At 37.3% G+C, this 72,089-nt stretch overlaps 2 protein-coding genes across 3 annotated transcripts; both read left to right on the forward strand.

Moving 5' to 3' along the window:
* Nucleotides 1–14,887: 14,887 nt before the first annotated feature.
* On the forward strand, nt 14,888–35,424 carry LOC105443172 (sushi domain-containing protein 2-like; the record flags this gene model as incomplete). The annotated part of the gene is made up of 13 exons (XM_030982363.1): nt 14,888–15,199; nt 15,569–15,667; nt 16,888–17,050; nt 17,894–18,142; nt 25,393–25,699; nt 27,562–27,837; nt 28,396–28,528; nt 29,429–29,567; nt 30,409–30,543; nt 31,207–31,380; nt 31,805–32,062; nt 33,934–34,191; nt 35,282–35,424. Coding segments are annotated over exons 1-13 (2,646 nt in total), but the record flags the coding sequence as incomplete, so codon positions are not given.
* Nucleotides 35,425–35,476: 52 nt separating this feature from the next.
* On the forward strand, nt 35,477–52,335 carry LOC115922743. 2 transcript variants are annotated; one of them, XM_030982277.1, is made up of 4 exons: nt 35,477–35,512; nt 48,999–49,113; nt 50,234–50,289; nt 51,293–52,335. In XM_030982277.1, exons 1-4 carry the CDS (start codon nt 35,479–35,481, stop codon nt 51,310–51,312), a joined length of 225 nt encoding a protein of 74 aa, XP_030838137.1. In that variant the 5' UTR covers nt 35,477–35,478; the 3' UTR covers nt 51,313–52,335. The 2 variants fall into 2 exon arrangements, with proteins under 2 accessions (XP_030838137.1, XP_030838131.1); XM_030982271.1 differs by lacking the exon at nt 35,477–35,512 and adding an exon at nt 47,091–47,298.
* The last annotated feature ends 19,754 nt before the right edge of the window (nt 52,336–72,089 follow it).

Below are 72,089 nucleotides of genomic sequence, written 5' to 3' on the forward strand. Positions count from 1 at the left end.
GCTGTTGAGCTCCTTCCTTGATGTTACTTTCTATTTGACTTATTTGATTTGATTTATCTAATTTTTCTTCGTGGTCTTTTTTCAAAGTTACACACTAATTACATCATTATCATGATAATAAACAAATTATATAAGTAATACATCATCAACGTAAAATACCTTCGTTGTTATACTAACATATTATCGTAATAATCATGAAGAAGGATTGCCACAAAGCCTAAGATCCTTTATAAAACTTAATAATTCCTAAATACAAACTTGTTTTGGGGAATGGAGTGACAAAATATATGAGCAGATGATCGGAGAAGATTGCAAATAGAGCGATAAAGGTGATTACTATCCTTAAAAATAGATAATGGGAAGGCAGAAGTGAAGGGTTAAAGTAAGGGGAGTACAGATTGAAAAGGAAGGAGGATAGAAAAGGAAGGCGAAGGGAAAGAGAGAGAGAGAGAGAGAGAGATAGAAACAGACAGAGAGAGAGAGAGAGAGACATAGGGAGACAGAGAGAGAGAGAGAGAGAGAAGGAGAGAGGGGTGGAGTGAATTCAAATTATACAAATATACAATGACACTCGAGGATCTAGCTGAAACTATTCTCATCGAAGGAACATCAACTAGTGCTATTTTCCGATGGCCATCAGCTAGAGGAAGAATAGTACTAGTGTTATTCCTGAGTGCGAATAGTTTAGCTTGTTCCGAGAATGAGTCATTTAATATTTGTTTTACATCCCTTCCATTAGGTTCATGCTTCCATCCAGGCGCGCCGGAAGCAGTTTGGGATTGGGGTGCAAACGTTCCAGGGGCAGTGGCGTAATGAGCAAAAACGTTTGGAAGCTCCGGCAGGGGGCAAGGGGCTGAGCCCCCGGAAGCTCAGGGTTTTTAGGCAATAAATTACGGTCAGATAAGCATATCTTGAGATACCTTATTTGTGACACTGTTAGGTCACTAATTGACAGAGAGTCCAGGGGGCAGAGCCCCCGGAAGCTCAGGGGTTTAAGGTATCAATTACGGCTTAGATGAGCATCCTTGGTCCCTCTTTAAGGCCCATGTTGGGGGTCCAGCGGGCAGAGCGCCCGTAAGCTCAGGGGTTTTATGTATTTAGTTACGGTCAGATGAGCATGCAGGGGCTCGTCTTAGGCCCTTGGTGGGGTCCAGGGGGCAGAGCCCCCGGAAGCTCGGGGTTCTTAGGTATTTAATTACGGTCAGATGAGCATCCAGGGGACCGTCTTAGGGCCCTTGGCGGGGTCCGGGGGCAGAGCCCCCGTAAGCTCTGGGGTTTTAGGCATTTAATTACGGTCAGATGAGCATATTTTTATACCTAATTTGTGACATTGGCAGGTCACTTATTTTTTCTCTCTCTTTCTTTCTTTTTCTCTGTAACATAATTTTGCAAAAAGTGAGGGGGGCTCGAGCCCCCGAGCCTAGCCGTTTCTGCACGCCCTGACATGAAGGCTTCTTAATAAGCATATCTTTCGCCCGAACTGTAAATTTGGGAATTTTTAATTTTCCTACAAACGCATAAAAAGGTATATGACTTACGAACAAATTAAGAAAACATACCGGAAAATCATGTCATTACAGCAACATTTGTAAATCACTGGTATCGAATAAGAAATACCCCCCCCCCCCACCATCAAAACGCCAGCGTTGAGGGGCTCATGTCTTCTCACCCCTATAACAAAACACACACACGCTTTCCCATTCTCTCACAATAATTCCACGATATGTGCGTATCGCTATTATATAAACCTCCATTGATAGATATAGGTGGCATGCGGAATGTTTAGGAAATTGAATTCCTGTTAACCTTATTTTCTTTGAATGGAATTTTATATGTGATTTCATTCCGTTTGTTATTATTGTTATGTTCTTTTGTGTTGAAATTACAAACCATCTTTACTCCTTTACTGCATTTCTTATTCTTTTTTGGAGGGGGGGGGGGGTGGGTGTTGTTGTTTTTTTGTTTGGGGGGCAAGTGCCCCCCCCCCCGCCCCCACTTCCGGCGCCTATGCTTCCATCTGTTCATTCCCTGTACACTTCTGTAACATGTACCGTATACTCTCATTCAAATATCACATTCAGAAAAGAAAATTGTTCGGCTCAAATGAGTAAACATCGAAGGATGTTGCAATTATGTTTAGCCGCTGGCGCTAATTATAAGCCGCCTATACATGTACTGCATTAGTCTAGTGCAGTTATCGCATAGCTTAATTACATGGCTTGAGCGCCGTGGCACCGCAGGAGTTGGGCGTGCGCAGGCATTTGAAATGAGGGGGGGGGGGGACGCACGCGCACAGTTAACTTTTTCATGACGTCACGCATAGTACCTTTTTTCCCAAAGGAAAAAAGGTACTACGCGTGACGTCAGCAATAAAAAATGAACTATTCTGATGTAGTCGGTAGGAAACGTCTTTTACAGTAAAACTATTCTTTTTCTTGTTGTGTACACTCCTAATGCAACAATCTTACGATAAGGGATATAAAATGTTTTATTTGCGTTAAGAGTCATCACATTGACTTAAGGAGGTATTTTTTGCCGCCGTCATAAATGAAGAAGAGAGAAGTATGAGACTTGACTACCTCTGGTTGTGAGCTTCATATGTCAGGGCCGGTTTGTCTGATAGATCTGTGTGTTAATATATGGTTAATAATGTGTGCGGTAATAATAGTGTTACAGGTTTGGGTATGAATAAATTAAATGTATATTATCCAAGAAATAATGGACCAGAATATGCTCTATAGTCTGAATCCATGCAGATACTTAATTCCTTCTTATGAAAGAGAAGAATTCGATTAGTCTTTTATTTTGCAGAAATTTCTCAAATCGTATTGTAATAAGTTATGTGGGAAGGATTTATACCGTAATGAATTATATAGCATAACGAGTGTATCGTTCGGTAAATATTCTTAAGTTTGAAACAAATACCAGAGCTCGTAATACGGTGGTATTAATGTTTTGTTATTTATTGTTTACCTGTAAGGTATTCGTCAATAGTAACTCCGAAATACTTTGAACTTGTTTTTCTAGATAAAAGTAGTCCATCAATTTAAAAAGCCTTACAAAAGATTCAAGGTATTTGTTTGGGGGTCTTTGTATTGCACCTATAACCATTTTTTTTTTTTGCCCTTTATAATTGTTTTCAATTTCACTGAAAGTTTTTTCGATTCCTTCAATGTGAACATCGACTCTTGGTTTATAATTGAACTCGTCATTAATGTATAAAGCAACCCACCTCCTCTTCCTGATGTACGTTCTGCTCGAATCATAGTATAATGTTCTAAATTATTTAAAGGTGGGGAATTTGTATCTAGCTATGTTTCGGATAAGGTTATTACAGAGAAGGTAATAAAGTTGAGGGTGTATAGGAAAGTCAAAATAAATTCGTTTTTTTTTATTGAGGCTTGTTGCATAACAGTGCAGGATACTGAGTGAGGTCTTTATACTGGGATTGTCAATGAATTGCGATACAACATTTTCTGGAGAATAATATTGACAGTCCCGCTAATTACCAGGTAGCAGTATCTTAAGCTATGGCCACACCTCCAAACAGTAGTATGCACGCCGGCCGGGCGGCGAGTTTTTAGCCAATTTCGACGGGGCACCGAGCGGCGGCCGCTCGGGCACCGCTTGTTTTTAGGGCATCGCTCGGTCGCCGCTGAAGTTTTAGCGTGGATTTAGCGCGGGCGCCAACCTAATCGAGCGTTCGCCGTCAAGCGATTTAGGTCAAAAATCGAAGCTGCTAGGTCAAAGCCTGCAGAACGGTCGCCGCCCAGTCGCCGCTAGGAGATCAGTCGGTCACTGGGCGGCGAGTTAAAAATCGGTCGACAGCCTTTGACCGAGCGGCTTCGATTTTTGACGGAAAATCGACAGGGCACCGCCCAGGCATCGCTGGGACTCTACAGCCTGCTTGACTTCTCCCCAAAAAAAATCGTTGGGCGATGCCTAAATTCCAGCGGCTGCCGATCATGCTACTAATCGGTCGGTCGCCGCTCTGAGTTGTGACCATAGCTTTAATTTGATAAACGCTCGCAACGATAAGGGGAATTTCCTTTTATTTTGGTGAAAAGTATCTCCCTAAGGGTAATAGTATTGCAGAAGGAGATTAGCAGTGTAGAATGAAGGAGATATAGTACTAAGGCACGTGTATAAGTACGTAGATGAAGATGAAACGAAGATGAAAAGTAAACGACTAAAATTGTAAAGGAATTTTCTGGATGTTAACATATCCATTGGTCTACCCTTACGTAGCCAAAGAGCAAGATATACATTTAAATCGCTTTTTATAAATATGGGACGGCGAGCGGTGTTTCCTGATCTAATAGTAAAATTTGAAAGAGAAAAAAATGCATTTTTTGAAGATTAGTCAAGTTCAGATCTTATTAACCACTCACAAGTTCTTAGTGTCGAGTGTTATGCAGAAATGGCGAATCTGATCACAAGCGAGTTTTACCAATATATTCTAAATAATTTTAAAAAGCATTGAACATTAATGCAGAGGCATCACTCCGCGGGAGTGTGCTGGGGAAGTTAATTGTAGTGTCATTGCGTTGTAATACAAAGAGATTTTTTTCTTTTAATCACCGTACAAGTATTTTTATTATCGGTTTCAAAGTTGAATGTCATGAGAACAAAATAGGAGGTTCTATATCAACACTTATAATTATCCTCTTTGCGGAAACTTCTACATACGGGCTTCAAGGGGCGTACGCAGGGGGAGGGGGGTTTGGGGGGTTCGACCCCCCCCCTTTTGGTATTTTTATGTGTGTAAACCCCCCTAAAAAAAACTAAAACCCCCCCCCCCCTTGGTTTTTTTTTTTTAATTAAAAAAAACAAAAAAATTATGCCCACGGCTAACGTTAAGTGACCTTACCCCCCCCCCAAAAAAAAGTGTCCGCTTACCCCCCCCCCCCCCCCCACCCCCCACTGAGCGACTTTTCAGTTGGCTTAGTCTTTACGATTTTTTTTTTGGACTACCAAAAAAAAAAAAAAAAAAAAGTGTCGGCTTACCCCCCCCCCCACTGAGCGACATTTCGGCCGGCGAGATTTTCAAATTTTCGGGAGCAAAATATTTTGGGCCAGATTTTAACCCCCCCCCCCCCTTGATAAAATCCTGCGTACGCCCCTGCGGGCTTCTGAATAAGTGTGCATCTACCCAGGGAGCTAAACAGCCAACTGACAATGTTAGCCAAGTTGGGAGCTGTCCTTTTGACTACACACATCTGCCTAAACTTAGAAAAAGTATAATGCATACATTTGAATATAAATACTGAAGCATTTATATTATATTACTCTTTTCAAGAAAACAAAATATTATTCAAAAAAAGGTAATATGCATGATGGCTAGGGAACGTGTAACAACTCTTCATTGAATGTAAATGATATGTATATGACAATAATGAATATTTAGAAATAGAACGACGGGCGCCATCATGCCATGTATAATGTTGAACGATTTTTTTGTCCCACTTTTTTTAAAATAACTTTTTAACAGCAGTTCAATTTATTATGTTATGAGGCAGACTATTTTATATTCAAACTTTGGGGGATGATTTCTGTTAAATTTTAAGTCAATTTTCGCTAAAAATCTGTTTTACCAAAAGTAATGATCACTAATGGACAGGCATAGTTCCGTGTGGGAGGCGGGGGGGGGGGTAGCTGGGTGGTATTTGCAGTGTAGTTGTGGCACAATATTCTGTTGCAATAAAAAGGGTTCTTTTTCCCCCTATTAATCACCGTACAAGTATTGTCATTTTCAGTTTCACAGTTGAATAAGGATAGTTGTCATGAGTATAAAACAGGATGTCCTACATTAACACATCTATTTGTCCTCTTTGCGGAAACTCCTACACACAGCTTTCTGAATAACGGCCTAAAATTACGAAAAATTATGCACACATAAGAAATACTGATTCATTATCATTTCACTGTTTTTTATAGGAAAACATAATAATGGTCAAATACAAATATGCATAATGGCTAGGGAACGTGCAACAACTCTTCATGGAATGTAAATTATGTGTATATGCCAATAATCAATATTTAGAAATAGAACAGTGAGCGCCATCACGCCATGTATAACCAATGTTGAACGATTTTGGGTTTATATTACTTTGTTAATAAAGCACGTCAGTTTACCACTGTTTAGGTGTCATATGAATGAAATTTAACCTTCTTAAAATATGTTACATTCAATATTTTGGGGGATGATTTAAATTACAACTTTTTGGCCAGAATTGTAATGAATTTACTAATACATCCCCAAAATGTAATTTTGGCTAATTTCCACATATTTTTCCTGTATTTAAAACGTTATGATCACAAATAATGCAGAGACTTGGCTGCGCTGGGGTGATTGTAGTTTAAACGTGGCACGATATTACGTTGCAATAAAAAGGGATTTTCCCTCTACTTCCCCGTACAATATTAAGCATTGTCATTATAAGTTTCAAGGTGAAATAAGTTTAGTTGTCATGAGAACAAAACAGAAGGTACTACGTCAACACTTCTATTCGCCTCTCTACGGGAGTTTCTACACACAAACTTTCTGAATAACTTTTTTATCTAGCCATGGAACAAAACAGTGCTGACCGAAGTTGGAACTTAACTTTTGTCAACAATTGGAATTATTCCAAGTCAGTGGAAACTTGCACGCGTATCACCAATCTTTAAAGGTGGTAATAAAGAAAGATAATTATCGTCCTATATCTATTATTACAACTTTGGCAAAAATCTAGGAGAAAGTTGTCTCTGACCAGTTAATGAAGTGTTTAACTGACAATAATATTTTTTCAAATTGCCAATCGGGATTTAGACCAAAACACTCGACGCAAACAACATTTGTAACTGAAAAATGGCAAGCAGAAATTGATAGATGCAAACTAACTGGAGTAATGATGATTGATTTGCGGAAATCATTCGACACCATACACGCAGAAATATTTGAATAATCTTACTCAAATAGGAAAATAAACTTTGACATTATAGTGAAACACTAAACTGAATGCATTAACTCATTAAATTGAGATTGATAACGCACAGGGATGAGTTTTGTTAATTTGACATTATAGTGACATGGCAAATGAGTATTTTAAATTAGTGAGTTATTTAACCTAATGTTGTGAGTAAATCGCTCCATCTCAACTAGTGAGTAATGCTTCAATTACTCAGTCAGTCAGGTTATTAGGCTCATCACATGTGATTATATTGCAAATGAGTAATCTACATTATTGAGTTATTTAACCAAAATGTTGTGAGTAAATAGGTGCGCAGACACAGGGCTCCCCATTATATACACACACAACATGACACATATGCACATACATGTACAGGATGTTCTATGCGAGCTGGGGATCTTACGAAGTAGTCAAGATGAGAGAGAGCCCCGTATATCCTTGCTTATGGGCCTCGCGATTGTAGAACTTCGCCATGCACTCCATACACTTCGGTCGTGCACAAGTAGAGCTTCAAAATGTCTGCACTATAGATCTAGATTCTATCTAATCGGTAGCCTTAACTTGTTTTAGAAAAAGTCTGAATAAAATTCAAGGGATCAGCTTCAGTAATATTACTACTAACTGATTCGAAATTAAGAAAAATCAAATCTACTTACACTTATTCTGTGGCTCATCGGCCGCTAAAAACGTGACGATCGGGTACGTACGAACAATCACGAACGCGTACGAATATTCATCAGCGAAATATTTACGCGCATGCAAAGAGTAAGATAGCTCCTAAGACGAGTACAGCTTCGAAGAGACTGAAGTTGTTTTTTTCTTTTTACTCATCCAACGAATAAAGAGTCTGTGACATGTTAGGGAGCAAAAAGCCACTCTACAAAATTATGAATATTAGTTACTCATTTGGTCACTAAAGTTGGAGAATACTCATCCAATATTAACTTATATGTACTTTAATGAATAAAAAGGCTCATCGAGAAAATAATCGGGTCACATACTCGTTTTAAATATCATGTGTGTAACATTTCACTAAGAGAAAGGTTGTGTATTCACCAAATGTGTAAAATATTGCATTTATTAGATATATTCTCTCGACTGAACGAGTGAGCTACGATTTTTAATCACCATACTTAGTTCCATTATTTTTTGTGTATAGATCACTCCACTTTAATGGATTAATTGAAACTCTATTAAAGCCATTAGTGAATTAACATGCGATTTGAATTCATATGATAGACGTGATCTAAATGATTTAACAGGGGCATATGAGGGAAATGTGCAATATATGCTAAAAAATATGCCAAGTAAAAAAATCAGATGAGAAAATTATGTATATGTAGCGTATAGCAGAGATCACACCTTGCTGAAACTACGTTCGTACGGTTATAATATTTGCATCTAATGATTTAACATATCATACATTCCTCACGAACAAGTCTTAAAGCGTTCTTTCTGATTTGTTACAATTGAACCTTCATGCTCACGACGGTGTATCCTTTAGTCGACATGTTGACGATCTGGAAGCTCCTCTTTTTCATGACCTGCTAAAATTGCAAGTGGATTCACAATGTGACAGGTACCAATAAATTATGAAGGAACTTGGTTTAGAAATGAAAGATCAACAACGGACGACTATAGTTGAATAGGAGTTCCAGAGTATTACAGTCCTCGATCAGAGGAACGGTTCAGGACTTATATGTGACTTAAAGTGACTTAAGTGACTTAAAGTGACTATTACAGACTTTTCTCTAACACTGAAGCTATCACTGACTCTACAGAGACCCATTTCCCCAATTTTATCAATCATGCAATTATTGTGGTGCATTCCAAATCTGCAGTATTCTTGTACTCTTAGAACATTTGTTTCTTTTTCTGTTTCTGTTTTATGTAATAGTAATACCTTCTTCGTTTTATTTATGGTAAAGGGTTTTTCTTGTGTAAGTTGCTATAAGCCTATTAAAACGGTTCAAAGAGGGCTACAATGTATAAAATGTTACGAGTGGATGCATACTGCCTGTGTCGGTGTCAGTGTTTAAAGACTACGATAATCCTAAATATGAATTCTTAAATTAGGAATGTCCAAAATGTTTATTTTTGTACTTCATATATGAAAGCAATGAAAGTACACATAGCAGTGGTGATAATACAATACATTTTCCTTTCAGTGATATCAACAACTTAGAAATTAATGCTGATTTAAAGTATGAGAAATTAAAGTATTTTACACTTGAATGTACGAGGTATACTAAGAAACATTGATGAAATTAAATTATTATTGACTAATAATGTTTTATGCATATTTGCATCAACGAATCATGGTTGGATGAATCGGTACCAGATGTCGAAGTATATATTAAGGGCTTTTGTGTAGTTCGTAAAGACAGAAATCGTAATGGAGGCGGTGTTGTAATATACATAAGATATTACATTAATTTTAAAGTATTAGAACATCATTCTTTAAATGATATTGAAGCATTGCCACTGTTGATACTAACCATGCCAAAACGTTTATTTTCATGTCTTGGTATCGTCTTCCAAACAGTCCAATTGGTATTTTCGACTACTACGAGGAATTGCTTATATGTCCTGATAGTTTGCAACATTATTATCCTGGGGGACCCAAATTGTGACATAATGAAGTCGCCGTTATCAAATAACACTAAACGCCTAAATCAAACTCACACTCTGTTTTCATTACAACAGATCAATTCTTCAACATGTACGAGAATTTCCGGTTACTCACTAAGTCTAATTGATCATATGATATGCAATTCATTGGCAAGGTCAAATCATATGGTGTTGTTCACATTGGGATAAGTGATAATTCCCTTTGTTTCTTAATTTGGAAATTACATACAAAAAACAATACTCCCCGAATTATAAGCTATAGAAAACTAAAGATTTTAATGCAAATCTATCTATCGATCATTTAAAGTCCCAGCTTTGGCACAGAGTATTCGATGTCAATGATATAGATGATAAAGTTACCATCTGGGAGGAATTGATCTTAGATATTACTAATAAGCACTTGCCAATTTGCCTTAAACGCGTAAAGAGTAGATCTTCCCCGTGGATGTGTTCTCAAAATACTTATTTGATTAAAGAAAGAGATAAATTGAAAAAAAATATATATAAGTTGAAATTAGAATTGCTTGAAGAAAATAATGCAGTTTTAAGGAAATCAAAAGAAGAATTATACAAACAATCATGGGTAGTTACAATAAACTTCGAAATGTATTCACGTCTAAAGTGAGGAAACGTAAACGAAGTTATCTTCTGCAAAATCATCCTCTGATATTTGGAATTTTCTTTAATCTGTTATGCCTAAATAGTCCTGTAGAAGTTTTTCAGACCTGGAAAAGTTGTTAAGTACAAGGTTTTTTTTGTTGATTCGTGTTCTAGATAGGTATTGAAGTAAATTCAGCATGGTTGCCAGCTTGGCAACCTTGGGCAACTTTTTTAATAGCCATATTAGCATAATCATCTACTTAGCATATGTGCAATATGTAATAATGTGGCTTATCTCAATCCAGAAAGCCCAAAAACATGGATAATACGACTTTTCAAGAGTTTTCTATGGTGAAGGAATTCATTTATAACACCAGTTTTTGACTCCAAGTAATGCAATTGTCGTAAATAGCATAATTAGCATAATGAGCTAATAAGCATGTGTAAAATATATGGACTTATTGACAAATTTTATCTATAAAGCCTAAAAATGGTGCAATGCAACATTGTAAATCACTTTTGAAAGACTAATCATTAATTCATGAGAAGATATTCTATGTACTAAATGAAATATAATTACCCTAATTAGCATAATAATATAATAAAATATATATGTGCAATATGTAATAATGTAGATAATCTTAATCCAGGAAGCCTGAAAACATGGATAATAGATATTTTCAAGGGTTTTTCCAAGTCATGTACATGGTATATGGTACCGTCTACTGGACTAAAAAGCAAATGTAAGCAAGCTGAAAATTCAGAAATCTCTCAAGACGTATTAAAAGCTGAACAATTTAACAAGTATTTTGCAAACGTTGGTGAAGACGTAGCAGCTAATATTTCTCATGTTCCTCCTATTTCTTTTCATGGAAATGTTAAATCCTTTTCTCTCAGACAGGATTCTGAAAATGAAGTTCTAAAGGTATTAGGAACTGATGGCATCCCTATCTACATTTTAAAACTATCAGTGATAATTCCTTCTTTGACTCAAATTATATATACTTTGACAATACTTCATTGTCACGTGGTATGCCCTTACATTGGAAGCAGGCTAAAGTTGTACCGATTTTTAAATCTGGTGACAAGACACATCCCTCTAATTATAGACCAATGTCACCGATTGCAATTCGTTCATCCGCTTCTAAAATCATTGAAAAACTAGCTCAAATTAAATTAACCAATCGTTTAAAAATAAACAATTTACTTTCATTTGAGCAGTCTGGCCTCAGAGAAAAGCATTCAACCGCTACTTCTCTTGTTAGAGTCACCGATGAATAGCTTCGCGCTACTGACAACACTGTTCGATATTGTTGACCCATGTATTTTGTTTAAAAAACTCAAATCTTTTGGTGTGTCAGATGATAGTCTTGTCTGGTTTAAAAGTTATTTGAGCGACCGCAAAATATATACACGTATGAATCTTGCTGTGTCTGATCTTTCAGACATCCAGTACGGTGTGCCACATGGCTCAATTGTAGGGCCAATGCCATTTATTGTTTACATTAATGATATTATCAATAATACTGATCAATGTACTATCCATTTGTACGCTGATGACACAGTTCTTTATTTTTCCCATAAAATGTAACAATTATAGAAAGTACACTGAACACTAAGTTAAAGCATATTTACAAATGGATGTGTTCTAATAAGCTAAGTCTAAACGTTGACAAAGCAAAAAGTTTGTTGATTGGGTCTGGTATAATGTTAATCAAGCGTAATGCACGCAACTCAATACAGGGTAAGTGCATCCAACCTCAGAAAGTGTAAAATATCTGGGACTTATTATAGATCAGCAATTAAAATGGGATAAACATATTGAACATACATCTGCAAAAGTTAGTAAGCTTTTAACAAATTTGGGCCGGCTTCGTCATTTTATTAATGAGCCTAGCTTAAAATTGATCTATCAATACATTATTCTTCTTATGTTTGATTATGCTGATGTAGTGTACGACTCAAGTAATAAAAGATATAGCACTCAATTGCAAAAAGTTAAAAAATAGAGCAGGCAGTCCTTTTAAGCATATATCAAATTGTAATATTCACCAGATGTTAAATTGGGAATCATTGGCCTGTCGTCGTTTAAAACATAAAAACTCCATGTTTTTTTTTAAATCCTTCATGACCTCAGTGCCCCTGACTTAAAGGACTCATTACACTTTGTTTATCACCCATATTCGTTACGTTCTATCGGAAATTTATCTTTACCTAAACCACATACTGAATCATGTCGTAGAATGTTTTCATATCATGGGGCATTACAATGAATTCATATGATTATTAAATAAACATACTTTGAAAAGTATCTCCCTTTGAAATAGAAGATTATAATATATATAAATAAAAGGGTGGGTGGGGTTCAGTGTATTGCTCCTTGGTGGGTGGGGGCATGATACTGTGTAAACGATGTTGTTGTTATGTTATACCAATATGTTAAGAAATTAATTTGTGATATATCATTTTCTCTCATTTATTTTGTATTGTAAACTGGACCCCTCGGTAGAATAACTGTGCTGTACTGGCACAGCTGAGCAGGGCGATCCATTCAATGTTATTTTCTCATGTTATCATTTATATTGTTATTTATATGTTTTTATATTGGTGAATAAAATCAATACAATACAATCTGCCTACGAGATGGAAGTGACATAATAGCAGTAGAGGAGGATGTTATCAACAAATTTCACAAATTTCTTTCTTTTTCAAGAAGATAAGAAGGGGTGAAGGTACAAATTCTGTACCCCCGACCGTCCAGTATCTCTCAGTTGAGTACCGTGTTTTCTCTTTGAAACCCTGGGCCCCGTCTAAGGAGGCTAGTATTAATTGTGCCAACTTCATCTTGAAATCAACTCTTAACTAAACATTGGCGTAATTCTATTGAATATGGCGGCCAGAGCTATCATGAAAACTACAACCCTCCCCTGTCCCTCTCCCCTTACAAAACTCATCTATGTAAATGTACAGGCGAGGACGCAAGAAGATCGGCTTAGTAAATGTGCAAGGGAGCGCAGCAATGGAGCGGTAGGCCCATGTAGAGTTTCGCATTTTTGAAAATTGATATATGTTTTTTATATTCATTTCTTCTTTATATAATGAACACAATTAACGAAAGCTTGGGAGAAATACGATAGAGAAATTAAGCGAGGGAACCCAATTATTATATTTCTTTTCCAAAAATTGAAGTATTTTAAATAAGTCTGCCCTGATTGGAGAACTTAAGATCAATCATACAGACACTGCACTCAGCTTTTGATACTGTATGTTTACTATGACATAAATTGTAATTGTTATTCTTCTTCTTATTATTATTATTATTATTATTACTATTATTATTATATTTTCCCCCACATTATTCAGGTCTGTTATTTCCATTTGGATTAAATGAAGGGGACGAATTTCTACCAGCCAACGATGATGGTTCCACAAACGAGCTACCAATTTCCGTCGCCTTTCCGTTCTTCGATCACGACCATACCAGTCTTTTTGTAAGTCCCTCGTAGCTTGAACCAACAATATTTTGTTTAAAAGAAATCTGTCGAACCCGTTTCATGATAACATATTTCGGAACACATGTCATAAATAAGATTTTACGTCACATTTTTGTACATAATCATCTGAACATAATCGATGACCCCTGAACATGATAAAGATATCGAAGAATAACAATTCTTAAAGGGGATGGTAACATTGTAATGAGAGAAAATGGTGCTAAGGTAGTGACTTTAAGAATTAAAATCTTAGAATTAGAGATGATCTGAACGTTTGAATGAAAACAGACCATTATTAACGATAGAAATTGGGAAAAAATGATTGGATCTTAATTTGACCAACTATTAATACAATTTAATAACATTTTAGGTGAATGTAAATCATCACAAAGCAATGCATGGGCTCTATATACCATTCCAGACATTTTAGTGTTGAACGATTGTTAAAAGCCTGTCTTTTGTCTTATTTTCATTGAAAAACGGTTGGGAGAATTCAGAAATGGTTGGGAGAATTTACTGTTAGAGAGTGTTGCAAAGTGATGCCTTCCTAGAAAACCATTAATATCTTTGTGGTTTGCAAAAAATGTTCAGGATATTTTGCATGTTAGAGGGTTAGTACAGTAGAAGGAAGATAATAAATAACATTTCATACAATTACACAATTTTGTAATCAACCTTAAACAATGTTACCAAGTCACTTTAAACTTATTTTAAATTTTCAAAAAGAAATACAAGTTTTTAATAATCCTAGCGTATTTTACATCGGAGACTTGCTGCGTTTGTAACTTGTAACTGCCTAGGGCAGTCAAATGACTAAGGCATCATCAACAACTCCTACTTTCGCCCCCTATCTCTCTCTCTCTCTCTCTCTCTCTCTCTCTCTCTCTCTCTCTTTATATATATATATATATATATCTCGTTCTCTCTATCGTCCCCATCTCTCTCTCTCTTTCTCTCTCTTTACGTATGTTCGCGTGCGGGTGCGTGTGTGTATAACCATATGAACTTATTTATCTGTTTTCTTTTCGATTATAACGTCACCGTTCGTCTTTTTCAACTTTCCACATGATTTGTCCAAATTAATACTTACTACTGCCTTCTCTATCTGTCTCCCTATTTCTTTGTTTTCATTTCCGTGCTTTCCTTCTCATTCTTTCTATGATATTCCAGCCTTGTCACTAAACTTTACTACCAATCACTTTCATATAAATGTTAATGCAGGTCAACAATAACGGTGTCATCTCGTTCTTGGTGAGTGTTTCGCAATTTACCCCCGATCCGTTTCCACTCGATGATGGCCGACGACTTTTGACTCCATTCTGGGCTGATATCGACACGCGAAATGGTGGGACTCTATCCTATCGACAGGTCTTACGATACGCCCAAAACGACGGCATATTCCTCGCAGCCGATGGAATTATAAGAGCATCATTTGTTGACATGAGAGATTTTGTGTCATCATGGATGTACATCGCGACCTGGGACAGTGTATCTTTCTACGGTGCTTCTGATACCTCCATCGTAAGTACACTGGCTTGATCGATTGTTCGCCGCTGACCCTATCCATATTGATCATCTGTCGCCACTGTATTATAAATTTCGGGAAAAAAAAGTAATCGGCATTTGTTATGACATTCGCCCTGTTGAAAGTCCTGTCGGCCAATTTGCAAACACGATAAAAGAATTACAGCAGATTTTAGACCCAAGTACAAACCTCCGGAAATCGAGCTGATCTTACATGTGACAATGTGTAAAACACGTCTTTATCTTTCACTAAAATTACTAAAGATTGATAGTCATTTCACCATCCTGCCGTGTTATCCGATTTGTTTCATAAAATATCATTCATATCAAGATATAGATTTTGATAATTTTGATATTTTACTTCAGAGGAATTCCTTTCAAGCTGTTATGGTGACAAATGGCCGATACTCCTTCGCCATCTTTAATTACGGTGATATCAACTGGACAACAGGAACCGGAGCTCAGGTAAATCATTTGGTTTATACCTCCTTCCAGTGGCGTACGCAGGATTATTTCAAGGGGAGGTTTTAAAATCGGGCCCAAAATTTCAGCCAGCCGCTGAATAAGCAGGGGGGGGGGGGGGTGGGGTAAGAGAACACTTTTTTTTCGGGGTCCCCAAAAAATCGCCACAACTCAGCCAGTCACTTAATAAGGGGGGGGGGGGGGCAAAGATGAAACATTTTTTTGAACTCGAAATTTGAAAAATTGACATTGTGTTCCGTTGGGGGGGGGGGGTAAGGTCACCTTTTTTATGTCAGCCATTGGTATATTTTTTTTTGTATTATTATTTTTTTGTATTAATTAGAACAACAAAAAAAACTTAAAGGGGGGTGGGGGATGGTTGCCCTAAAAACATACACAAAACATACATATACAAAACATACAAGGGGGTTTAACCCCAACCCCCCCCCCCCCCCTCCCAGCGTACGCGCCTGCCTCCTTCTTATAAACTAGGGACATTATTGTGTATATGGCAGCGAGCTCATGTAGTACAGTAGCCCCTCCCATTCATATGAAATAATACATCAGTCACACCGCCAAACCGACTCCAAGTTGAGTCCAGACCGAGTAATTCTCAGCATTTGGTGTATTGTAATTTTTGATCAGTTTGATGTCGGTCACGTCGGATGTGACTCTGGTACTAGGATCTTAATTTTGATCCTTTTCACAACTTTGGCTTTAGTTTAGTCAGGAAGGCAAGAGGTTGAAGTGAACTGTGCCGTCACATAGATTAAAGGGGGTGATGCTCGGGTACAAGTATAATGATGCACTGCTGGAACATAATACCCGTTCAAATGCTATGCTGCATGTACAGTATCGATAAAAGGAAATAGACATATATGTTATAATCGTTACCTTAAACATAAAAGAGAAGGAGGAAAATCAAAGCTAGTGTAGATCTCGATCAGTACTATTTAAAAAAATGCTGGATCTGTTTGGTGTATTTCCAACTAAAAAGAAAGAAAAAACCTTTGCTGTTGCTTAGAGTCAGAAGTATGTCAATTCAGTTTATCATCAAATAGATATAGGTCAAATGAATGAAGATTTTCACTCTTTCTTTTTTCTTTTCTTTATTTTGGTTGGGGGGGGGGGCAATATGACATGAAATGAAACGAAATAAAACATGAATCGAACCCGTATCAAGTTACATTTGTTCGGAAGTATTGCTTCAAATTGACTCATAGGTTGGATTCAACGCTGGTGACGGAGTGACCTTTTACAGTGTCCCTGGATCTCGGACAGCGGCCGTCGTCGATATCGAAACGACATCGAACATCGGTGTACCTGGAAGATGGGTGTTCAGAACAGACAACTCCAACATCGAAGGACTAGAATGTACAACCTCCGGTGTGTAAATAACCAAAACCATTCCTCCAATTGCTGACGTAATCATCATCATCATCATTATCATAACCTTCCTTTTACTTTTCAAGGGGTTACTAACTTTCAGGTCATGATGACACTCCTTCTCTCCTCTTCTTCTTGTCTGGAACACCTTCCCCATTTTAACTAACCTTACTTTCCAAGAAATTGTCCGTCTTCCTTTGCCCCTTGTGCCATCCTCTTCCAGATCCCACGCTCTTTTCACACGTTCATCGTTCTCTTTCCTCTTTTCCTCTATCCATCTCAATCCATTCCTCGTTATCACTTCCACCTCAGTTTATCCCAGATCCAACCATTCCATGTAATTATTTTGTGTTCTTGCTATCGGACAGCTTTTCACTAAACATTAATAAAGTTAGATTTGGTTCCTTTGCTTCTTTGTTATATCAGCATGCCACATTCCCTTTGATATATTCATTTTGATATACTTCTACGTTTGTTTCCTTAAAAAAATAATTATCAGGATGTTATAACGTATTATAGAGTTGGTGAAAATGAACTACTCTGATTCGGTCAATTAGAAGATATCTAAAATGATTATGTTTGTAGTCATCTCTTGATTTATAATTCAAAACCTGGTCAAATGACAAGGTATTGTTTGGAGGTGCGTAGGCAAGTGAGTGTGTTTAGTGCGGCAGTGGGTGAGCGCGCGTGCGTGTCCTTCTCTTTCTCTCTCTCTCTATAAATATACATATATATAATATGTATATCCGCGTGAACGTAAGTTCACCGAGGAGCGTAATATGAGTATGCCACGCCCTCGTTCGTACCATTTCGTTAACCATATGCTTGTTTTCCCCCTGACAGGTGACATTTCCTTGTTCCCATTGGTTGGTTCAATGCTTGGCGGAACTCAGGTTCTCATCAGCGGACCGTGCTTCAACGCTAACAGCCTGATTGTCTGTGAGTTCGACGGAATCGAAACTTCTGGAAGACTTCTGGAAGACGAGATCGCCCTCTGCATTTCGCCGAAATTCTACAAGGTTGGACAGATTCCCTTGCGCGTGTCTCTAGACGATGGAGTCACGTTCGATTTCACAGGATTGTTCACAATTAGTAAGTTAATATGAACATCGTCTTTGGTAAAAAAAAAAAAAAAAAAGAAGCTTTAAACCATGTCCACCTATGCTGTCATCACATCAAAATCGAAAGCGAAATCGAATCGAAAGCAATGCATTTCAAAAATGTTGACAAAAGTTCTTAAAAATTATAGTTCATGAAGAAATAAATGGTACGTTAATGTTCTAAATCTTAAATTCCAACCAATAAACACCCGTTAATGGTTATCAATTTTACTTGCTTCTTCATTTGTCTGCATCATCTTTCTTGACAAATGCATTAATATTCATGTACGTATACAAGCACACTAGACAGAGCATATCGAAATTACTAGATTCTATTAAAGCACGTAGACATTATACTGAAGGGCTAAAACATAAACTTATAAGTTGAGGTCTGTACAGTGCTGTTACGTGAGGTTTCCTCTACCCGTTGTCCCTGGGTCCTTTGTTCCACAACAACAGATTACACAACACAAAGTGGTTAGATTTCAAGGGCTGATCTTCATTATTGAGCTTCGTTCTTCAACTCCGAATACTAGTCTGACTCGTCCTGAGGACGGTCCGTACAATGTATCTAGATTCGGTAGATACACCCATCACACTCCCCCTCATAAATTAGCACTTATACCAGTAGGAGAAGTGCTATAAAAACATTTCTTTTTCAATGTTGTTTCAGCAACTGCTGTAAGAATACAAAAACCTGAAAGTATTTATAAGTATGAGGTCTTTGTAGATTTAGAAATCTGATAAACAAGTCAGCTTGTAAAACTATACAGTACCAGCATGCAAATGGTATCACAGCGTTGTCTAGTGGTTTCTGTTCATACAATAAAATTGAGTATGAACAGCTATAAATAAAAACATTAACCATTCTTTTATCATCCTGCTCTATCATCTTCATCGCTGACTTTTGCATATATCAGAAGTCATTTGTACTTAACATAAAACAAAATACAATTCAAATCGCAGAGAAGTTCACCTTAAATGACCTATCAATATTAATATGTCTTCATGCTTCTTCGCAAGTTTGAATCTAAACATATTTCTTTGCATAAAAATAATACTAAACAAACTCCAGCAACATTAAACCTGTCTGAAAGATAATATAATATAGCCTTCACGTCAGTTGTAAAAACATGTTACTATTAATCTGAAGTTTTGCATTGTAGTGTAAAACCATATCATCTGTGTTGGTTGAGTATTGAATATTTTCAAGAATAACTTTGATTACTTTATATCCATAACCAAAAATATGGTAAGACACCAAAATACTTTTTGTTCCAAAGTTCCTTCTTTTAATATATTTATCCTGCCTTGGATAAAACATATAAATCAATTTACTGTTTCTATTTTCATATATAAACATGCACAGACAAAATGATGACTCACTAGGCTTTCTAGTTCCTTGTGTTTGTACCAAAAGGGTTTTAACACAATAATATTATCATGCATGTTCAAATTCGTCAACAAATACGATAAGCATATCACATACATATATACACTGGTTTACAGACATCTGGAAAGCAAACATAAGAAAAATACATTTTTCTGTGAGTCCAATAAACAGTTTCAATGAGTCCAATCAGTCTATGTTCACAATGCTTTGTGATTATTAAAGAAACCATCAAAGTTAAAAGTTCTGGTTTCCTTTCTCACATAGAATTCCAATGAATTCACCAATGTTCAACTGTTCAAGAATGATGCTTTACTGTAAGTGTTCAACTGTCCAAGAAATATGGTTCACACAAGGGTTGTTTACTTTTCCATGTGAATATATCAATTAGTTGCTCACTTCTGTCCAAATATCACACACGAGATAAAGCGTCCGCAATAACATTGTCCTTTCCTGGCACATGTAGAATGTCCAAGTTGTATTCTTGGAGCAGCAAACTCCATCGCGTCAGTCTTTGGTTCTTGTTTTTCATTCTGTTGAGGAATGTCAGGGGGTTATGATCAGTTAGTACCCTGACTGGATGTTGAGATCCACTGACATACACGTCAAAATGTTCAAGTGCAAGTATCATAGCCAATGTTTCTTTTTCGACAGTAGAATAGTTCTTCTGACTTGCACTGAATTTCTTTGAGAAGAATGATATGGGTCTGTCGATACCTTCAGCGTCTGCTTGAGTAAGAACTGCACCAGCACCCACATCACTCGCGTCCACCATCATGCTGAACGGCTGGTTGAAATCCGGAGCCATCAGTACCGGATTGGTAGATAGGAGGGCTTTCGCCTGGTTGAAAGCACTCTCGCAGTCGTCAGACCAGACAAACGCCACCTGCTTGCGCAGCAGTTTGGTTAGGGGAGTTACAACATCGGAGAAGTTATGGCAGAATCTTCTATAATAGCCTGCCATGCCCAGGAATCGCATCAATTCCTTCCGGTTGGTTGGAATCGGGAAAGCCAGGATGGAATCGACCTTCGCCGAGATTGGCCGTACTTGACCCGAACCAACAACATGCCCAAGGAAAAGGACAGTTGCCCCTGCAAACTCGCTCTTTGCCAAGTTGACTGTCATTTTAGCAATGGACAACCTTTCAAACAACTCTCTGATTCTCTGTACGTGCTCATCCCACTCCTCACTATACACGATTATGTCATCTATGTATGCTTCGCAACCTGCCATATTCGCTACAAGATTATTCACAAGTCTTTGGAATGTCGCAGGCGCATTTTTCATGCCAAAAGGCATCACTGTGTATTGGAAAAGGCCTTGCGGAGTAGAAAACGCAGAGATCTCTTGTGCTCTTTTTGTCAAAGGGATTTGCCAGTATCCCTTTAAGAGATCAAATTTGCTCACATACTTTGCTTTGCCTATACGGTCTATGCAATCATCTATTCGCGGAATCGGAAAAGAATCTGTCTTAGTGCAAGCGTTTACTTTTCTGTAATCCGTACAGAAACGATTAGATTTATCCGGTTTCGGAACGAGGATGCAAGGAGAAGACCATGCACTACTACTTGGCTCGACAATGCCGTTCTGTAGCATGTATTCGATTTCCTTTTCAAGATTTTTCAGTTTTGTCGGGTTTGCACGATATGGTGCCTGTTTGATTGGGGTTGTATCTCCCACATCAACATCATGCTCAACAACATCAGTTCGAGAGGGAACATCAGCAAATAACTGTGGATATTCACTCAACAGCTCTTTCACATCACTCCTCTCCTTCACAGATAAGTGTGTTAGTTTGTTATCGATGTGTGCTAGAACCTCTGAATTTTTTAATTTCACACATGGGTTCTCTCTCTCAATCTTGCACACTTCTTTCTCAACTTCACACTTTGAGTCACATTCAACAGCACTCAACACTGGTTGTGCTTTACTCTCGTCATCTCTTCGGATATATGGCTTAAGCATATTCACATGACACACACGTCTCTTCTTCTGCCTATCGTGAGTATTGACAACGTAGTCGACATCACCAACTTTCTTAGCAATAGTGTACGGCCCAGAAAATCTAGCCTGCAGAGAATGACCAACTATCGGCAGTAAGACCAAGACTTCATGTCCTACCTCGAAATTCCTCTCTTTTGATTTCCTGTCATACCATGACTTCATCTTCTCCTGAGAATCTGACAAATTCTGTCTGGCAACCTCCCACGCCTTATGCATTCTCTCACGGAAAGTACTCACATACTCCAACACATTTGTTTGTGCATCATCACACAACAGTCTCTCTTTCAGCAACTTCAATGGTCCACGTACTGAGTGACCGTATACCAACTCAAACGAACTGAAACCAAGCGACTCTTGTACAGCATCCCGCACAGCAAACAATAACAAGGGAACTCCCTCATCCCATTGTTTCTCTGACTCCATACAATAAGTTTTCAACATATTCTTCAAAGTCTGGTGGAATCTCTCCAGTGCTCCCTGGGACTCTGGGTGGTATGCACTCGAAACTACATGTTTTACGCCCAGTTCCTTCAACACCTGATTGAACACCCTAGACATGAAATTTGACCCTTGATCAGATTGTACAGTTTTTGGTAGCCCTACAGTAGTGAAAAATTTCACTAACGCCTTTGTCACATTATTCGCTGTAATGCGCCGCAGTGGTATCGCTTCGGTATATCTCGTCGCAGCGCACATTATCGTCAATAAGTATTCATTACCTGCCTTTGTCTTTGGCAGAGGACCTACACAATCTACTATGATCCTAGAAAATGGCTCATCGAACGCCGGTATTGGCTTCAATGGTGCTGCCGGTATTTTCTGATTCGGTTTACCTACAACTTGACATGCGTGGCAACTTCTGCAAAAATTTGCAACATCTTTTTGCACACCTGGCCAAAAGAAATGAGAAAGAATTTTCTCCTGGGTTTTGTGAACCCCTAAATGACCTGCAAGTGGAGCTTCATGAGCAAGGCTAATTATGTCCTGCCTGTATGTAGAAGGGACTACAATTTGGTGGACTTCTTTCCACACCTCATCTGCAGGGACATCTGCTGGCCTCCACTTTCTCATTAGCACACCTGCTTTCTTGTAATAACAAACAGGCACAGTCAATGCCTCCTCCTCAGAAACAGCTCTCTCATTCAAAGAAATCAACTGAGGATCTGTCTGTTGCTCCTTTAGCAACTTACTCTTTTTCAAAGATAGTGGTTCAGATTTTTCACTATTTCCTACGCTATGAACCTTTCTCGCACTCTCATTCACATTGGAATCAGACTCATCCTCAACCAAACGACAAAAGAAAGAATCTCCTAAGTCAACATCTATTTCATTAGACTTCTTCTCTGACTCAACTTTCTTAGCCTTTGAACGAGTTACAGCACATGCTGGGAACGCTACAGGAAATTCTGCAACCAACTCATCTGTCTCAGAACTTTCACAAGGACTAGAACTTACTACTGGACATGATACGACTCTGTCACCAGCGAGATCATTACCTAATATGATAGATACCTCTTCCACAGGAAGTGATGGTCTAACTGCCATCTTCACCATACCAGAAACAAGGTCTGACTTCAGGTCTACCACATGAAGGGGTGCTTCCACAAAGCCGTCTCCAATGCCTTTGAGCAAAACACTAGCACCAACAGAAGAACTATCACAAAAGGGCAACGCACTTTCCAAAATCAAGGACTGAGAAGCACCAGTATCCCGCAAGACTTTCACTTTTCTTGCTACATCACTCTCTGCTACAGATACATATCCTACAGACACAAACGGTTCATACTCTTTCTGAATTTTTTCCATGTTCGCTGGAATAATTCCACTTTGTGAGTTTGATGTAGTTTGTACGAATGCATTAGGATGTGCAATAGATTCCTGTTTCTTAGCCTGAAGTGAAGGACACTTTGACTTTATGTGCCCATACTGTTTGCAAGCATAGCACATTCTTTTCTCTGTTACCTGTCCTTGCTGGGACTGCGGTTTTATTTCATCCTTTTCTTGTGATGAACTAGTTTTTTGGCTTTTGCCCCAGTTTCCATTTTTCTTAGGTTCTACGCTCAGTTTGTTAGAGATTTTGTGCGTGAGCACGTAATCATCCGCGATTCTTGCTGCTTCATCCAGCGAATCGACGCGCTGCTCCTCGAGATGTATACGAACATCCAGTCGCACGCTGCGCTTGAATTCCTCAAGCAGAAGAATTTCACGCAGTTTATCATAATCATGATCAACATGGAGAGACGAGCTCCATCTTTCAAACAATTGCTCTTTTTGTTTTGAAAACTCCATGTGAGTTTGCGATTCTTCCTTTCGCGCTTTGCGAAATCGCTGCCTGTACGCTTCGGGTACAAGTTCGTAAGCTTTTAGCACGCTCGATTTTACTTTATCGTAATCCGACACGTCGGCCATCGACATTGCTAAGTAGGCATCCCTAGCCTTACCGCTAAACTTACTCTGAATCAGGTGAGCCCACATTTCCCTAGGCCACCCCATGCTTTGAGCTAATTTCTCAAAGTGTGGAAAATACTTTTCCACCCCTTCCTCTTCGAATGGAGGGACCATTCTGACATGCTTTGCTACGTCAAAATGCCTATCAGCATTTCTGCTCTCTTTTCTGTTTACGGCAACAAGTTTCTCCCTCTCCAACTCTACTCTCGCCCTCTCTAATTCTAGCTCCTTTATCCTCACTTCATCCGAAACTGAAGACCTAGCCTGAGAATTTAATTCAGGAGGCCGAGACCTAGACCCTGGAGGAGTCACACTGATACCGTCCGCCGCCTCTGAAGACAAAACCTCTTCAGAAACCAGAAATTCGACAATTTTGTTCAAAATGTCCGACTTTAGCATGTACCGCTTGATGCCCACAACCTCGTAATGAGTTGCTACATCTAACAATTCAACTTTAGTCAACGAGCTTAATCGCTCCGCAGACGGATCCCTAACAAACTCCCCCAAAGAGAACTCGCTAGCCATCATGCAAAAAACCTAGCCTCCTAAATATCCTAGAAAGAACTAGAGCCTGGCTGTTATAATCCCCAGCCAACCTTACAACACCTAGATTCTACAATATCCGAGAAATCTAGACAACCTGACTGTTATAACCCTCAGTCAAACCCTGCAAATCCATGCAGAAACATGAGAAGACAACAATGTTTTTCTCACCACACACACCACGAATGCTCGAACCTGAAACGGCTACCCCAGCGGTGCCCGACGATATCATCTTAACGAACCGACATCGACAACACACACACAGTACACACCGAACAGTCCGCTCATAAGGAACGTGTATGTAACTCGTCGCACGCAATGTAATGCAACATGCCAGCGCTAATATGATCACAAAAATCACCTGAAAATCATACTTTCCACTTTATATACCTGGCCGAGCCCCCATTTGTTACGTGAGGTTTCCTCTACCCGTTGTCCCTGGGTCCTTTGTTCCACAACAACAGATTACACAACACAAAGTGGTTAGATTTCAAGGGCTGATCTTCATTATTGAGCTTCGTTCTTCAACTCCAAATACTAGTCTGACTCGTCCTGAGGACGGTCCGTACAATGTATCTAGATTCGGTAGATACACCCATCACAGTGCTTTGAAAGGAGGTTGGTACTAGACAGTGACTTGAGCACAAGTCTGAAAGATTAAATATATTGCCGCGTTATCATGATTATGTACCTGGGCATCATTCACGAAATTGTGTACAAGTTCGTCAATATTCCATTGAAACGAGAGTTGATTGTAATTTAGACGTTTCAATGGGATGTCGACGAACTTGTATTTATGACGATTTCGTGAAGTGGTGCCCATATTATCTAGACAGTGAACTTTTTTTCCCTACAGTCAGTGTCGAGGACGTTCCTGACAATGTTTTTTCCTCGGTAACGGAAAGCAACCAAAGAGAGTCGGACTTCGAGATCACGTGGAACACAGATAACCTTGAAGGCGTGGATGAGGTTGACATCGTTGTCTACGGCTACCGAGAGGAGTCAGAGGACAATTTCGTGGAGTTTAGGGGACCTTTGGTCATAGTCGCAGAGGGCGTTGACTATCATGTCGGTTACCACACCGTTTCAGGGCTACTGGACCCTGAAATACATGTCGACGTCGGTGTTATTGGGGTCATGGAATCTGAAGGTCAAGGGGGAAAGTAAGAATTAAATCAAAATTGATATATTTTCCTCAAAATGTAGTAGTATTCGTATATTATCTTAACGACTCTTTAAAAAGACATATATGCAATTTATATTTTTTTAATGTACATGCATTTTCTACAACTTGATCTTTTACTTCTTTTCTTAATGTTTATCCTCTCCGTTTTCCTGTCTTCATGTTATATTCTGTTTTCTAAAGTTTGCTGCCCAAGCAATCTTATCATATTAACTACATATACTTCAATGTCGAAAAATCAATTGTAACTGTATTTTATGTTTGAAATATGCAATGAGTGTTTTAATTGTAAACATGACCGATTCAGCCATAGGGCTGCGACACATGTTTTTTTAATAAACCTTGAATTGATTGAATTGATTTATTGATAAGTTTATCTATCATTTCTTGGTAATTTATATAACGTGCATTGATTATTTGGAGCCTGGTGAACTATTGACCGAGATGTGATCTCGGGGCAGCAATTTTTTAGAGCTAAAGGCGAGGGAAGAATGTATAGTATACAAATATACAATGACACTCGAGGATCTAGGCCGAGGGGAAATAATACTATTGATGTTCCTGAGTACGAATAGTTTTAGCTTGTTCCGAGAATGAGTCATTGTATATTTGTTTGATATTCCTTCTATCTGTGTCATTCATGGGACCCTTCTGTGAAACATGTAATGTACTCACATTCACATCACATTAAAAAATAATAATAATTGCACTGCTCAAATGAAACATTGAAGGGTGTAGTAGTGTCGTGCAGTTACGGCACAGCGTAAATTACAACATTTGCCAGATGGGGAGGGGGGCGGGAAAACGAATAGTTCACTTTTTCCCTATGGAAAAGCTGAACTATTCGTGACGTCAGCAATACAAAATGAACTATTGGGCGGAAAACGTTTTTCTTAGTAACACTATTCTTGTTTGTGTTGTGTAAACTCCTAATGCAACAATTTAACGATAAGGGATATGATACCTAACATACATGAGATCACTTAGGCGATGATAGTTTCCACCGGCACGAGAAAAGGGGGTTCATAATTTGCTTTGCTTCCCATATAGATATTATGACTGCTTTGATATTCGAGAAATAGTTTCTTATAGGTTCTTGGGGACGTTGCATCTTGCTATTACGCCTTGGGGTGGTAGCAGGATGCAACGTCCCCTTGAGCCTATAAAACAACTATTCCTCTCATAGTAGTCATTCCTCTCATAGCAGTCATTATATTTATACTATCACGCCCCCGGTGGGGTCACTCAATGTGACTTCCGGACCGCATGACCGTTACCAAAATCGCGGAAAAAGGGGTCAATTTCAAGCAATGTCCGCGGACAAAATATTCCTCGAAATAAAGAAAATAGGGGTGCACAGGTGTCCCCGAAATTGATAAATAGGGGTCAGGAAAAGGGAAAAGAGAAAACCGGGAAGGGAAAAGAGAAAACCGGGAAGAAAAATTCTCGGAGCCGAGTCTTGTCCTTGAAATATGGTAAAATAGGGGTAAATTTGCGAAAGTGTCCTTACTATCTTATAAATAGGGGTATTCCAAAGTACGATTTTGTCCTTGTTTTGACGTAAAAAAGGGGGTTAAATTTCACAAAATGTCTTTGAAATTGACCGCAAAAGGGGGTTATATGCATTGGTGGTAACGGTCATACGTGTCACTCTTTGCAGGGGAGTGACCCCACCGGGATCACGCCAAGAAAGAAAATAATAATATCACACCAAGAATAAAGCAATCCACCAGTTTCTGTGTGACCTTGAGTAGACCAATCGTGTTGCAGGATTCTTGGTAAGTGGGATAGAAATATGTATTTACTGGGTTCCCTAATCGTTATTTTCTCGGGTTCTTCTAGTTCTAACCGGGCTGCCATCTGGAGCAAGGTCCATGTTCTACAGTGGCACAACGGCGATGACGTCACAAATTGGTGCAATGATTGGATTAGAAAAGAAGTTCTGTCTGATATTTCCTTTCTGTCTGTCACGCACCCGTGCCCATGTACACTTGACCAGGCCCAAATCGACATAGGGAGGTTTAGTCCGCATCCGCTGTGCGATATTGGCATCTCGTCGCCTAGCAACTGTATCCATAAACCTGGGGCGATACACTGCGTACGAGCAGACACACCGAGGTATTTAATGTTAATTATTAATGTGAAAGAGCTAGCTTCTCCATACTCTAGTGGCATGATTAATAATAACCATTACGAATCCACTAACAACTCTTAAAAAGCACTTCACCAGAAACAACTTAGCCGACCGAAGCGCTTAAAGTATTATTAACCTTAAATCAATTACAATTCTACACACACACATGTACATTTGAATGTGCACACTCTCCACTCCACTTGGCTGCATTCCAGCTAAACGTCTTTTTTGAGGACGCCAACATGCTAATCCAAATCACATATGACGTCCGCATACTAGCGAGGAGCCATTTAACATCCGGCTGGAGAGTTAAAATACCTTTCTCGAGTTTTAAGTACTCAAGGATGCCTCAACTATATTCGATATTAAACTGATTTCACTTGTTACATACGACAGAAATAGTTTTGTACAATTTTCGTTTTTATACAGTACAGTATGACCTGTCCTTTTCAAAGTGTTAGAAATGAACAAGATATGTATATATTTTAAGATGAATATCCTGCATGGGGGGAAAGTAAATGTCAACTTCTGCATTTTTTCAGCACACTAGGAGGGGGGCAGGAGTGTTGCTATGGTGATGAAGGAATGATCATCAATGTCCTTGATAGTCTGGGAGGAGGCTACAGTCATCGTTACCACCATGGGGGCGTTACCCCATATGGAGAACCTAAGAAGGTATTTGGTGTGACTCTTTGTCAAACAATTAGAAGGAAGAGAACAATTTGACCACACACGCCCACCGACGCATACACACACAAAAACATACACACACACACACACACACATAGCCAGTATTAGTTCTGCTCGGAGTTTGAGATAATAGGCAAAAATATAGCAAATATTGATCATCCGTGCAAGAAGAAATTGTTTTAGAAATTTCCGCCCTCAAGTAATGATTTTATTTGACTTTAAGAAACGTTATTCGTCAAAACATGTGCATCCTATCTCCATGAAATGTGCCGGAGTGCAAAGAAAGAGAGAGAGAGAGCGAGATCACGAGTAATTACGTCATAATTATAGAGATAATAAGGCAGAAATAAGGAAAAAGGCGCGTAGGAAAAAATGTAAGACGTAACAGTACGTCATAAAGAAAGCAAGTGAACACAGAAAAGGAAAGCACAGTACATTAACAGGTCAGTGAAGTGGGAAGAAAAAATACAGAGGGAGAGAGAAAGAAAAAAAGAAGAAGAGAGAGAAAAGGGAAAGACAGAAAAAGCGAATATATCAGACAAAAGTTTAGAACGGGGAAATTAATGGAAAGTGACATTGAGTACATCCGGCTGCAAGCAGCCCAGCCGATAATGCATTGTTTCTTCCCAGAGCTTACGATGAACATCTGTACTTAAATAGCATCTAACAACTCCATAAACATTACATACTTAACATATATCATACATATGTAAAAATAATATATACATGTAAAAAAATATTACCTATGTAACAAGTTCGGCAACTACCGTGGAAAATAATACAATGCGAAAGGAAATTAGAGAACAATGGTCGCGTAGCTTGAATCAAAATTCGTTATTGTGTGGAGGTTATAAATATTATCACGTGACTCCATTAACTCTTCAGGTACCATATATGTCGCACTACCTCGTCGACATCTTGCCCTGGACCTACTGCTGTACTTACGGTGGACCAGATGAGTGCACAAATTTTGGTCGTCATCGGCCTTCTCAAACTTGCAACAACTACTTACCGCCTCCTCCAGGTATTCTTTTTTGCATCAATTTTATTGATCTCCCCATAACCATGATGAGATTTTTTCTATCATTCGACAGTTAGACGAAGTCATGGAAGCATATTCGGAAATGTATGTGTGTAACCATAAAACCTTGTTCACATCAGACGCGGTAAAAAAAAAAAACCTGCAAAAAAGGCTGATGTTATTCTACTTCAAACAATTTTCAAATAACAATATTTTCATACCGACAAAGGAAAGATGATTAAGCCTTTTTGTAAGAAATAAATATAAATGCATGTTTATGTGCGCTTTACAAAACAGAATACAAAAGGGGTGCACTGGTTTCATAATTAGTGTGAGATTTTACAAAGTGCTAAATAAAATAAACATGTTTTCAAATTACTTCTGAAAAGTTCGTGCGTTTCTTTATCTCTAAAGTATTCCGGCAAGTTATTCAATAAAACAGTGGCTGCATTTGAAAATGACCTTTCCCTGTAAGATTTTGATATAGTTTGTGGACTCTGTGAAATAAAGACTTTTTACTGGAAAAGCAACGTTATTTCTGGTTTATATTGTATTAATAATTCAATAACAGATAGAATGGAGCAAACTGATGGAATTATTGATAAAAGTACTTTAAATTGGATACGAGACTCGATAGGTAGCCAATGTGTATCCTTAAGACTGGATATATTGATTGATGTTTTTGGTTTGTGTTACGAGTCTGAAAATATATTAGAAGATCATCCCTGATACCCTTCCAAAACCATTTCCCCCTTCAATATCATGTACTAAACTTTCTCCTTTTTTACCCCCTCTCTCTCTCTCACGCATCCATCTATCCCTCCCTCCCGTTGTCACAACACAGCATTGGGCAGTGGTGATCCACATATTTCAACTCTTGACTCGACCACGTACACTTTCAATGGTCATGGTGAATTTACTCTGCTGAACGCGCTGAATGACACCTTCATCTTACAAGCAAGAGCGGCTCCTCTCGTTGGTAAAATTTATTTTCCATTCATTGTTTTAGCTCAGTCTCCAGTTAACCCATTGACTACTGAATGTTATAGGTCCTATAGGCTTTAACACAGAGACCAACCGGTTCCCGTAAGCAAAGGGTTAAAATGTACTTTTCACGTCTATGTCAATCCGATTTTAAATTCGTTTGCGAGTTTACTCAGATATAATTTTAATTCCTGATAGACTTTTACGGATTTATTGACAGGCAATTTTGTAACAAGAAAAGAGTACTTGAAAATGACCCGAGCTTCATGAAAGTTTTTTTTCAACAAACCTACGTGAAAGGTGCATGTAAAAACCTTGGGATTTAAATGCTTTAACATTTAGAGATTCTTAAATGAACCCTGTACACAAGTTCCTCTAAACAACTTTTTAGGGTTCTAAATATAGGACAAGATTAGGAACCCAACCGGTTATATTGTTAATCATCTGTTTTATATTAGAGGGGAAACCATTCTATGCTCAATGATGAAACTAACGCCAGATCATTCATCTTGTTCATAATGAATAAAGAAGTCACATGTCAACTTTCTGTAATGTATGTACACTTTCACATCATTCTAAAGGAAAATATGATATTTCACCTATTAGTTGAACAAATTTTCATATCAAAATGTATTTCCTACTGTAATTTCCATTGCAGGAACGTCTGATGCAACGGTGTTTGTTGCCATGGCAGCACGATTTGGTGATAGTGATATAATTCATATTCAAACCAATGAACGCAGGGTTCTTGATGCCTATGTCCGACTAGCCGGAGATGGACAACACTTCACACGGATTGAATTCGACCAGGCTTCTCGATGGTCATATTCAGGTATAACAAATTAACCTTTTGGTTTTTTACGTCATGCGGTTAGATTTATATTTATTCAGTTATGTATCCTACAAATTTGTTCCCTCTTCTTCCTATCAAGAGGAAGCTGGGAAAGCAGTTAATTTTCTTTAACAGTTGCAAGACTTCAATTTTTCGAGAAAATTGGTATTGAGGAATATCACACCACTGGAAAATATGATGAACCTTCGAACCAAGAATGTCTAAGCTTTAGGAATACTGTTTTTTCACAAACTACTGTGCTATCTCACAATGAGCAGAACTATATTGTTCCAGATCCTTTAATCTTCCCCACCCCTCTCGTATTTTGCTATTAATACCAATCGTTGTACGATAAGCTATTCGATACCATGCATTGTTGAGTTCTTTATAGTACCCATCTTTTTGCATCTACTTGATTTCCTAGGGGTCTCGGTAACCGGTCGCAACATTACCTCAGGTGGAATCATTGTAGCTTTCGACGGAGGGCTAGGTCTGAATCTAAAAGCAGCAGAGGGGGCCATGAGCATTCTTCTTGTAGCTCCAGACTCTTTCCGAGGTCAAACGCAAGGCCTGATGGGAACGTGGAATGGTAATGCCAGCGACGATTTCCTAACTCCTCAAGGATCTTTCCTCTCACCCGATTTGACTACTGAGCAGTTGCACTACCAATTTGGATTACTGTGTAAGATCATATTTTTTCCTCCCTAAAACTTTTCTCTCACTGTATGTTAATATTGTTCATAGTTATCTTTCATTTGCTTGATTTCGAAGAACATGTATTATTGACACTAATTATCATTCACCTAAACAAAAAAGACTCTTCGTGTGTTTAGCTGGGACGTCTGAAAGTCATTCGTCTATAATCTTCATTACCTTAACTTAATTTTTCCCGTCCTAGGTAGAATTGTAATAGAGAGCGAGCAAATGTGAGGTTTTAAAGGGATAGTTGAGTTCTGTTTTCGGACCGCAATTGCCTTCAAAGTGCATGGTTATTGCTCTTATTCTTGTCTATGACATTTATAGTGCCCTTTGAGGACCTAAAATTGCTATGAAGGTAATTTTAAACCCAAAAATGTGTGAAATTTAGCCAATACAATCATACCAATTCAGCTCCACTTTCAACAAATACGGTGACCGTTAATTAATAATAACAATACATGACGGGCCGGCTGGTTGGGCTTATTTCAGCCGTCTCTGAACCGATTTTGATCAAACAAAGATGATTTTGTCATCTAATGCCTGGATTACATTTGGTCTGCGATTAGTCTACGGAGCCCGTATCCTGCCCGTATCCCCTTTTCCATGCGGCCTCTGTGCGGAGGCAGGAGGCGGCCGTGAGATTTTCGTACGGATTCACGGACTCCGCAGCCTTTACGATTTTGTTTCGCGAGAAGTTAAACAAATTTGAAAAATCGTAAGCCCGTAGCCCGTATAAATGTCGTAGGTGGCATTGCACAATCCCCGCACAGGCATCGCCCGGAGGCCTCGCACTGATTGTGCAGCAAACGTACGATTTTTCGGTGAACATGGGGGCAAAAAAAAATCGTACAGAGATTGTAGACTCGTGGGGTATTCGCACGGCCATTGCACAGCTATCGCAAGGTTGCTGCTCGCTGCCCGTACAGTATCCGTGATATTGAGCAGTCATCTTTGCACGGAAGCTGCACGGGCTCCGTACGATTTCCGTGCGGAGGCTGCGGAGACTGCACGGCTACTGCATTCAAATTGCACGATTTCCGTACAATCTCCGAGCAGCCTCTGTACGGCTTTGCCCTGGCCTGCCCGCGAGGGCCAATACAATAAATGGCACGATGCTCGTAGATAATTTAAACACAAACATCGTTGCCCCTAGCCTCCTACGATGTCTACGAAAAATCGTAGACTAATTTATCGTACGGCGCCCGGGGCAAATGTAATCCAGGCATTAATTGTATGTTTTTTTTAAATTTGACACTCAGTTTTTCATTATCTTACAAACAATTTTTTTGTGTAGCGCCCTCTGCAACAGAACTCAACTATCCCTTTAAAGATATCGTTGAGTTCTGGACGTGCGGTTACATTTTGAATAAAGTCTTTTATTTGGAACAGTTTATTAAGTACTATTGATAGAGGTATTGGCGTCTACTATGAGGGTTTTTTAATAATCAAAATTACAAAAAATCGACTCAATCTTGCTGACATCACATGGACTGCACACACAAATGGAATTTGAGGACTACACACACATATCACATGAATGATTGCTCGAAAGTTCTTGTCATATTTCGAATGAGAGCATTTGACATGAAATCATGTTTTAGTATGTGCACTATATTCTTACAAACTACCATAAAAAACTTTTAAAAAAAAACTTCATAGATTATTCATTACCTTAAAGAACTCAGCCTTCTCCTTTAAAAACCTCGGGTATAGAAGAGACCATCCCCTCCCAAACTATTAGAGGATTATTGAGATATTCTCCATAGCGTCGTTGCTTCTGATCTTAAACACGCATGTGCGTTACAAAGGAATACATGTATGGGTTATTGGTCACTCTCCTTTGCTTCAATACAGGGGAAATCGATGCAGCAGAATCGTTGTTCTATTACGAACCGAGCAATGACCACGAATCTCATACCGACCGCACTTACACTCCTGTCTTTGAGCCTGTCGCCAACCCTTCTGTAGACCAAAGCCTTGTATTAGAGGTGTGCGGTACGAACCAGTTCTGTATCTTCGACTACCAGACAACGGGGTCGCAGAGTTTTGCCCAGAATTCCGTGAAGGCACTTGTGCAATATCAGCAGACAGTCGACAACATAGCATCGTTCGGTAAGTTTTTCATACCTGCTGCTCACAAAAACTCATTCCATTGCGCCAGTCATATTCATCCATGCAATACATTAGGAACTTTTAGATTGAGTGGTCGAGAACACGACGAACGCTGACTGATCATGCGTGTCAACGTACTGAACTGCCCATGTTGACTACAATTAGAAATCTTTCAAATTGCACTCGACGATATACATGCATGCAGGAAGTAACACTATGAATATGACGGACAAAGAAAAAAGACAAAATATACAGTTCCTCATTCTACCCTCAACAATTGCTGTGGTAGGACATCCCTTCATTGCTATTATGTAAAAATGTGTAGAACAGGTGAATATGCATGTGACACCTGTTCTACACATGTTTACATAATAGCAGGGAAGGGATGTTCCTTTGTCTACTTGGGGAACTTTATATTTTATGCGCACGCGGCATATACTAGTACCATAGTAGATTAAGGAAAATCAAGGTTGACGCATTCTCGATCGCCAACTGAGACGACGTGACGTAGCGCAGTGCCTTAAAATGACATCACACGTTGCAGTCAATGCTGTCGACGTGCAAATCTATGTCCGTGTTGCGCATGAGGCATAATTTCGTTTTCGTTATTACCTGTTTTCGTTATTACCAAGTCTAGTCAACAAAGTAAATAGCCATTTACCAGTAATTCAAGGCATTGTTTGAACTATTCATTACGCATTCATTTTGGTTATGATTTCTGTCTAACAAGGCATGTCAAAGACCGCGCAAGTCAATAACGTTGTCTTCAGTCAGCAAAAAAAAATCGTGTGCAATGGGCTTTAATAATCTACTAGTATTCAATACAAACTCGATGGGTAAACCAATTGATACGGGTTTGATTCCTCATGTGCAACTCGCCTTATCTGTATTGTTTGCTGTGTTCTATGATTATATGTGTAATCACGATATTCTGAAAACCTGTTAATGTATTACAATCAAACTTTGTTTTTGTTTGTATAATCGCTCTATAGCGGAGGCATCATTTTCTACTGCGTGCAGTCGAACATCCATCTAAAAGTTTGTTTTTATCCTTTCAATGGTTCATATTTTGTTCTCATCATATCTTAAGTGAGTTGCCCAACTCTTCCCGCCCCTGCTAACGGAAGTGCCATCGCGACGACCTACATGGCAGGGGGCGTGGCTAGATTCGTGTGCGAGGCCGGCTATGAACTGAGTCACGTGGTCAACTTAACCTGCCAATCAGATGGTGCCTGGAGTGCTGGCGATATCCCGACATGCATCAGTGAGGCATCCGGGCAGACGACTATGACCTCTATGACTATGAAGCCACATGGGCCAGGTAAGCAGTTAGCCAGGTCGATGATTATATGTGTAATCACGATATTCTGAAAACCTGTTAATGCATTACAATCAAACTTTGTTTTTGTTTGTAAAATCGCTTTATAGCGGAGGCATCATTTTCTACTGCGTGCAGTCGAACATCCATCTAAAAGTTTGTTTTTATCCTTTCAATGGTTCATATTTTGTTCTCATCATATCTTAAGTGAGTTGCCCAACTCTTCCCGCCCCTGCTAACGGAAGTGCCATCGCGACGACCTACATGGCAGGGGGCGTGGCTAGATTCGTGTGCGAGGCCGGCTATGAACTGAGTCACGTGGTCAACTTAACCTGCCAATCAGATGGTACCTGGAGTGCTGGCGATATCCCGACATGCATCAGTGAGGCATCCGGGCAGACGACTATGACCTCTATGACCTCTATGACTATGAAGCCACATGGGCCAGGTAAGCAGTTAGCCAGGTCGATGTTGAATGAGCCCTTACATTTTTGTTAAAATGTGTTGTTTTTCATCATATCAATTAAACAATCAAAAGAGAATAATAACAAATATTAAAATGTATAAACATACACAGAATATATTATTTTTAATTTTTTTTCTTCAAAATATTTATTGAAAACAAATCTCATTCATAATAATAGTATATGATAATAATAATAGTAATAATAACATGTTCGTAAAGACATAGAATATGTATTATGAAAATATAGTGTAATAGTTAACTCATCAGCAATACAAGAAAGTTAACAAAATATCTGCCATTTCTTATTTTGAAGATCGAGACGAATTTTCTTGAAAGCAATTATACGTTCCATATTTTCTAAATGTTTGAGGGCTCGTTGAAAAGAAGGAAATAGTGAAATAACGTTTTGCATTTTACAAGTGAATATGAAATATTTTTGCAAAAATAATAACTGTATTGACGAAATAAAAATTATTGATTATAAGAGTACCAAACAAAAATTCTTCATCTGTGAACAAAACATTTCGTATGTTCTTTCCTTTTAACCATGCACATAGAACATTCCAGAAAGATCGTACTTTTTCACAATTTACAAATAAATGAGACAACGTCTGTTCATGATGTTTACAGAAAGTACACATTAAAGAAGTACTTATACCTATCTTATAAAGAAAACTTTGTGTTGCAATTTTTCTATGAATAAGTTTAAATTGGAAATTTCTTATTTTATTATCTATGGATGACCTATAAAGTAATGTAAAAGGGGATTTCCAAATTAGTGAATCGTTTAAATTATTTTGTAGATCCTTTTGCCATTTATCCTGTTGATTTGTTTCTGAGATATTTGCTGAAAATTTGTGTAAGAAAATATTGTACGTAAGTTTTGATATCTTTTTAAGCTTACAGAATTCGTACAATAAAGTATCAACACAATTTAGAGAATCATTTTCTATTTCAAAATTACCCTGTTTTAGAATACGTTTCCAACTACTAGGTAATGCGGAAAGAACTAAATAATATAACATAAATGAACCAGACAGAAATTTCATTAGGCGTTGGATTTGATCAAAAGACATAAATGAACCATCAATGCGCAAAATATCCTTAACATATATCATATCAGAATTAAAACGTATATTAATATTGAGAGGTTTTCCGCCTACCAGTATATGAGAATTCAGGCAAAGGGGTTGGGAAATAATTTCTTTGAATTTAACTGGGTCGTAGTACTTGTAGTGACTCCATGCAATCAATATATAATTCCAAAAAGGATCTGCTTATTTATTGAACATTATAAAATGGTCAGAGCGGAGATTGCCGCTTAAAAAAATATCACCTCCCATACGTCTCAGAGAGTGTACAAAAAACATTTTCCATTTACTTTTGTTTCCCTCATCAAAGTATATCTTTATCCAAATAACTTTTATTGCACGGTTAAAAGATAATAAATGAGGCATTTTAAGGCCTCCTTTATTATATTCATTGTAAAGCGAAGAGCGTCTAATTTTGTCCTTCTTATTTAAATTTAAAGAGTACTCTCTGAAGTTCTGAAAAGAATGATAACGGGGGATCAGGAAGAATACAAAGTAAATAAATCAATTTTGGTATAACTAGAGATTTAATAATGGTCACTTTTCTATAAGATTCCTAAGACCTAAGATTCCATATATTCAACGTTGTCTTAATTTCTTTAAATTTTGATTTGAAATTAAGATCATGAAAACTCAAATTATCATTCAAAGGAATGTTTATACCTAAATATGTAAAATAATCTGAAGGCCAAATAAATGGAATGTCTTGACACATACGCATAGTAACTTTACAATTTCCCAGTCTAATCATATTACATTTTTCAAAATTAATTTTCAAACCAGAAGCTTCTTTGAAATCGATTATTCAAGACTTTAACGCATCTACGAATATTCGATTCATCAGGTTCAAGAAAAATAACCGTGTCCTCTGCATATTGACTAATCTTTACCTCTTCATTTAATACTTTTAACCCACGAATATCTTTATTTTGTCTCACGAAACAGCCAAGTACTTCAACTGCAATAATAAAAAGATATGGAGACAACGGACATTCCTGTCTCACTACACGCTTTATCTCAAAAGAATCTGACGCGAACCCATTATTAATAACTCGTCCTTGTTTATCAGTATACAGCAATTTCACCCAATTAATAAAATACTGATCAAATCCAAATACTTAAAGAGCGTCGTACATAAAATTCCAGTCAATCATATCAAAAGCTTTTTCAAAGTCAATACTCAGAGCTAAACCGTCAATATTTTCTATTTTACAAATGCTTTGTATATCAATGAATAACGGAAACACGGAAAATGTTGTGTGTGGACAGGGGGACTATCGCGAAACGGTAAATGACACGCTAACACGCTAACATCCGCAGCCACATATACAAAGATATTAACTAATTTTATGGACTATTTCACCTTATTTTTCACTTGTGGATACTGTATTTGGACTACATTATAATGCTGCAATATGCCAGATATGATTTTGTTCTTCCTTATTTGATCTCCGCAAGGTTATTATCTGGTAAGTTTTATGTCAGATTTTAACTTTTTACTTCGTGGTCGTATGCAATTGTATGCGTTGTAAATGTCTAAACCTGCGAGTAGATCAACTATGCATGGACATGAAAAAGGTTCAACATGTCATTGAGTCACTTCTAGACAAAACATCTGACAGTTGCCCCGACCCAGCTCCCAAGGCATCTACACAGAACCCCCCACCAGAATCGGATTGTGAACAGTCACATTCAGCATTCCCCCCTCTTCCCGAACAACCAACGCCTCATGGTACTGCAGAACAATTAGCAGATTACAGGCATAAGCGTAAAGATGACTTCATGCAACAACAAAAAGTTGTGAGTGAAAGAATGAAGCTACAATGTGATGTCCTTATTGTAGGAGATTCTATTCTAAAGCCTCTCAGACCGTCCACGATGTCTTCACAAAAGAGAGTTAAATGTAAAACGCTTCCCGGAGCTAAAATAGATGACCTCTTTGAACCAACAAAGAATATGGTTGATAAGAACCTGCCCCAAACGGTCATCATCCACGTCGGATCAAACAATATGGCGATGAATGACTCAACAACAATAGAGAAAAAAGTGGAGTCACTGGCCCTTCAAATCCTAGGTGAATGCTCTTCCGTGAATGCGATTACGATTAGCTCTATCATCAAAATAAGAGCGTATCAAAGTGACCTCCTCAACAAATTGAATGACACCAACAGTCGACTAAAGTCAATGGCCCTATCCCACGGATGGGACTTCATCAACAACGACTCTATCGAGCCAATTCAACATCAATGCAATGATGGCATACATCTCAGTCCTGAAGGGGTTAATTTATTCGCCCAAAATCTTATCCGCCACATCAACTCAGAACGAGATAATGATCGATAATGATCGGAGGACTTTATCCTCCACCTACGCCACTCGCCATCCCTTCCCATCTGACCCGCATCCTTTCTCCATGGCAATGCAGAATCCGCATCAGCAAACTGCGTCATATGTGTCTGAAGGACCACAACTGCAACCTCCTACAATGAGCTATGCACATGCTGTTTCTCCCCCTCGCTACACAGGATGTTTTTACTGTGGAGAAACAAATCACAAGCACCTACACTGCCGTTTTGGAGAAAAGATTAGGTGCTACCTCTGCAATGAAACTGGACACAAACGTAAATTCTGCAAGAACACATATACCTGCTAAAAAGCAGGCAAGGAAGACTGTGCCGATAATGATGCACTAAAGAATCATTCTCCTAAAAATGATGACAACAATGAAGAGGTCACTAATGACGATGATATCAGCGATTTTGATGGTAATATTGAAACTAGCTTCGATGACAACGAGGCAAACTTCAGTGAAGAAATAGAATTGGACTTTGACGATGGAGTTGACTTCGATGAAATTGATGCCAGTGAACCCAATTTTGCTGACAAAAACGAAATAGACATTAATATTGGCAATGTATATGACTCTGATTTAGATACTTGTAAATGTAGTCCGGGAACGGAAGGAACCAAATTGTTACCTAATAATATTAAAGATAATTGTCTGAGAATAAAAAAGAAGCATGGAATAAGAATAGCTCAATTGAACATTAGAACTCTGTTATCTAATATTGACAATCTTCAAATGATGGTTAATGATTTTAAATTTGATCTTATTGCATTGAATGAAACAAGATTAAACAGTGAGATAAAGGACGTGCATATAGGTATACAAGATTACTGTATTTATAGGAAAGACCGTAATAAGAATGGCGGAGGGGTTGCAATATACGTTAATGAAAATAAACTTAGCCACAAACTAAGATCAGATCTTCTGGTAAATGATATCGAACTTGTTGCTGATGAAGTGAAGCAACCTATGTCTTCACCTATAATTGTTTTAGCTTGGTATAGACCCCCTGGAACAAGTATCGAACTATTTAAAGCCATTGAGAATATTTTGTTAAAAATTGACGAGGAACGAAAGGATATCATATTTTTAGGAGATTTCAATTGCGATATACTTGCAGACCCTTTATCTTGCTATACAAAACGATTACTTGAAATTTGTCAAAATTATTCTCTAAGCCAAATAATCAAAGAACCCACGAGGGTAACACCGCTCTCATCTACCCTTATTGATTTAATTTATACTTCTAACTGTGTGAAAGTGGTCGAAAGTGGCGTCATTCATTTAGGAATAAGTGACCACTCACTTGTATATATTGTATGGGGTCGAGTTCGCAAATCATTTCCTAACCATGTGTGTAGGACATATAGAACTTGTAAGAATTTCAATGTAAATGACTTTTGTGACGACCTAGGTAACATTGATTGGCAAAGTGTTTTTACATGTACTGATGCTGATTCTTCGCTACATGAATTCCAGAAAAAGTTATTAACATTATGTAATTTACATGCTCCGGTCAGAAAAAGTCGTGTAAAAAGAGATCGGAAACCCTGGATAAATGCTGAAATAATTAATCTTATTCATGAAAGGGATAAGTTGAAAGAAACTGCAACGCGAAATAATACTCGTGAGAATTGGAAAGCATTCCGAAAAAACAAGAATCACGTTATTTATAGAATAAGAACAAACAAAAGAAAAACATTTCATAAGAATATTAAAGACTCGCAGGGTAATGTTAAGAAAACATGGAAAAATCTTAACATGCTGATACCACGCAAGAATAAAAATGTGAAAATTCAATATTTAAAAATTGATGGAGAAGAAATTCATGACACGAAAACAATTTCACAAAAATTGAATGAATTCTTTGTCAAAGTAGGTCCTTCACTTGCTAGTGTCATTCAATGTACGAGGCACATAAATGCAATTACCAATGTTATGCAATTCTTACCGCATACGCTGACCAATATCTTTCAAATTATCCCAGTAACCATAGATGAAGTGAAAAAACAATTGTTGAAACTGTCAAATGACAAAGCAATGGGATGTGATATGATACCGATGAAACTGATTAAGCTGACAATTTCCAGTATTAATGAACCTTTAACACATGTTATAAATACCTCTATGAGTACTGGATGTGTCCCTATCGAATGGAAAAAGGCAAGAGTAAGTGCTCTACATAAAGGTGGAACAAATGAACCCACAAATTTTAGACCGATATCAATATTGCCAATACTTTCGAAAGTACTAGAACGTGTAGTGTTTGATCAGTTATATGACTATCTGAACAGTAATAATCTAATCAATGTATATCAATCTGGCTTCCGGCCACTGCAGTCAACAGCCACTGCATTGCTGAATTCGACAGATGAATGGCTGAAAAGCTTTGAACAAGGCAAAGTGGTGTGCTCTGTAATGATAGATTTGAAGAAAGCCTTCGACACAGTTGATTTTGATTTACTAATTGAAAAATTAAAATATTATGGTATTGGACAACACACACTTAATTGGTTTACCAGTTATCTGTATGAGAGATACCAAAAAACGACAGTCCATGGTATATCATCTGATTTTTTACCTATTCAATCTGGAATTCCACAAGGGTCCATCCTCGGACCTCTTCTCTTTATTATGCACATCAACGATTTACCCTTGATACTAAAAAAAATTGCAAAATAAATATGTATGCTGATGACACTATTTTATATTATGCTAGTAATGACTTTTCTGAGCTGGAAAACAAGGTAAACGAAGATTTAGTAAATGTGAAAAAATGGCTTGATGTCAATAAGTTAAGTTTAAATATAAATAAAACAGAATACATTGTACTAGGAACAAAAAATCGTCTAAAACTAGCTGGTAATACAAATTTGAATATTAACATAGATGGAACCCCTCTGAAAAGAGTTACTACGTGCAAGCATTTAGGAGTGATTGTGGATGAAACTCTATCATGGACAGACCATATTAAATCTGTACAAAAGAAATGTAGTAGTGGATTGTTTATGTTAAAATCAATACGTAATATTGTTGGTAAAGATACATTGAAATTAGTATATAATGCATTGATTTTATCCCACCTCTCCTATTGTGATGTAATATGGGGAAACTGTGGAAAGTGCCTACAAAATGATCTCCAAAAAATTCAAAATCGGGCAGCTCGAATAATAAATGATACCCCTTGGGATTCATCGGGACACTTTAACCTTAATAAACTTGGATGGGATACGCTTGAACAGAAAAGGAAAGAACATATCGCTTTAATGACTTTCAAAATACTTAATAAAAAAGCCCCTTCTTATCTAATTGATAAATTTTCGTTCAGAGAAAGACCATATAATACGAGAAGTGGCAATCTATGTGTTAAGACAATCCAGCCTAAAACGGATAGTACCAAACGCACATTTGTGTACAGAGGCGCTTGCCTATGGAACTCACTTCCACATGAATTGCAAGCTGCACAAACCAAGTACAGTTTCACAACAGGACTTAAAAGAATAACCAATTTATAATAATATACAGTATACTATGCTCAAATATGTCTATGAACTTTCGAATGTTTCCTTCTTATTTTTGATGTGTCCATTTGTGTGTTGTTTGAATTGAAATTGTTGTGTATATATCTGCTCGGGTATTTTAAATTTCCATAATATGTAATATAGTTTCATTTCATTTTATCCGAAAATGATTAAATAATAGAGTTTTATCTGCTGTGCTTGTTATTTCAATTCACTTTCAAGTGTTCTTTTACAGACTTAAATAAAATAAAATTGTAATCATATCCATAATTGTAATAATGCAGTATCTTGGCCAGCCACATTTTACTTTTTTATATTTTGTAAATATCATTTCTGGCAGTTTATATGCACTAGTAACAATTCGTATTACCTATTTTAATTTGAAGTATATATACAGTACTTTTGTTTGGACACTCATGATTATTGTTATTCATATTAATATACGTTTTCAGCAGTACTATTCTATCGTTATCTTTTTAGATATTTATCTTGATTATTTCTTGTTTGTTTTAAATATGTCATTTGATATACCATTATCATTTCTATGTTCATTCGATGTATTTACATTGTTTCACACGGCCCCAATGGAAATCAGTCTTGTAACTGTTTGGGCTTTTTTAACATTGTATAAATAAAGATATCAATTCAATTCAATTCAATTCAAAAATCGTATGTTCTCTCCAATAAAACGTCCTTTAATAAAATCATATTGGTCATTACTTATCAAAAGCCCTAAAACCTTTTTCATTCGTAATGAGAGAATTTTTGATAAAATCTTATGATAACTGTTAAGAAGTGATATTGGTCGCCAATTTTTGAGAAGTAATAAATCTCTTCCTTTTTTTTGGTAACAAAGTAATAATACTTGTTCGCATAGATAAAGGAAGAATGTTATCAAGCAAAGAAGAATTATAAACGGAACATAACAAGTCTTTGATATCAGACCAGAACGTTTTGTAAAACTCTATTGGAAGTCCATCTGATCCCGGTGACTTGCCATTTTTAAAAGTTGTAATACTTTCATAGCACTCTTTCTCTGAAATGAGATCACCTAAAGAAAAATCGTCGTCTTTGATATCCAGATTAGGTAAAACAATTTTGTTAATGAATTCACAAGGAAAATCTTGTTTCGCTTTAGATGCATATAGATTAAGATAAAACAACCTTTCTTCCTCGAGAATATCTTTATAATCTGTAATAGGTCCATTTGCCGTTTGAAGCCTGGAAATAAATTTTTGCTGAAAGTTCCTTTTTTCTAAATTAAAAAAATATTTGGTATTACGTTCACCTTCTGAAACCCATTTAGCTTTAGTTCTAAAAATAATACCACGAACAATTTCTTCTTGAAAATGTTCATATTCCTTTTTCTTGTCATATAAATCGCTACGTAAAGTTTCATTATTACAACATTCTTTATTGTTGGTTAACCTATTTATATCTTTCTCTAACTCTTCTAATCGCATTCTGCGTTCCCTTTTCTTCTTTTTGGAAATTTCGATGAACTTCCAAGGAACTCTAAATTTCATAAATTCCCATATTTTGCTAAAGCTCGAACCTGCATTTCCAGTCAAAACTATTTTAATTTCATCTCTTATTGAGTCAACAACATCTGCGTCTGCCAAATAATGCGGTGTTGAGTTTCCAAAATCCTGGATCTCTCTTTATAACAGATTTTGTCAAATGAAGGGATACAAATAAATGGTCACTCTTATAACCAAAAGATATTTCACTTTTTTTAACTGACTGAATCAAACTCTGTGATATCAAAAAGTAATCTAAACGACTTCCACTTTTACAATCGTGAGACATCCAAGTATATTTCAATGCTGCAGGGTGAAGATGCCTCCATACATTAACTAATTCAAAATCAGACATAATATTTTGAATGGCATTATAACAATTAAGGTGGTTTTAAATCAATCTTTGAAATTTATCCAGCTTTGGATTCAAAATAGTATTAAAATCTTCCCCTAATATATATGGTGCTTCACCATAATTACACAACAATTCGTGTAACTCCGAAAAAAAATACCATCGTCACTATTTGGACCGTAAATATTTACAAGCGTAACCGGACTATCATTAATCTTCACTATAACTAAAAGAATACGACCATTACTATCTATGTGCGCACTTAAAATGTCGAAATTCGCCGAAGGTTTTAAAAGCCTGCAAACCCCTGCACTATCTGAACGACCATGACTGAATATATTATTGTTGCTCCACTTCTGAAACCATCTCTTTTCTACAGCTGAAACAGAATGAGATTCTTGTAAAAATATCACATGGTGAACAGAATTCCGTATCCAATTAAAGATAAACTCCAGTACTGGTAAAAAAAAAAAAAAAAAATTTCACAGAATCAAACAAAACTTACACTGAATGTTCATGATTACAAATAAATGACATGTGCCAAACAATTCTGGAAGAAAATGTATACTGGCTGAGTAATGAGCATAGAAAGACAAGGAAATCAAGGTGGTACTAGCCCCGACACCATGTGTGTTGTCCCATATATAGCTTTCTATGTGAGTGCTTGTTACTTTACCAAGACTCGGTCAAATTTATTATGATTTTGATGACTCCAGAACCTTGCAGTGCACACCAATACTTACATGCTACATGATCAACTGTTTCTGATCCTTTCCACACCTTTTCTTTCACAATGCAATCGCATTACCAGTACTAAACTTTATCTTTAAATACACATTGTCTCTTTAAATGGTTGCCAAGCCATCGTACATTGATCGACCCGATCTTAATATCTATAGAGTCACTTATCATATTCGAAGTCATGAAGTGGTATAACAATGACTAGTGGGCCTATACCAGTAATTTTCATATGAACATTTACTGTGTTTGATGATTTAAAGTAGAACAGTATAATATAAGTTGAGAATTGCTTAATTTTTAAGGTAGAATATAAAAAAATGAAATTAAAAAGAAGTGAAAAGAAAAAAGTCAAAGAACAGAAAGATAAAACAGTATACACAAATTCTAAGTAAACATCTAAAAAATAAACAATCCCTTCCTGTCTGGATTGTCCGTCTACTGTCATTTGACAGAGTAAAAATGAAGCAACTTTATACAAGCATAGTAGGCCTTAAATAGACATATAAAGTACATCAATCGTAGCTATATGTGACTAGAAATGAAACGGAAGTAGTCAAAAACGGTCAAAAAACTACTTTAGATTTCAACTATTCTCGGCGTCTCTACTCCATCTCTTTCTACCAAAATAAATACTTATTCAGTTGACGATTGATGAGTTCATATTTTGGTCAAATTATTGTTTCAACATGTTAGAATTCATTTGTGTCCTCTTTGCCATCTTTCAGATCTGAAGGTCGAAGCGTTTTTAGGGGTCCTTGGTCATCTTTGTGGCCATCCTTTAAATCACTCTCGGGACGGAGTTGGGGATGAACGCAAACTTATTTTCATCTCTTAATTGCCTGACTTTGATCATCAGCCGTTTGTGTTCATTTCTGGTATCTGGGTGAACGTCGTCGCTGATTCCAACCTTTACGCCGCGGAAATTCAAACATTTTTTAATGTCGGGCTCTTAGATGCAACTTATTGACGCAAGGTTATGACAAACTGGCGCAAGATTATGTCTTGTTATGTCCGTGTTGCGCATGAGGCATAATTTCGTTTTCGTTATTACCAAGTCTAATCAACAAAGTAAATATCCATTTACCAGTAATTCAAGGCAGTGTTTGAACTATTCATTACGCATTCATTTTGGTTATGATTTCTGTCTAACAAGGCATGTCAAAGACCGCGCAAGTCAATAACGTTGTCTTCAGTCAGCAAAAAAAAATCGTGTGCAATGGGCTTTAATAATCTACTAGTATTCAATACAAACTCGATGGGTAAACCAATTGATACGGGTTTGATTCCTCATTTGCAACTCGCCTTATCTTTATTGTTTGCTGTGTTCTATGATTATATGTGTAATCACGATATTCTGAAAACCTGTTAATGTATTACAATCAAACTTTGTTTTTGTTTGTAAAATCGCTCTATAGCGGAGGCAACATTTTCTAGTGCGTGCAGTCGAACATCCATCTAAAACTTTGTTTATCCTTTCAACGGCTCATATTTTGTTCTCATCATATCTTAAGTGAGTTGCCCAACTCTTCCCGCCCCTGCTAACGGAAGTGCCATTGCGACGACCTACATGGCAGGGGGCGTGGCTAGATTCGTGTGCGAGGCCGGCTTCGAACTGAGTCACGTGGTCAACTTAACCTGCCAATCAGATGGTACCTGGAGTGCTGGCGATATCCCGACATGCATCAGTGAGGCATCCGGGCAGACGACTATGACCTCTATGACCTCTATGACTATGAAGCCACATGGGCTAGGTAAGCAGTTAGCCAGGTCGATGTTGAATGAGCCCTACATTTTTGTTAAAATGTATTGTTTTTCATCATATAAATTAAACAATCAAAAGAGAATAATAACAAATATTAAAATGTATAAATATACACAGAATATAAATTTTACATAAGCAAGCGAAAAAATGTTATGGCATAAGATTTTTTTTTTCATGGTCTTCCATGGAGACCAGAAAGAAAAGGAAGAGGGAGAAGATGGAAAAAACAGGACAAATCAAAACAAAAAAAACAATAGTATTTAAATAAATTATGTTAAGGTCTGACGGTATTGATTAATTTAGTTGTAAGAGAGATCGTTTGGATAAAGAGAGAGATATACAATTGCTAATATAAATGGAAATGATATCGTATATCCTAGCCCCGACCCCCTCCCTGTAGAAAGAATGGGCGTTTGCAGTTGTTTGCTCAGGGTCTGGGAAGGGAAAGATTATTGTATCATAGCTGATAAGGTATTGGGGTATAAAATTTGTTTACAGCAGGGAGTAGTAAAAAAGGAGACGAAACTATTGTAATTTATTCAAACGCATTCGTGAGTTCTAAAGCGTAACGATGGGATGTGTAACATTCCACTTGGCTTTGAAGTTCCATGCTCCGAATCGCACTTCCACTGCGGGGACTTTCGGAAGCCAGGCACCAGTTTTACATTTATTACAAAATATTAAATTACCGGCAAATTTCAGTGTAAATCAAAAACCTTATATGGGGATTGTAATGGGAATAGTGCATCAAACGAATTTCCAAATTTAGTACTCCGTCCTTCCTATAATTTGTGTGCCAGAGTTGGTAAAAGAAAAATTACATCCTGACAAAAACTCAATATTTTAGGACAATGCGCTATTTTGTGCATGTTTTAATGTCCCGTTATTGAATCCATGATTTAAAATCTTCAATAATGTTAAGTTTGCTAATGCGTGTTTTCGCGTGTTTTTTGTATTTTTGTAGTTTAAAAAAGGAAGAAATTACACAGGTCTGTGTTTGCTTGTTCTACTCTTAACACATTCAACAGTGGATGAGAAATCATTGAAAGGGACAGCGAACAGTTGCTGTGATACCATTTTCTGATGTGATTTCATGCGCTCTTTTATCTCACCACCTGGTCAACAGTTGCAAATTAGCGCATAAATTTTCGGCGGCTTGGAGCACGGGGTCAAAGGAGAGCGGCTTGATTCCAGTTCTTCTCTATAATGTCCCTGTTTACAGTTAACAAATTTGGTGTATTACTATTGAGGACTTTAAACATCATTACACTAATATGGAATTTCTGGTGAGATTTCAAAGTCTCCCAGCGCAGTATGTCATGCATTGAACAAAACAATGTAATTGAGGCTTTATATTTAGAATAGTCCTTCCTACTCTATTTTGTAGCTTTTGTAATTGGTTTATATATTTTCCATAAGGAGTTTGTCATATTATGTCCTCAAAATCTAGATGAGGTAGAATAACATTTTGATGTATGAATTTTAACTTTTATTTTTCTTCTTTTAAGATGTTAAGCTTTAGGTATTCGATTCTGGATCCTGTATGAATTTTTTTTTCCTTACCCCTTTTGTATATAACTAAATACCTAAAAACTGCAAAGTTATCCTTACAGATCAAATACAATTATCAGTACATATATGCAGTTTACTAGTCAAGAATTAATTAAATCATTTCCTCTTTCCCTACAGTTCTGTCGACGCCCGCTATCATCGGAATATCTGTGGGATCGGTAATTCTGATCGTTTTGATCATTATTGTCATCATTTTGATCTGCCGACCAAAGAAACGTCCACCGTCGATCGGGTACGCTACATAATCTACATCAAAATAATCTTGAATCTTGAATCTTTGTTTGTTGGCGCCAAAGAAATAAGAAAGCACTGTCATCATAATAACAATGTCCTTCGAAATAGCGATGACCTTCAAAAAGCAACTGCAGACAATTTCTTTACCCTATTATACATCCGATATAAACCATATTGGAATCACGTATTACGTGTAATGTTCGCACGTGTTAATATTTTATTGACAGGGCTCTTGACGTTGCCTTGACTTTCAAGAAGTCATTGCCATCATGGGATTTCAGGTAGACCTACATTTATGTGTCCTTGTACAGGGCCTTTTAAAGAGGGTGCTCCGATTTGTGGAGGTGTCATGGTATAGTGGTTTTGTCATTAACTTGTCATCTCTCTCAATCCAAGGGTTGAGGGCTCGAATCATTGTCAGGCACTAACGTCCTTTATAGCAAGAAATTAATCCACATTGTCTGTGTATTAAGCTCTTTATCAAACCAGAATATTATTTTCCTTAAATTAGAGGGTAAGGGTTAGTGTTACAATTGGCTTGTAGGTTAGGTTTTGGATTAGCATTAAGTTTACGTCGTTGGAATGTTGGGTACCGTATTAAGGCTAAACAATCGTAAGAAATTACCGCAAAAGATACACATGGTCGACCAGAAAAAGTGTCTTACAACTATCACGAGCTTCACCTAGCACCATCGCAAATTATTTTGCATTATACCGTTTAATAATCCTAAATATATTACTCATTGCGGATGTAGTATCGAAAATAATATCGCTAGTGATATTCGTTTGTCTCGCAATGTCAACAAGGGATCTAAAAGATCACGACGTTTCGTGCGCCGCTGCAACACTTCGTCAGGTAATAACATATATTGTAAGCAAGCGTTTGTTATACTCTACGGGCGATCCTGACAAAGTGTTGCAGCGGCGCACGAAACGTCGTGATCTTTTGGATCCCTTGTTGACCAACGTTGCGAGACAAACGACTCCCACTAGCGATATGTTTTCGATATTATCCCGTCTGTTTGTACACTTCCTTTTTATTATTATGATGACCTTTTCTTTCATCCTCAAACTTTTTATCGCACTTTTCATTTTTATTTAATTTCTTATTCTATTAGGAAGGTGAACTTTTCAAAAGACCAGGCTAAAGTTCATGGAAATCCTACCTCACCTAGTAAGTCCGTTTAAACATACAGCTGAGTACTGGTGTCAAGCAGTGGCATTGTGAAAGATTGATTATTTTATAATGGTAGTTATAGTTATGATGATAATGATAGTTATAGTAATGATGATAATGATACTAATAATGATAATTAAAATATAATTATTATAATGATAATAATATTATTAATAAATACTAATAATGATAAAAAAATAAAGATAGACTTTTAAATTTCAAAATGGACTGGAAAGTCTCTTTATGCGTTAACCCCAGAAACAAAATACAATTTTATGCTAGCATATTTATACAGATTGATTAAAAAGATAACTATTAATTCCTATTAATTCCTATTAAATGTATTACAGAGGAGTAGATTCTGAAGTTTTTAAATGTTAAAAATGAAACGAAACTTGGCTCAATCTTGGCAAAGATCGCACGATCTTGGCACAGAAGGGGTATATGGGACTACACGCACATTTGTCATTGACTGTTGGATGCAAACACTTTAGCTAGTACTAGTCATCTGCCGAATATGGGGGTACTTCAACTCTTCAAGAGCAATCATGTTCAGGGGGCATTTCTACTTTCTTTTAAAATGAAATGCAGGGAGTGAGGAACTCAGCTATCTCATTAACTTCATACGAAAGCCAAAATGAACCGACTCTTCCATAAGATTAACTTTCAATGTTAAATTTTGTTTCGCAATTCTGCACTTGGCCGCTCATAAACAATTGTAAATTAATTTTGTCTTCTATATTTAAATGATTGAGAAAACCAATGTCATGAAAATATTAATTATTTTATTTCAAATGGAACTGGAATCGTGTAGGCTTTTGTCCTTGAGTGTATTAAACGTTACGTCGGAGCTAAAGGCCGGGTAGTGATATCTTTAGTCCTTATGACGCACTTAAAAGTGTTATATCATAAGAATATGTGATATTACATAATAATTTTTGTTATTTCTATCATTAATCGTCGTTTTTCTTTGTCTCTCTTTCCCTTTCTTTCTCTGTAGTGCTTAGTCCTGGCAACTGATAAACTTAAATATAACGAGTGGATCGACGTGTAAGGACATAGCTATTATGTTGATATATCTGCAATGCATGCAATTGAGCTGATGACTATATAAACGCTTTTTGTTGGCTCTTTTACTTTTCATAATTGTGTATTAATAGTTTTTTAAATCACAGAAAACGTTTTGATGCTATTACTCAGATATAAATGACTTTGATATTAAGCACATAAAATGTACTATTAAACTATATATGTGTAGCTACGTCTTCTAAATTTTCCGATTAAAATCAAATTCGGCTGTCAATAGGAACTATATAGGTTGGCACCGTGTTGGTCAACGTTTTCTCAATGATAACCATTATCTATAACCATTGTCCATGTCATATCTTAATTGTGTGAAAATTTAAAAACGGTGATATCCAGATATCAATGTGATACCACTTTGGAAACGATAATCATTCAACATGAAAAACCTAATGAATCCTATCATAGATGTTCATTTTCTCGTAGATCCATTTTGTAATTCTAGAATGAACGGACATATGTTTCCTGTTTAGCATATCTATCTTTGGCTTATGGATCGCAACTTTATTCAAATTAAGCTTAATTGTAATTAGGGGGAAATTCTTTGAATTTACCCAATATAGGAATTACATCGGTATTTTGGGGATAATAGTAATAAGTATGTTTTTAGTTGTTTCCTTGTTGTTGCTTTTGCTTTTGCTGTGCTGTTTCATTAGTTTGTTTGGGGGAGATTGGTTAAGTTTTGTATTTTTTTTTTTTTTTTAATCCATTTGGGGCAGACATATTTTTGAAAAGGTTGATTAATCAGAGCGCGTTTCTATTTCTTTAAGAGCGCCATCTGCGAACAAAGAATGTCTAGCCATTTCTCTTGCATCGAGAATGACGTAGGGGGAGGTAATCCAAAGTTCGTTAGCTCCAGCTTGATTTAAGATCGGTGTAACAAAAACATTTAGAACGCTTTGCATGAAATCTTATTGAGCTTTCTGTGTTTGAATATTAAACAAACTTAATTATTTACACAAATTATGAGTAGTACGTGTGTTTTGCAGACTTTTGAGGTGTGTTCACAATTTTATTGTTTACCATCTTCATTTCATCAGCATCGTCATTATCGCCACCATCACCAACAACATCACCAGAAACATCATAATCATTATCATTCTTAATATCATCATCCGTATCATTTCTATCAGCATTATAGTAACCATCATTATCAGCAGCAGCAGCATCCCCATCACCATTATCACCATCCCCATCACCACCACCATCATCATCACCATTACTACCACCATACTCATTATCATCACCATCATCACTACGGCCGCTAGTCATCGTTATCATTAACAGCAAAATCATCTCCATCCTCACTTAAATCTCCACCATTACCACCATCATCGCCGCCGCCACTATCTTCCGCATTATCATCATCATCTTCACCATCATTATTTTCGTCATTATCATCATCATTCCTTTCGTATCGCATGTCTTCGAAGGAAATGAACGATGAGCTGGTGACCTCTAGCGAATTAAACAGAAGAGAATACGATCGAACATGTCAAGGTGTTTTTCGCTTTTTATTACAAACGAATACCTGTACAAAGTATGTTGTGAGACATTTCCATGAAATACCACAACCATAATGCTTCACGAGTGAGAATAAGTGAATGATTGTATTCTTTACAAATTCATATATTATACGTTAATTTTTAGTATAAAACTAATCACAAAAGAAAAGAAAAAAGGTCAATAAATCAAAACATAGTCAGCATCTGTGGAGGAAGTTATATAATATGTAAAACATCTCCCCTTTTATACAATACATTATTAAGTAAGAATGTACTCTTTTGCAAGTCAAGTTGGATAATAAAGTCAATATGAATTTGAAGTGTGTATATAAAAGACATGAAACTGTTTTAAAGAGGTTAGATAGAATAAAAGCGAGAAAGGGAGAGAGAGAGAAATAAAGAAAAAATGAAAATAGAAAGATAGAGAGGGATAGATGGGGGATGAGGGAATGGGTACGATTTTCTAGGAAAGTAGCACCCGTACACTGAAACGGACGATTATGACAGTGTCCCAGGGATGTACAATAAATTTCATTAATAATCAAAACAACAAAGGAATGCCTGTTATCACTCATATATTATGGAACAGTGTTGGTCGCAATGGGCATATCGAAATAGGAATATAAAAAAGAGATGATTTGGGATTTTAAGTTTCTACAAAGGATTCTTCATTAAATTTAGCCCCCACCCCCCCCCCCCCAAGAAAAAAACAAAAACAAAACATAATATTAATAATAATGATAATCACAATAATTATGACAATGATAATAAATAAAGAAATAACTTTTATAATAATAAATTATAAATAAATATAATCAAGTTTATATGAATATGGACACGTGTAAGTAATTATTATTAATGTTATGATTGATAATCACTTACACGTGTATGAATAATAATCACTTACACGTGTCCATATTCATGTAAATTTATTATATTTATTTATTATTGATTATTATAAACGTTATTTCTTTATTTAATTTGACATTTCAGTTTAACTGTAAATCCTAAACATGTTATAGGGAAGAGCAAAAAATACAAGATGACAAAATATTGAAAAAGTAACAATATACGGTGTTACAAAACATTTTTACTTCTTGATTTCACTGTTTATATGACCTATCTTTCGATCAAACCTTGATTTAATAATTTATTATTATTATCCTGATCAATACTACTATCCTCAATATTGTTTATTATTAATTTGTTCCCTTTTACCACGCTGTTGGTCATAATCCACTATTATAATACATTACTATTCATATTCAAAGGCATGTCTTTTAATATTTACATATCAAAACTCTCATATCTTTAGTACGTGTCATCACATATTTCATCGCGAGACTATTTCTGAGAATGAAAGGCATTGTGCAAAATGAAGAATGATAATTAACAATTCATAGAGAATTATAGAGATAGGTTAGAAACTTGTGTATGAATAAAAGACTGGTCGACTAAAGACAAATGTGACTCAGTATATTCTTTTCACCGTACAAAATTGTGTTTAATTTGTTCAAAATGAAAACAGATAGGTAATCAAACTACCAAAGTATTATACATTGAAGAAAAATATATGACCCGGTGAGGAAGGTTTGACGTGGTTGAAATTTGTTTATTTTCGAAATTAGATAATTTTTTAACGAAATTAATAACATTAATAAGTATGATATGTTACAAGATATAAACAAAAGCAAAACGCAACAATAATAAGGCGGTTAAATGTAGTGTGAAGGAGGACAAAAGGAAATACATCGAGTGGAAGTGTGAGGACCTAGAGCGTCACAAGAACAACTCTAAGGCAGCATTCGCAATTGTGAAAGAAATCACACCAAAAAAAATCTCAAGACTGGATGTAATTAATGATGACAATGGCAAAACACTGACGGAGAATGAAGACATCAAGAAAAGATGGGTGCAGTATAGTAACAAGCTGTTTGCCGCACAGAAACAAGTTGACACTCAGTGGGAGGAAAGTGATGAAATGGAGCCCCCTCCATTAAGATCAAAAGTGGAGCTTGCAATGAAAAAACTGAAGGATGGCAAATCCCCTGGCTTTGACAACTTGTCTACAGGTGAAGAAGGTACTGACCTGGTGTGGCGTCTCTGTTGCAATATCTGGAATAGTAGGGAGTGGCCTAAGGACTGTAGTGCAGCGGCTTAGCAAGAAAATTGTGCACTTTTTGATAAAAGCATGAAACTTCTAGCATAGTTTGCTTTCACCATAAGATTTATTTTCAGATGTGGAGGGAAGTCAGATTTGACCTCTGATGACCCTGAGAGGTCAAATCCAAAATGGCCGCCAGGCCGCATGGTCTAATGTACAAACATGCTTAACTTTTGAACCAAATAGTCCAGAGAAACGTTTAAGGTGTCATTTCCAACTAACTTGGGGATGCCAATTCATTTGGTAATACTTTTGAGATCGCCTGAACTCAGGGTTTTGCATTTAGGTCAAGGTCAAGGTCAAAATTGACTAAAAATAGCAAGTTTTGAATGGTTACAAATGGTTAAATCTCATTTATTTGTCATTTGTTCTCAAATTTCTTTAGGAATGGTTCCCCTGCATAGTCCTCCACCTTAATCCTTTTCAGGTAGTCTATTTCAGTTTGATTTGACCTCTGATGACCCTGAGAGGTCAAATCCAAAATGGCCGCCAGTCCGCAAGGGCTAATGTATAAACGCAGTAACTTTTGAACCAAATAATCCAGAAAAAACATTTAAGGTGTCATTTCCAACTAAATTGGGGATGCCAGTTCATCTGGTAGTACATTTGAGATCGCCAGAACTCAGGGTGTGGCATTTATGTCAAGGTCGAGGTCAAAATTGACTAAAAATAGCAAGTTTTGAATGGTTACAGAAGGTTAAATCCCCATTATTTGTCATTTGTTCTCCCTAGATATGTTCTCAAATTTATTAAGGAATGGTTCCCCTGCAGAGTTCTCCACCTTAATCCTTTTCAGTTAGTTTATTTAACAGTTTGATGTGACCTCTGATGACCCGAAGAGGTCAAATCCAAAATAGCCGCCAGTCCGCATGGTCTAATGTACAAACGTGGTAACTTTTGAACCAAAAAGTGTAGAAAAACGTTTGAGGTGTCATTTCCAACTAACTTGGGGATGCCAATTCATTACGTAATACATTGAGATCGCCAGAACTCAGGGATTTGCAATAAGGTCAAGTTAAAGGTCATATTAGGCTAAAAAAAGTGCTGTTTTCTTTTTTAAAATAAACTTTGCCTCTATTTTGACACTTAAGGTTTCATTATTTTAAAAATTAATAAAAAGACCCGTGTACCACCACTTTGACTATCCAGGGCCAAATTTCATAGAGCTGCTTATCGGCTGGTTCTGTGCTTACGTATTAGTTTTTACTTCAAAGCACTGCTAACCGTAAGCACACGAAAATGCATTAACCTTACGCTGCTTACTGGACGAAAATGAATTTTGTAACAATGCAACCCATTGTGAACGTACAAGGTACAAATTTGTCTGCTACAGGTATAGTACGAAAATGTGCTTACCGGTTAGCAGCTTTATGAAATTGGGCCCAGAAGACAAAAAAAGCTATTCCAAATACGACCTAAAACCTGTTCACAACCACAGCTATAGATATCTACATGAATTTAGCACTGTCCACAACTTATGCATATCCTAATGATGGTAACGATCAAAATCTAACAGTCTCCAGAACAAGATCACAGTTCATTGCATCCTTTCTTGCAGCGACAGTGGATTATTCATGCCACAATTTTTATGCTTCCGGGAGAGTGGTCCAAAGAGGCTGCCACCCAGTTGTTTCGTTTGTCCAGCCCAAGTCAGATGGCTCTGCATCTCTGGATTCTTGGCCAATATCTGGTTTCAACAGTTGGCCTGGTAGCAAGTGCGCTTGAGGTGCTGCTTGAGTGCTGCCTGGGATGGAGGAAAGTTCTCCAGGTTTCTAGACTTCTGTGCGAAGAGCTGTTTCCTGGCATCATTCACTATCATGCTCTCACTGGTTCGGTCATATTAGCACCACAAATCGCTCTGGCAGTAACATTGATCCTTCACTAACCTCCCTAGGCATGCACAGGAGTTCATTGAAGGAATCATTCACCTCTGGGAAAGACTTCTAAGTTTTTCCTGTGAATGTAGAAACAGTGTGACACCCGATGAACGCATGAAAGATTGGAAGAGTCATACATTGTGTCAGACTCATGGTGGCAACTATCATGATTTTATGAAAAGCCTTGTACCGAAATCTTGATCTGAAACCAAAAGCGATCCCCAGCATCAGGATCGAGCTGTCTTGCTGAATGAAGCCACGGCCAGTTCAACCGCATCAGTACCAACAATACGTATGGATACCCTTTTACACCCATGGGACAAGGCCTGCCAAGTGTGACTCAGCAGGAGAGCAGAGCTAGTACTCCACTTCCATCTGTTGCATATTATACAGTTCCTTGCCCTGTCGTAGAGGAAGGTAAACGGCTTCGCATGACATGAAATCAAACAATTCGGTTTTGTTCTCAATGAATCGAAGGAAGTCCTTCCAGCTTTCTGGCAGCAAAATAGAAGGAGCCACCCTTTTCCTAGTGCCCTTTCCCTTTTCCTGCCCTATTGAGGCTTTCAGGCTAGCAGGTAAGTATACACCATAGCCAAGGTCGATGCGGATGCTTTTCTCGAGTTGAGCAAAGATGTATGGGGCAAACACTTTTCCTCCATACTCTTGAAATGTTCTTGATGTTCCAGGGTTGAGCATTTGAACCACAGCTTCACCATCAATAATTATTGCTTGGGCCACAGGTGCACTATTGTTTTCGAGCAGATTTGATTCCAGGCAGCGAAGTAGATCTGCTTTAACTCCAAACCGCATTTACCTCCAGTTAACAAAGCTGGCGGGACTGCCTGGTTTTCATGAGAGAAGAAATTGTCCATATCTCCATCCCTTGTCTGACACGAGATGTAAATCCTCAAAAAGAGACCACAGTCACTCTTAAGTGCTGCAAGCTGTGCCTTCTGTGTTAACATATATATAACCTTCGCCGGCTGCCGACTGAAGAATGGCAACTTGTTCGTATGAAGTGTTTGTGTGACAGCTAGGTGTCGTACACTGCTCTAGCCTTTCTGTCACAAACTTTGTGTACTGCTCACCTAGGGTCTCAATCCTTCTCCCCGTTTCAGCCAATTGGATGTCCATGATATGTCGCTTGTGCCAATGACTAGTATGTCTTGACTTTGTTCTAGAGATGGATTCCCTATCTCTTTCAGTACTGTCAGAAGTTCCCATCCCTCAAGAATGCTGCCTGCACTCCAGGTTGCTGGTGCAAGGTGATGTTTGTATAGTGTTAGCGGAAACGTTAGTTTGCTTTATGGCATGTTCCTCAAACTCTGTAGCGATTATTTAAATTACTTAAACCAAATAAAACACAAAGTAACTTAAAGAACATCTTACCAGTATTATTGAGCAGTAACTGAAAGGAGCAGTTTCCCTGACTTGAATTGAGGTTTGTACCGTATACTGCCTAGCTGCCCACTGACCATGCTATATGCATATGGTCAGTTACAAGACAACTACTGGTTTGGTGCTATAATTAGTGAAATAAACTAACTGACAGGGATTACGATGGAGACTATGCAGGGGAACCACTCCTAAAGAAATGTGAGAACATAGGGGGACAAATAAATGGGAAAACTTTTTGTAAACATTCAAAACTTGCTATTTTTTTAGTCAATTTTGACCTTGACCTTGACTTCATGCAAAGCCCAGAGTTCTGGCGTACCCAAAAGTATTACCAAATGAATTGGCATCCCCAACTTAGTTGGAAATGACACCTTAAACGTTTTTCTGGACTATTTAGTTCAAGAGTTAAGCGTGTTTGGACAATTATTAGACTATGCGGCGGACGTCTGGCAGCCATTTTTGATTTGACCTCTCAGGGTCATCAGAGGTCAAATCTGATTTCGCTCTACATCTGAAAATGAATCTCATAGTCTGCAGGGGAACCACTCTTAAAGAAATTTGACAACATAGGAGCGAACAAATGACAAATAAATGGGATTTGTTTCGTTGTAAACATTGAAAACTTGCTATTTTTAGTCAATTTTGACCTTAACCTTGACCTAAATACCAAACCCCGAAATCTGGCGATCTCAAAAGTATTACCAAATGCATTGGCATCCTCAATTTAGTTGGAAACGACACCTTAAATGTTTTTCTGGACTATTTGGTTCAAAAGTTAAGCGTGTTTGTACATTAGACCATGCGGACTGGCGGCCATTTTGAATTTGACCTCTCAGGGTCATCAGAGGTCAAATCTGACTTCCCTCCACATCTGAAAATGAATCTTATGGTCTAAACTAACTATGCTAGAAGTTTCATGCTTTTATCAAAAAGTGCACAATTCTCGTTATATGGGGAGCTAATCCGCTGTACTACTGGTGTAGAGCTGTTTTTACCTGTCAGAGTCACAAATAAGATATCAAACTATATCAAAACCCCTTGACTTCCGGTGGCTCTGCCCCCTAAACCCCACCTAGGGCCCTAAGGTGGACGGCTGGATGCTAATCTGACCGAAATCTATTGCCTAACACTCCTGAGCCTCCGGGGCTCCGCCCCCCGGACCCTACGCCAATTCGTGACCTGCCAATGTCTCAAATAAGGTAAAAAATGAAGCTCATCTGACGAAAAATTTATGCAAAAACCCCTGAGCTTCTCAGGGCTCCGCCCCCTAGACCCAACACCAATTTGTGTCCTGACAGTGTCACAAATAAGGTATAAAATATGCTCATCTGACCGTTATTTATTGCCCAAAACCACTGAGCTTCCAGGGGCTTCGCCCCCCGGACCCCACGCCAATTTGTGACCTGCAAATGTGTGACAAATAAGGTATAAATATACTCATCTGACGATAATCTAATGTATAAAACTCCTGTGCTTCAGGGGGCTCCACCCCCTGGACCCAAAACCAATTTGTGTCTTGTCAGTGTCAGAGATAAGGTATCAAAAAATGCTCATCCGACGATAATTTGATGTAAAAACCCTTGAGCTTCTGAGGGCCCCGCCCTCTGGACCCAGTGGCGGTTCCCTGGGAAAAAACGTGTAAAGACATGTTAATTTTACCTTTTTTATAAGATGCCCCCCCCCCCTGGCGCTCAAGGGGGGAGGGGTGCGATTTTTCAAATTTCCGAGGTCCAACAAAAAAAAATAGTGCTCACTACCTCACTTCCCTCACCATCCCTTTACCCCCCCCCCCCACCCCCACTGAGCGAAATATTGCAGGCACGATTTTCAAATTACAGCACATTAAATTTTTAATTGATTTCAAATTAGGGCCCCCACCCCTAAGAAATCCTTGATCCGCGCCTGCCAGGTCTCATAGGCTATTCGTATCGTGAACCCGGTTCTAGGACAATTACCCCCTGGGCAATCACCCTCCGGAAAATTATCCCCCGGAAAACTACTTCCAAAGGACAATTACCCTATGGAATATTACCCCCCGGAGAATCACCCCCCGAGGACAACTACCTCCCAAGGAAAATTACCCCCCCCCCGGAGAATTACCCCCGGGAGTAATTCTCCGGGGGGGGGTAATTTTCCGGGGGTGATTGCCAAGTGGTTAATTGTCCTGATACGATTTTACACAATCATGTTAATCTACATGCGCAGAAGATAATTACTCGCCTAATGCTATGGTCACATTACCCAAAAGTAGCCTGCTCGGCGGCCGAGCGGCGAGTTTTTAACCAATTCTGCCCGGCGGCTGCCCGGCCACCGAGCGGGGGCCGCCCAGGCACCGCTCGCTTTTAGGGCATCGCTCGGTCGCCGCTGAAGTTTTAGCGCGGAGTTAAAATTTGGGCGGCGCCTGCTCACTTTTCACTCGCCGCCCAAAATACGCTCGGTGCCTGGGCGGTCGCCGCCCGAGCACCGACCTAATCGCTGGGCGATGCCTAATTCCAGCAGTGACCGAGCAGGCTACTGATCGGTCGGTCGCTGCTCTGATTTGTGACCATAGCTTTAAATAATAATAAAATAATTGAATTCAAGTTTTCTATTACAAATAAGAACCTGAACAGTATATATTTGTTTTACTTTCTTGAATACTGTTCATATTTCAATAATTCCCACGTCATTGGCGGATAGCAGGTCGCTTAACTAGTTCTGCCTCAGAAGACCTAATCATAGCATGCCTTTCTCTGTCGAGTACGGCACCGATTGATCCCAATATAGTGACGTAAATCGCGACAAAAGAGATTATATAAATTAAAAAATTACAAATTAACGACAATTATCGGTATTCTGCCCCGGTGATTACATTTATGAAGGCCAATGAAACCGTAAACGTATGAAAGTATACAGAACTTGAAAAACAAAATATTGCGTGCCCCACGTAAATGAGGAAGTGCAGGGACCACAACAAAAATTAATGAAGCATAAGCCTCCCATTACTAGCACAATAGTCGTGCTGCATGAGAGTATGGTGTGCCCCAAAATAGAAAATCATTTAATTCAATGTTTTCTATTGCAAATAAGACCATGAATAGCATTTTTTTTTTTTCATTGTATGAATAATGCTCAGATTTCAATCATTCCCAAGCCCTTCAAAGACGGCAGGTCACTTTTATCTCTGCCTCAGTATACCTAACCATAACATGCCTTTGTATGTCGAGAACGGCACCAATGGACCCAAATATGGTGACCTAAATCGTGACAAAAGGGATTTTAAAAATTTACAAATTAAGAACCTTTCGGACTCGCAACCCGTGATTACACTTCAAATGGCCAGAGAGACCGTAAATACCGGTATCATGGGATAACGGTCTCGCAAAACCTCTGAGAACACTTCAGAAGGGAGATGAGACCAACATTGCTGGTCTTATGGGCTGTCAATATCGTGAACCCTCTGATAACCTTTCAGAAGGCAGATGATCAGAAGGCAGATGATCATAAGACCAACAATGCTGGTCTCATGGGCGATTAGTATCGTGAACCCTCTATTAACACATCAAAAGGCACGTTGTTGTTGTTTTTTTTAGTTTTATTGGCGTGTATCATTCATTTATAAATATTTACGCAAGACCAACGTCGTATCAAGACCCTTCATCTGTCTACCTCTCCTTCACCTGCATACCATGGAGAGAGTGTTGCATAATAACTTGGAATTCTACACCGAGGGTCATCGATGCAAACAACATCCATCTCGTTACCCGGGCATCTCAAACAGGTGATTTCTTTGAGCTGATCTAAGTACGTCACTCTTTTGAATAATTGGTGGAGCTCTGTCTGACCAAGCAAAATGTATGCATGCCAAATATTGTTTAATAAAAGAAACTGCTCATACAACTGTTCAAAATAGCTGGCCCAAAATAGAAAATCATTGAATTCAAGTTTTCTATTACAAATAAGAACCTGAACAGCATATATTTGCTTTATTTTCTTGAATACTGTTCATATTTCAATAATTCCCACGTCTTTTGCGGATGGCAGGTCTTTTAATAGTTCTGCCTTAGAAGACCTAATCATAGCATGCCTTTCTCTGACGAGTACGGTACCGATTGATTCCAATATAGTGACGTAAATCGCGACAAAAGAGATTATATGAATTAAAAAAATACAAATTAACAACAATTATCAATATCCTGACCCGGTGATTACATTTCAAAAGGCCAATGAGACCGTAAACGTATGAAAGTATACAGAACTTGAAAAAAAAATATTGCGTGCCCCAAGTAAACGAGGAAGTGCAGGGACCACAAATAGATTTAATGATGCAAAAGCCTCCCATTACGAGTACAATAGTCGTGCTGCACGAGATTATGGTGTGTCCAAAAATAGAAAATCCTTTAATTCTATTTGTTCTAATGCAAATAAGACCATGAATAGCATTTTTTTCATTGCATGAATACTGCTCAGATTTCAATCATTCCCAAGCCCTTCAAAGACGGCGGGTCACTTTTATAGCTCTGCCTCAGTATACCTAACCATAACACGCCTTTGTATGTCGAGAACGGCACCGATGGACCCAAATATGGTGATCTAAATTGCGACAAAGGAGATTATATAAATTTACAAATTAAAAACCTATCGGTCTCGCAACCCTGTGATTACACTTCAAAAGCATTGCTGGTCTCATGGGCAATCGGTCTCGTGAACCCTCTGATAACACTTCAGAAGGGACATCTCATGGGCAAATTGGTCTCGTGAACCCTCTGTTAACACGTCAGAAGGGAGATGAGACCAACAGTGCTGGTCTCATGTGCTGTCAATATCGTGAACCTTCTGATAACTCTTTAGAAGGCAGAAAATCATAAGACCAACATTGCTGGTCCCATGGGCGATCAGTCTCGTGAACCCTCTGATAACACGTCAGAAGGGAGATGAGAGCGACATTGCTTGTCTCGTGAACAATTAGTCACGTGAACCCTCTGATAACGCTTCAGAAGGCAGATGAGGCCGACATTGCTGGTTTCATGGGCAATTGGTCTCGTGAACCCTCTGATAGCGTTTCGGAAGGCAGATGAGACCAACATTGCTGTTCTCATTGGCAATTGGTCTCGAGAACCCTCTGATAACGGTTCAGAAGGGAGATGAGACCAACATTGCTGGTCTCATGGGCAATTGGTCTCGTGAACCTTCTAATAACGCTTCTAATAAGGCAAAATTCTTGACAAAATGTAAACGAGCTTATTTTTGCGTCACAATGGCCAGCAAAAAAACAAAACAAAAGAGCGAGTGGCCTACTATACCAGTCGTGTATTAACATTTTGAAAGCACTTTTGTATCTCTTTAAAATATCTTATATAAATATATTATGATAAAGCAACGGCTTGGACACCTGTTTGCGAAGCATAATTAAAAGGTCATCTGGTTAACAACAACTACCATGAAAAGTGGTAGTACACAATTCCATTTTCTATGAGAGCTTGCCTTTTCGATTTGAAATGTATTTTTCTTCTGTATGCAAAGTAAAGATCACCCTTTTAAGACAATCAATTCTTGGCCTGTTTTTCTTTTTAATGCACAGGTAATACACGGTTTTGCTTTTGGAGGCGCCTCAATTGAGGTATTTATTACATTAGAAATGTCGATCAAAATAAAGTTGTGAGAACAAATATATTTGAAGTTCAAATGTTATTAAGACAAATCACTTATTTTATCGTGGTTTGCTATTCGTCATTAAAAATGCTTTTAACAATTTCCCTGGCAACCTTTCCTCTGGCTATGCTACTGATATAAGACAAGTCTGTTTTTATTTCATTAACACCATACATATTCCGGAAGACTAAAACTTTGTATATACGCCGGAATGCGATCCTTATAAAAAAAGTCTTTCTCTCTGTCAATATTGACCTCAAGTAAACAAGAGACATCCATGCGAAAATCGTTATCAAAAGTGTACTTCACGACATGTTTGATATAATTAAAGACACTTTGTTCCGGTTAACATTCAACATGCACTCTGTGGCACCGGGGGAGTCAGCTAATCCCCATTTGTAAAGATTTTTTCTAACAGGTAGTATTTTGTGAAGCAATTTTAAATTAAACTCTCTCAAGCGATGTGCCCTTATATGCGTAAAATTGCTTTTGAACACGGATAACAAGTCAAAGATTCTTTGAAGTATATTTTCCCCCTAAAGACAGTACCTGTTGGTGAATGTCTATTTACAAGATATCAGATTGTTCTGATGACTTTATATATATATACATATATATATATATATATATATATATATATATATATATATGCTTACGTCACTTTTAGGTAAAGAAAATTCGTCCCGTACGTAATTCTTCTAAATTTATAATAAGGAATTTCAAGAGAGTGAATACGATATATTGGTTCAGAGTTTTACTAATAGAATTTACTATCAAAATGTAATACTGTGTGGGTACTAGTCTAACATGGAAATAAAAACTTTTATTTCAAAACGTCTGAACTATTAATATTGCCAAAGTGATCTTTATAATGGTTTCTGAACTATTGCAGCTCAACGTACATTCTGGAGAAGGCTTTATATCCATTTTGAAAAGCTTGGAGTTAAAGAACAGAACATTTTGCAGAACTTTGAACTGGAACTATTTTATCAATAATTGTATTGATCATAATTTATCGTACTTTACACAACTCAGTATCACTCAAATCATGCTTATTTTTTAAACGAACAAAGCTTGGAGTTTGCTCTCTCTTCATTTCAAATAAAGTTTACATGAAAGTAATTATTTTGTATCACCTTAATATGTCTCATTGGGCATTACTTTATCTGTAGTTATTCCTTTTATTTCATTTGTGTAAACCTGAGTAACTTTTTGATCAATGCCCTTCTTTATGCATGAAGCTTCTCCTTGCAGCAATAAATAGTCTTTCTTATTATTTATGTTGACTCGATTGTTCGACTAGTCGTATCTTTTTCATTTCATTATCTGGCAATATAATATAAAGTCGAGTTACAATTTCCTTTTGAAAAAAATGTTAACAAGAGATAATTTTATGTATTATCCATAATCTGAACACATCGATGCTTTTCAACCTTCAATATTTCTGTGTTTTGCTGTTAAATGTCAGACTACACTATTTGTCAAATTACTTAAGCATATCGAATGGTACTCTAACTGACTTATAATCTAACCAAAATACACACAAATCATCTGTATATAGTAATATTTTGTATTCCCTTGAGTTAAAAGTAATACCTCTAATTTATGTTGTATTTCTTGAAAGATAGGCTACAATTTCAATTGCAATCAACAAAAGATACGGGGATAAAGGGTCCCCATGTCTTACACATGTAATTATTGAGTACACACCCTTTAATGTTACAATAGGGTGTTTTAAACCATTTACTTAATGTTGGACCTACGCCAACCCATTCCAGTGCCTTACAAATATAGTCATGGTCTATTAAATTGAAGCAGATTCAAAGTCCTTAAATCTGACATAGCATTCCTTTGTAAGAACATCGTTACCTGGTGATTTACCTGTAGGCATTTCATTAAAGGGGTTGGGTAACTTTTCTCAGATTCTGATACAAAATTCTTGATTTAGCTCATGCTGCAATGATAATTTATAAACCTGTAGGTCAGTCAGAAACCTCATGACTTTTACAAGCCGATCGCCTGTCTGATTATCAATATATTTATGATTGGAAGTCGAAATTTTAAAAACCGTTTTCAAAGGCTTTTATAACACTACAGTCTAATAAGTATGGTAAAACAGGTCACTCAAAGATTTTTACTTTTTGAGACGCTTCATGATCATTTTTAAGCGCAATTTCATAAGGGCTTCAATTTGACACCATATCACAGACACTGAAAACACGGCGGTAGGGCCATGCATATCAGATTTAACATTGTTAAAAGATGTCTTTAACCACTGTCTGGCACTTTGCTTTTGTTAACTGGTCTTCAACAATGTCCCGAAACTCTTCTTCCCGTTGATTAACTTTGTTGTCGAGAAAAAAAATCCGTTTGTGTCATTCAGTTCAACGTACTTTTTTTAGTTTAAATAATGATTTTGTTTTTAATCCAATCAGAATGTTTTTGTTATCTTCTTCTCGTTATTATCCACGAAAAAGCTTACGAATGAGTGATTCAGTTTTATCGTGCTTTTCGAGCGACAAAATTTAAGTATTGCTTCTTTCTCCATACTCTGTCTAGTTGGCTTTGGATCAAATAATCAATGCATCTGAAATAAAGCAATTAAACTGTTGAAGAATTTTTGAAAAATACCTGGACTCCATGTAAACAATGATATTTGAAAATTTAATGCTGTAAGGCGCATTACAAGGAAAGTTATAAACTATATCCTTTGGTCAAAATGTAGCATTTCTGAAGATTCTAGTGGTAGATATTTCCTTAAATATAGAAGTAAAAGAAAAATTAAATTTATAAAGAAATACTAAGTAAAATAAAGTAATTGTTGAGTTGGTGGAAGCGGAGAGATTTAACAATGATGCGTATACTTTCTAATTTGGGAGGGGTGGGAGGAATAAGATTAACAAAATTACCTTGTATTTAGATTAGCAGTTTAGAGGTATAAACAAGATGAGTTTCGAGTTGTTGATTAAAGCACAGAGGGATATATAGGTTTAAAAAAACTTACAGAAGATAATTAAATTAATTTAATTAAATTACATTGTCAAAAATATATATAGCCTATATCCATTGGAAATGGGGACGGTTAAAAGGGATTGTCAGATGAGATATGAACTATTTAAAAGAAACGAGCTCAATTTCAATAACAAATTCATACGAGTAAAAGGGAAGTGCTTATATTACAAAATATTATAACTTAAGTATATATATATTATATATATATATATTAAAACATATAATAGACTCTGAGGGGAAGCTTGAAAACTCTTTGCATATTTTGAACAGCTGGGATCGAATGTTAATGACTTTAAAATAATAGAGATAATTTATGAAAACACTTCCAGTTAGCTAGAAAAGAAAGGTAAGAGAAATAATTCATACGGTTCATTATGTACAAGGAAATGCGTTTCAACTGGGAAAAGTATTATATCAATAAACGATATTGTATCAAAACATTCTATGCGGAATTTCTTAAACAGAAATCAGTTTTACGCCAAATCTTGTCCGTCTGATTTTGGGAGAGAATGCCTTCTCCCATTCCTTTCTTTTACTATTTCTTCTTCCCCTCTTCCTTTTCCTTCCTATGTTTCTCTTCATTCTTCTTCTTCTCCTTCTTCTACTTCGTTATCTTTTGTTTTCTTATTTTTCTTTTTTATCACCATCTTTACATCAGCATTGTAATGTATACCCCTCTGTTGCTATTTGAATTGTAATTTGCATGTGTGCCTCTACAGTGTGTTTTCTTTCTGTTCAATACACATACACTGTTTAAAAACAATTGGGCATTATGTTACTGGGTAAATCGAATTTGGGCAATTTTTTTTTTCGATAATTCGGTTATTTTCTCCCAACCATTTACTATATGAAGTTACCTAATGAAAAGTAAAACTAGGTTGGGTAGGTATTACTTGGCTGTTGGGCAAATGTTGTCCAATAATTGGTTTATTTCTACCAGCCATGCAATTACGGATTAAATAATTGGGTGATGTTATTGGGCAAATTAAAGTTGGGCCATTTTTGTCCAACAATTGGGTTATTTTCTTCCAACCATGTATCTACCGATGAAATAATTGGGTAATGTTATTGGGCCAATTAAAGTTGGACCATTTTCAACCAAATTTGTGTTGTTCTCTCCCAATCATTTACTACATGCAAAGTAACCCAATTAAATGTTCAACATTAGTTAGTTAGGCAGATGTTACTGGGCAAACGTAAGTAGGGCCATAATTATGCAACTATAGGGTTCTGTTATCTTAATAGAGGTATCGTGGTCGAGTGAATATGTCACAGGACTGTGGATCACAAGGTTCGCGGTTTCCCGCCGAGGCACTAATATATATAAATATAATATTTTATCCCACTTATTTGCCCAACTAGTCTCTAATATGCTACACATTATGGTGAGAATCGGGTGAATTTCTGATTGGGTAATTTTATTTGTTAAAAATTAGGTATTTTCTTTTTATCCAACACTGGGTAAACCATGCAAAATCTTTAATGTACCCAAGAGTTGTTTGGACACATAATCACCCTCATGTTGGGTAAAAATTGGGCAATTTTTTTGGCCCAATATTTTGTAGTTGTAGGTGTAGGTACATAACACAAATGTTGTATGTCCCATAATTCTTTCACTGCTCAGTGTGTATGTTTGCGTTTGCGGGGTTTTTTTTAGAGATTACCTCATTGTCAAGATTAGTATTCAACCTATCCTAAAAAAAGGATGTGTACGCGCGTAATTTTCTTGTATATAGGTGTGATCGGCGCGCACGTCCTTATGGCGTACGAATTGAGAACCAAAGACGGGGAGATTAGTATATGCAGTGAACGAGTGAGAGACCAGAACTTGTGGAAGAGAGGCCAGGGAGTTGAGCAAACGAGAATATCACGGCAAGACAGACCAGGATCAGTAGAGCACAGCAAAAAGGAGAAGAAGAAAAAAAATAAGAAATTTAATAATTGTTACTACTTCGAAGAAGGAGGAGAAGAAGAAGGAGAAGAAGACGAAGAAGATTCTGATAGAATTGGTAGACTTGTCACTCTCTAGGATGATTTGGAAAAAACAATTTGCTTTTTTCTTTTGCGTCGCTTTCATCTGTGATGTACCAAAGTCATCAGAGGCACATCGGAGTAAGATCATACACAAATAGTTATATTCGACTTTCCGAGTTTCCGAAAATCTTTATATTTCCTAAGGTTTCTGTTTTTGTCTTTCGAAGACTAATAATCTTTGTTTAGTTCTACCACATAATTTTCTCTCCCTCTCCCCTCTTTCTCTCTCTCTCTTTCTCTCTCTCTCTCTCAGGCACTCTTGTTGGTGATTGTTGAGGCATTGTTGAGCATAGTGTTAAGAAATCGTGACAAAAAAAGTTGATTTTGAATGCTTTTTGTATATTTGTTTCCTTTGTTACTTGTTTTGCTCTGGTCCAATATTCAAATTCTCCATTTCACAAGATCGAAAATGTACTTCTATCTTTTAATTTATATGACCCGTAAAGGACTTGGTTTGATACGGAATTCGACAAAAGGATTTGTTGATTATCGTGATGGTAACAAAACTTACACAGATGGAGCATATATTTTGTTCAAAGTTGCTGAGCATCTTCCGCGATGTTACTTTCTATTTGATTTGTTTGATTTGATTTATTTATTTTTTCTTCATGGTCATTTTCCTAAGTTACAAACTAATTACAACAAAATCATTGAAATTATATAACTAATACAACATCAATGTGAAATACTAACATTGTAATACTAACATATTATTTAACAAATCATGAAGAATAACTCTCACCTATCATAAGCTTGAAGGCGTGGTAAGCCGTTTATAAAACTTAAATGGAGTGTAGCCTCACTCAGGGCCAACATATTGCTCCGATTGTCTCATTTTCGCTCGCTGGATCACTGCAGCACAAACATATCTCGTTAGAAGTCACTAACAAACTAGCCAATCAGCTGTCAATGACATCATATTGAATGCGGCGGCAAATATATTTTGTGAAATTATCGAGAAATGGACTATTTCTAATTGCAAACTAGTTTTATCTTTGGATGGAAACGCAGCCATTGTTATCTTGAAATTCATTGAAGTCATCAGAATAGGGTAAGTTACGTCTCAGATGATTCAAGAGGTCTATTTTGTTGATGAACTGGGTGTATGCCATTGGGTGTGATGTGTTCGCGCGGAATGGTTGGAATTATACATTCTTCTTCTTCTTCGCTATAAGTACAGGCCACCGCGCCGTCGGGTGTGAACATTCCTTTCCTTCTCAATTCAATAACTTTCACTTGCCTAAGTTATTCAAACCATACGGAATCGTGGCGTCTCGCCACTTCCATTACGTAATCATTAAAAGGATACAACATTTTCCTGCTATACGTTGTACCGCAGAAAAATACAAATCTCCCTGATATACCTTACAGTCGAAACGATAAATATGTGCTTTAAACGAAGCAGGCGACAATCGGCGTAGCAGACGACACTTGATAGTAATTTTGTATGTGTAATTTTGTATTTTAGCTTTGCTAAATATAAATTACTTTGTTAATAAATATCAACTAAAATTTCTTTTACATATCTTTAAACCATCATTGATATTTAATAATTCATGAGTGAGTAAAAGAAACATACCAAACTATATAATGATATGAAATACTTGGTGGCAATTAGGGGAGTTTGACGTGATGACCGATTGCACCCCTCTGTTAATAACCGAATGGTCCATGTTGTGTCATGAATATTCATGTTTTTGCTTACCTCGGCTAAATGTTTGCTTTTACTAAATGGACAAATTACGGTGGAGGGGTTGAATGAAATGGACATAATGAACATAGCAGAAGTAATAATTGATAATTCATGCTTCTTATCCTTCGTGTGCTTGACCTATAATCTTACAATCGCTTGGCAGACTGAGTCCAAAGTTCGACTTGTTTCACATGTGTATTATGGCGAGCTTGCAACCTATTTTGAAAAATTACGGTGGGTGAACTTTCAAAAGTCAATGAGACATGAGGGCTCCAATGAAAGAGCTAGTGATAACGTACGTCGGGGTGGATGTGCTTTTCGTTTAAACAAAAAAATGAATTTTTAACGATTTAAAAAAAAACGTCCATAGGCTATGTTAGGCTGCTGACTCTGACGATAGGGGGCGTTGTGAAATGAGACTAAACGGAGCAATATGACGGGTACGGACGACGCGACCGCAGCAATAATGACGTACTGTTTCGCGAACGCTAGCGCCCGCTGACCATGAATAGATTAATTCGCTGACTACCGTTAAATCAAGCCAATTCGTTAAGGTGCAGTTGTCCAAAAGAAGACGTAGATGGCGTTAACCAGTATTTGCCAAGCTACACTCCCTTTAACAATTCCTATTCACAACAATGATTTTGGGGTAAACCATAATATGGCAGATGACAGGACAAGATGGTAAATAGAGCTATAAAGGTGATAGCTATACTGGAAAAATAAAGTGCGGGAAGCACAGGATTAAAGGAAGGAGGATAAAGACGGAGAGGGAAAGACAGAGACAGAAAGAGCGAGAGAAAGACAAACACAGAGAGATAAAGAAAGACAGAGAGAGAGATTGGAGAGAAGATTCATGTAATTTTTAATTTGCATTTAGAGTTAGGCTATGTGTGACTTTACTACATCTGGTAGTGAGTTGCATATTTCAGGGCGGGTATGTCACACTGATAGATTTGTGTGCTAATAAGGTTTTTGTGATTATTTAAGCGGTAATTATTACTGAGACGGGTTTGGTATGAATAAATTAAATATATTCTAACCATGGAATAATGGGTATGAGGTTGCTCTATACTGTGAGCCCGTGCAGATATTTAGTGTTTTCTTCTGCAAATAGAATTTGATTCGTCTTTTATTGTGCAGACTTTTCCCAAATCATATTGCAATATGATATGTGGGCAGGATGACCGACATGCATTATAAATCATAAAGAGTGTATCATTTGGTAAAATATTTGTGGATGTGGAACTTGGCAACCCTAAAGAATGTAAACAGATGTATCTATCATATTTAAGAAACCATGCACATACGGTCAACATGTTTATCTCTTTGTAAATTTCAATAGGCTTCTCGTGATATAATAAAGCCTGACAGAATTTCGGTTTAACTTAATACAATTT

This window comes from Strongylocentrotus purpuratus, unplaced genomic scaffold (genome assembly GCF_000002235.5).
Source record: "Strongylocentrotus purpuratus isolate Spur 01 unplaced genomic scaffold, Spur_5.0 spur5_contig_824, whole genome shotgun sequence".
In the NCBI taxonomy this organism is placed as follows: domain Eukaryota; kingdom Metazoa; phylum Echinodermata; class Echinoidea; order Camarodonta; family Strongylocentrotidae; genus Strongylocentrotus; species Strongylocentrotus purpuratus.

Bases quoted from the DNA above. Each gene is read 5' to 3' on its own strand.
- LOC115922743 (XM_030982271.1), top strand. From the start codon at position 47,115: ATGGCAGGGGGCGTGGCTAGATTCGTGTGCGAGGCCGGCTTCGAACTG. The intron at 47,299-48,998 runs GTAAGCAGTTAG...CTTTCCCTACAG, and splicing joins TATGAAGCCACATGGGCTAG to TTCTGTCGACGCCCGCTATC. The intron at 49,114-50,233 runs GTACGCTACATA...TTATTCTATTAG, and splicing joins AAACGTCCACCGTCGATCGG to GAAGGTGAACTTTTCAAAAG.